The sequence below is a fragment of the Enhydra lutris genome, unplaced genomic scaffold (genome assembly GCF_002288905.1).
Source record: "Enhydra lutris kenyoni isolate GAN:26980312 unplaced genomic scaffold, ASM228890v2 scaffoldscaffold24, whole genome shotgun sequence".
Lineage (NCBI taxonomy): Eukaryota > Metazoa > Chordata > Mammalia > Carnivora > Mustelidae > Enhydra > Enhydra lutris.
In genome coordinates this window covers 18,770,296-18,842,384 of record NW_019154108.1, presented here as the reverse complement: position 1 = coordinate 18,842,384, position 72,089 = coordinate 18,770,296, and the positions used below count along the sequence as shown (strand labels likewise).

Sequence of the window (72,089 nt, the reverse complement as noted above, 5' to 3'; positions counted from 1 at the left end):
GAGGGAACAGCAGAGCTTTTGTGTCACTTTTCACTTTGATACATTTGATAAGCTGCTTTGATACATTTACTGATTCCTAAGAGATCAAGAAGCCACATAGAAAACAGGCTACCGGGCTGAAAAGCTAGGTAGAGTGTTCAGGAGGCTTATGGTTCTAGAGAGACAAAACCTGGAGTTCACCAAGGAAGAGAGACCAGGCTTTCATCTGACACCCCCTGCAGAGGTAGATTCTAAAAGGAAGGACAAACTCAGGGGAATGAAAACCAGCCTAAATCATCTCGCTTCCTCATTGGACCAAAGTGCTTTATCTTTCTCTTTCTGCCAGAAGAGGAAGACAGAATGACCTATTTCTTGTACAAATTTTTAAAGGCCAAATTTAATTTAAAAAAAAAAAAAAAAGTTTCCAGGCAAGCCACGAGACAGGCCAAATGACTGAAAATCAAGAGGAGAAAATGTAATAAAAATGTGCCCATAAATGATTCAGGTATTGAAATTATCAGAGACTTTATAAAAACTGTGATTAATATGTTCAAGAAAATATATGAAAACATTGGAGATAATTTACAGAGAGCTGAAATAAATGAAAAATATCAATAGAAATTTTAGAAGTGAAAATAGAATCACCAAAATTCAGGATTCAATTAATGGGTTAATAGATTATACAGAGGGCATCTGGTTAAGCCACTGCCTTCAGCTCAGGTCATGATCCCAGAGTCCTGAGATCAAGTCCCGCATCAGGATCTCAGCCCCATGGGGAGTCTGCTTCTCCCTCTGACCTTCTCCCCTCTCATGCTCTCTCTCTCTCACACACTCTCTCTCTCCAATAAATAAAATCTTAAAAAAACAGATTGTACAGAGCAGAAAAGAGGATTGGTCAATTGGAAATAGACCAGTAGAAAATATCCAGATTACCTTGCAGAAAAAAACAAATGATAAATACATAAAAGAACCTAAAAGATAAATGGAACATGGTGAAAGGTTTAATGTACATATGATTAAGGTTTCAGAAATGGAAGAGAGATAGAATGGAGAAAAAGCAGTATTTGAAGAAGTATTCCCTAAAACCAATGAAGACATAGAGCTACAGATTTGATGAAAGCTTGCATTTTAACAGCCAGATAATAAAAAAGGATGCAAGTAAAATATTCACTGATAATAAGTTGCTATGCAGAGAATTAAATATAATGCTGGGATAGAATTTGAGCGGGTGGCTATTTTAAATTGGAGGTTAAAAATATTATCTCTGAGAAGGTAATATTTAAGCTAACATCTGAAAAGCAGACAAGAAGAAACCCATGTGAGAATCAGGAGAACACTGCAGGCTCTTATATGTCCCTGTAAGAAGGAAAAGAGGTAACAAGTCAAGTCAGGTAGGGCTGGATAAAGTTTGAAACAGAACAGTGTCTGTTCTCAAAATGCCTTAAGCACCATGATCTTCCCAGCCAAGGAGCTCCAAAGATTATCAGTTCCAGACAAGACCTCTCCAAGGGGAATCTGTACCACAGGCCAAGGCAACTCTTTAGGGTAAAGGCCTAAGCTCTGAGTAGGAGAGGTCTGCAGCACAGATAACTGGATATTTGGGAGGAGAGGATAGTGGGGGATAAATGGCTGTTATTTCTCCGTATGATCCAAATTCCTCCCTTGGAACCAGAGCTGGTGGCCACAGTTTTTGCATTTTATTTCATTCCTTCTGATCCACTTTTAGTCAATCCCCTATAAGAAAGGTCTGTGATTTATTTAACTGACAATAGGCCACAGGCGTGAGTCTTTCCTGAACCCTCCCAAGGGGGTGAACTGTTCTGGCAGATCACCACGTTTTTAGTTATATACCGACTATACTAAAACAACTCACCCCAAATTTTCATACATAATTAATTCAGTTAATTACCGTCCCTTTAACTGAGGTATTTACATACGTGAAGATGAACAACCCTTAAATTTACAACCCCCCTTTTTTTTTTTTTAAACCTGTGTGTACACCAATAAAACTACTACCCAAATCCAGATATTGGCCATTTCTATCACCCACAAAGTTCTCTGGTTTCCTTTCTCAGAGGTAACTACCATTCTGACTTTTATCACACGAGTTAGTTTTGCTTGTTCCTGAACTTCATGGAAGTGGAATGATGTAGTATGTACTGTTTTGCATCTGGCTTATTTCACTCCACATAATATTTTTGAGATTCATGCATGTACTTTTTTTTTTTTTAATTGCTGTTAGTACTCCATTTTATTATTCACAATTTGTTTTTTCATTCCCCTGATGATGGGCATTTGAGTAATTTCTAGTTTGGGCTGATATGAATAAAGTTGCTATGAACTTGAACATTTTTTTTTTAAGATTTTATTTATTTATTTGACAGAGAGAGAGGTCACAAGTAGGCAGAGAGGCAGGCAGAGAGAGAGAGGGGAAAGCAGGCTCCCCGCTGAGCAGAGAGCCCGATACGGGAATCGATCCCAGGACCCTGAGATCATGACCTGGGCCGAAGGCAGAAGCTTAACCCACTGAGCCACCCAGGCACCCTGAACTTGAACATTCTTGATTACGTCTTTGGCTCCTCTGTTTTTAGTTTTAGTTTTCGTCTGTCATGGGGCAAACCACAGCCCTTTGAACAGCTTGCAGTATTAGATTTTCAACAAAACAATATTCAACAACTATTAAAATGTGGTCCCAGCTCTGTAGCCTTTAATTCAATTATTATCAATAATGGGGGCTTAGGAATAGTTGAGTCTTCTGATTATGATTTGGAAGAACTTAAAAGACCTTGGGCAGCATTTTAAAGAAGAAATTCAGAGATGAAAAGAAAATGTAGATTGTACCATTTCCCCAAAACCATCTCAAAGTTTAGTTTTCTATTGCTACATAACAAATTAGTATAAACTTAGTGGCTTAACTCAACACTTACTCATTACCTCACATTTCTGTAGGTCACATTCTTGGTAGAACATTAAAAAGACTGTGGTCCTGGGACACCTGGGTGGCTCAGTCGTTTAAGCATCTGCTTTCGGCTCTGGTCATGATCCAGGGGTCCTGGGATCAAGTCCCGCATCAGGGTCCCTTCTCAGCATGGAGTCTACTTCTCCCTCTACCCTTACCCCTGCTTGTGTTCATTTTCTCTCTCTCTCAAAAATAAATAAATAAAATCTTATTTAAAAAAAAAAAAGACTAGTCTTATTTTCTCTTAGGAAGAGTAAACACATTTTGTGATGCCAAGTTTGACCCCCATCCTACATTGTATTAGCACTGGGCTTTTTGACGACTAGCATACAGAAAGGGATGGTAGGTCACTCCTGAGATTGCTCTAAAAGACTATGATTTCTGTTTTGGGCTCTGGCACATTCTTTCTTTTTCTCTTTCCAGAGGAAGCAGGCTGAAGCCTCTGGCCAACGGCCAGCAAGGAAGTGAGGCCTGCTCACTACTATGTAAGTGAACCCAGAACCCGATTCTCCAGCCCCAGTTGAAATGTGAGATGAGTGAAGCTTTGGCCGATAGCTTTACTAGAACCTTGTTACACACTTGAGCCAGAACCACTCTGTTAAGCTGCTCCTGGATTCTTGACTCTCAGAAACTCTGTGAATTAATAAATGTTTGCAGTTTTTTATTTTCTTCTTTTTTGTGTTTTTTTTTTTTAAAGATTTTATTTATTTATTTGACAGACAGAAATCACAAGTAGGCAGAGAGGCAGGCAGAAAGAGAGAGAGAAGCAGGCTCCCCACTGAGCAGAGAGCCTGATGTGGAGCTGGATCCCAGGACCCCGGGATCACGACCCGAGCCGAAGGCAGAGGCTTTAACCCACTGAGCCACCCAGGCACCCCAAATGTTTGCAGTTTTAAGCTGCTAAATTTGGGGGTGATATTGTTACACGGAATAAATAACAAATCCAATTAGCTTCTCTATCTTGGTTCTGTCTATTCTTTCATTCCTTGCTACCACCTGTAAGTACCCTTAGGGCTTTAATACTGGGTACCAATTGCAACAGGCCACCGAATGGTTTATGTGTTCCCCATTTCTGTCTTCCAGTCTATTCATCACACTGCTTCAAGAGTGACATTTAGGGGCGCCTGGGTGGCTCAGTGGGTTAAGCCGCTGCCTTCGGCTCAGGTCATGATCTCAGGGTCCTGGGATCGAGTCCCGCATCGGGCTCTCTGCTCAGCGGGGAGCCTGCTTCCCTCTCTCTCTCTCTCTGTCTGCCTGCCTCTCTGTCTGCTTGTGATCTCTCTCTGTCAAATAAATAAATAAATAAAATCTTTAAAAAAAAAAAAAAGTGACATTTAAAAAAATTTTTTTTTAAGATTTTATTTATTTATTTGGCAGACAGAGATCGCAAGTAGGCAGAGAGGCAGGCAGAGAGAGAGGAGGAAGCAGGCTCCCTGCTGAACAGAGAGCCAGATGCGGGGCTTGATCCCAGGATCCCGGGATCATGACCTGAGCTGAAGGCAGAGGCTTTAACCCACTGAGCCACCCAGGTGCTCCAAGAGTGACATTTTTAACACAAAGTCCTGTCACATATCTCCCTATCCCATACGCACATCTCTTAGTGGTGATGACTCATTGTTTTCTCTTTTCTCACCCATGACTCTTTGACTTGCTTTTTCTTCTCAAAGCACTTAGCAAAAGGCATTTTCTCATTGTGTAAGTCACAGTTTCAAATAGTCACACATGGCTCATTTAAAAAGCTCACAGGTATTTTTTATTTTCTACCCTCTGCAGCTGGATGAAAACACAGTAAAAACTTCTCAACGTAGGATAAACTCTGAAAGAGGCACCATCATCTGGGCTCCATTAACAATAAAGGCAGGGGTGCCTGGGTGGCTCAGTGGGTTAAGCCTCTGCCTCCGGCTCAGGTCATGATTTCAAGGTCCTGGGATCAAGCCCAGCATTGGGCTCTCTGCTCAGTGGGGAGCCTGCTTCCTCCTCTCTCTCTGCCTGCCTCTTTGCCTACTTGTGATCTCTGTCAAATAAATAAAATCTTAAAAAAAAACAACGCAAATTCCTACTGCAGTCCTTTCCTTGGGTTTAGTATTATTTTCAACTTTATTTTGCCAGCTATTAGGTAAAAGGTTTAGCAGTGATGGAATGTTTCTCTGTTATATAAAGAGCATAAACTGAATGCCTTGGATAGCTATGAAAACGAAATACTTCACTGTGTTTACGCTGTGCCAGATACTATTCTAAGAAGTTCATATGTATATTTTGATGTGATCCCCATACTAACCCGGAAACAGATCATAACATCAGGAGACAGATAATCTAATTCTCATGTTATAGATAACTGAAAGGCTGGAAAGTTAAATAAAATGTTGTAGGTTGTATACATAGTAAACGATGGAGCTGGGATCTGAGCTCATATAACTGTGAGCAACTCTGCCTGTCATACAGCCATGGTGTACTGTTTGTCACTTCGTAGTCTATCAGACCCAACTCTCCACTGCATCCGTAGGTCCTCGGCCTTGACTCTTAGGAACAACACTAGCTAAGAGGTATTGTTAAAAGTGGACAGTTTTAAGATTCTCGGTGTGAAATACAGCTTGGTATTACCCAGTTAAGATTCATGTCTGGTTCTGCCACAGACCATGTGTGATCGTAAGGTATCTAACTTCTCTTTGCCACAGTTACCTCATTTTTAAAATGGGAAGATGCTAAGTTGTATAGATTCTAAAATATACTTTTAGAAACATTTCCATATCTCTAGACTGAGATGACCTATTCTACTTCATCAGTAATTTTTTTTTGTTGTTCCTCAGAGGTTTATCAAATGATGTCTTACAATTAAGAGCATCTCAGAAATTTGAGGAAACATCATTAACTATAAAGAATAGATAAATAAGCATATAAAATTCAGGACCTCACATATACCATATTTAAAACTTTTTTCCCCCCTAAAGAAAAAAGAATAACCAAAAAAACAGACATCTGAAAACTACCTTTTGTTCACAGCACCCGTGCATGGCTGAAGATGTTAGGCTCCACCTAGAGCGAAATGGCAAGGAGTATACAGATAAGGAATCCAGGGTGAGCTGCAGCGATCAGTATGTCCCAGAGCACAAAAAGTGACAGGCCACCTTTTAGGGACGAAACATACCAACCAAGGACATTACAGTAAGGATGCATACTTTGCCCACTGGACTAGTTTTGTTAATAAAATAACAAGTCACAGAATCTTATCTTCTAAGATTTAGTTTTATTATTATTTTTTAAAGATTTTATTTATTTATTTGACAGAGAGATAGAGAGAGCACAAGTAGGCAGAGCAGCAGGCAGAGGGAGAGGGAGAAGCAGGCTTTCCACTGAGCAGAGAGCCTGATGCGGGGCTGGATCCCAGGACCCTGGGATCATGACCTGAGCCCAAGGCAGCTGCTTAACCGACTGAGCCACCCAGGCGCCCCTAAGATTTAGTTTTAAATATGTTATTACAGTTGCCCATGGCTTGAAAGTCAGGGAGGCTTTGGCCTGACATTAAGTCCAAACTTGGTGCCGTGGATTCAGAGAGAGATGCTGCTGAGTGGAACTGTGAGGGCCCACTACCCAAGCACACATGAAGGAGCTGGAGACCATGAGGACAGGGCCTGAGAGACGCTAGACACAGCACATACAACATAGTAAGATGACAGTTCAATTTATTAAAAATGGAGTTAATAATGCTACTAATAACAGCTTGAGATTTAAAGGACTGACGAGTTGTTTAGTGTAGTGAATGTCACAGATGAAGTACCTAAGCTGGATTCCAGCAGAAACGATGGTCTAGATTTTGAGGATGATGAATGTAACACAGCTGATACTTTTAAAATTATCCTCTTCCTTGTTACATAGTTATGGTATTCATTGAAATGCCAATTTCTATCACAATTCATTTTTGTGGCTTGCTGTGCGTATTTATCAGTGAAGATTTGTTCTTTTACAAGCAAACATGACATTAAAAATCATTCACATGTTATTTTTTTGGTATCTGTTGTACCAGTTTCTACCGAGCCATTTGTTTATTCAAGTATGTTGGATTTTGCAACTTGCTTTGTTTTGCTTTTACAATTATATTTGCTTTCTCTGCCTTTACTCTATAGGAATTTGTTTAAATTTAGTTTATAGTTTGGCTTGCTTCTTACTTATGTAGCCCCTGAAACACCATATTCACATTGCTTTAATGGTTCCCATACCAAGGCGTGGGGTTTTATTCCCCAGGCATTTGTATATTGGAGCATTTTGTTGCTTGCTTATACCAGCTTTCGTGGATACTAACACATTTCTATAAGAAAGTGAGAATTTACCTTTTTCAGTGTTAAATAGTTTCACATACCCAGAATTTGTAGTTTCCTACTGGATACTAGTACAGAATGTACTCTATTTTCATGAACAAAATAATATGTTTCCCTTTCCAAACTACTTTTAAAAAAAACTTCCCCCCCCCCTTTTTTTTAAGTAGACTCCACACCTAGTATGGAGCCCAATGTGGGGCTTGAACTCAGAGCAGGGTCCATGGTGGCTCAGTGGGTTAAGCATCTACCTTTGGGTCAAGTCATAATCCCAGGGATCTGGGACTGAGCCCTGGGATTGAGCCCTCTGCTCAGTGGAGAGCCTGCCTCCCCCGCTCCCTCTCCCTCTGCCTACCTCTCTCACCCTACTTCTGCACGCTCTGTCTCTATCAAATAAATAAACAAAATCTTTAAAAAAAAAAAAAAAAAAAGAAGGAGTCAGACACTTAACTGACAGAGCCACCCAGGTTCCCCCACTCCTTTTTTAAAACTTTCAATGAAAGTAAATGGGATATTGTCATCTATTAAGAGAAAATGACTCTTAGATTGGAACACAACAAAATATAAATTTACTCTATTTAAAAAAGGCATCTAAAGTGAAAGACTCCAACAACTTGGAAAAAAAATGGAGATGCTCTAAATAAACCTAATGAAAAAAATAATAAAAAAATGTTGAATTTTAAAAAACGCATTGCTATTCTGCCAACAAAGTAAAAATATGCCTTAAAGGTAAACCAAACTGAAAGGGAAAAAATGAATCTAAAGAGGCAAGAGATCCCTGATGTAAACACCTACCCTGATCAGAGTCTGCTGATCCCTGATGGACTTGAGATTCCTTTCACTGAAAGCTGCATGGGGCTTAGGAGAAAGGAGACAAGGCCTGGAGGCTGCCCAAAGTGCAGAGGTTGAAATGTACCCATAAGTCAGAATGTCTTACACCTGCAGTGAAAACTGAAGAGCAATAGCAACAATGAAACAAAAACAAACAAACAAACAAACAAAAAAACAAATCAAGAAACAAAAATAACAAAAAACAAACCCAGAGGAGGAGCATATTAAGGAAGCTTGTCTGTTACAAACTAGACGCTGGGTAAGGGGAGAAAGATTCACTTCCTGTGATGTTCCCCCAAATCTCAAGTCAATTATTTTAAACTGGTCACTAGTCAGAAGAGATAAATCACCTGGATGAATTAAAATCATATCCTCAGGGCGCCTGGGTGGCTCAGTGGGGTAAGGCCTCTGCCTTTGGCTCGGGTCATGATCCCAGGGTCCTGAGATCGAGCCCCACGTCAGGCTCTCTCCTCGGCAGGGAGCCTGCTTCTTCCTCTCTCTCTGCCTGCCTCTCTGCCTGCTTGTGATCTCTGTTTGTCAAATAAATAAATAAAATCTTTAAAAAAAAATCATATCCTCTTTGGTATAATGCATTTTCCATCTAGACTTGAAATGATTATTACATATAAGTTTCCACTGTACATAAAAACATTTAAAAATCACAAAATGTGGGACGCCTGGGTGGCTCAGTTGGTTGGACAACTGCCTTTGGCTCAGGTCATGATCCCGGAGTCCCGGGATCGAGTCCCGCATCGGGCTCCCAGCTCCATGGGGAGTCTGCTTCTCCCTCTGACCTTCTCCTTGCTCATGCTCTCTCTCACTGTCTCTCTCTCAAATAAATAAATAAAATCTTAAAAAAAAAATCACAAAATGTGAGGATAAAAAGTACCATGAGAAACAGCAGAAAAAAAAACAAAAAAAAAACCAAAATGGCCAGCAAAATTGTACTTGCACGTATTTTAATGTTAGAATTATCTGATACAGACTGAGTATACCTATCCTTCCTTCATGTTTAATTCACCCCACTGCTAAATAGATAAAAAGCCACTAAATTAAAAATTTTTGCTTAATTTTAACCAGAAAAAACATGCATATGACCTGACCCCAAGAAAACAAAAATTAGATAGAAAAATATATCAATTTTTCCCACAAAATAAGTTTATATAACAGTAACTTGTAACAATATATATAGTTATACATAAGCTGCAATGTAATAAAGCCTTATTGTAAACTTTTCTTCCTTCTGTACCATTTCCTTAACCCATTTTTCAATCTTCTGGGTGACTTATAGTTATTTTACACTCAAAATGCAGAATAACATGTTTAGTTTAACGATCCTATGACTTACAAGGCCTTACAGGAACTGGCTCCTTCTGGTTCCTTTAAGCTCTTCCTCCTTCCTATTCTTTCCTTAAGTGTCTGAACTCTGGCCCACTGGCTTCTGTTCAGATCTTCACACTCCACGGACCCTGCTGTGGCTTGGAATTGTCGGATCGTTGGCTCCTCCCACCTGGAATGCCCCTGTGCTTCTTACCTGTGTGGCTCCTTCCCAGGATTCTAACCTCGCATGAAGTCTAAGGGACACAGAGACACTTCCTTCGGTTTTGTGGGAGTTAGTCTCTCTTCTCTTGCACCACCATCCTCTGGCCAGACCCAGTGATCTCTACAGAGACCGGTGCGAGAGCAAAAGGTAGAGAATACTCAGTGGGATGATTCAGGATGGCTGCTTGAATTGGGACCTCAAAGCTGATGGAGGTTATTCCCTTAGGGAAAGAACAAGGACGATACCAACTGGGTCAATGTTTTGGAGAGCCCCCATGGCAACAGCAAACTGCAGACCGCCCGGGCTGGTGAGTATTATCTGCAGCTCTTAGTAAGAGATGGTTTAGATGTGCCTATTCCCTCAAGCACTGAGGTGGATCACTTTGTTGCTCTGCAGTCCAAGGATTCCCGGGAATTCGGTGGATAGTCCTTGTACCACCTACTCCTACCCGAGGCAGGAGACCTTAAATGGGGCCAAGTGAACTCAGACTATATATAGATCACTCTGAGTCCCTGATACGCTTGCGCATCAGTGGGAGCCCACTTCCAGGATCTCAGTGGTAATTTTGTTATGCGTGCTTGCTGATGGGTGACAGGCCTGTCCCTCGCACCAAAAGTTAATATTTTAAAAGATTTTCTGGGCCTACGGGGCCTCATCCAACATCTGGCTCAAGTCTGGCAACCTGGCATCGGTGAAGGTCATTCTATCGGGTCGCCTGGGTGGCTCAGTGGGTTAAGCCGCTGCCTTCGGCTCAGGTCGTGATCCCAGGTCCTGGGTTCAAGCCCCACATCGGGCTTTCTGCTCAGCAGGGAGCCTGCTTCCTCCTCTCTCTCTGCCTGCCTCTCTGCCTACTTGTGATTTCTCTCTGTCAAATAAATAAATAAAATCTTTAAAAAAAAAGAAAAAAGAAGGTCATTCTATCTGCTGTGTAGAAAATACATGGGAGGTGAATATGATGTCCAAACACCAAGGTGGTCCATGTGGCGCAAAACTTGGACACTCCATGTAACTGGTGTACAGATACCGGTAACAAGTCCTGCTGGATACAGGTTCTATATATACACTTTGTGGGATCCATTCTATTACGTTTACTGATTGCATGGTTAAGATTTAGGAAATTTCTGTAAGGTTTTTCTTTTGGTTGTCTAACCAAAGTGTCCTGAAGAAGTGTCCTACGTAACAATGATTTCTCAAGAGTCACCAATGGGGTTCGGAGAGAAAACAGGATTTGGGTTAGTTATTTTGTCCACTGAGTAGCCATTTCTCAGCCCCAGAAATCCAAAGGGCAAGGTGATGTCCCACCCCTACCGAGGGCTTAGCTCTCCTGTTAATACAATTTTGATTCCAAGATTCCTTCTCCGTGTAACTGAAGGAAATGGGAGTTGAGTGAGCATGTGATAAGGTCAGTGGTTAAATGGGTTAGATCCATTCTCTGCTCCTCTTGCTTTGACAGGCATGTAAGTTCCACTCCATTCTTCCTTATCTGAAAAGCCCAGGTAAGCCCAGGAGGGTGCCTGGTCTTGGACTGCATTCGTTTCAGAATGCCCCTTGGCCTAGCCCAGCCCAACTGAGCTTTCTCTCAGGCTCCAGATTCCTGACAGAGGGATTTTATGTGCCCTTCAGGTGATCATAAGGAGGAAATTCCTCTCAAGTTGTAGCAAACAGCCTTTCTGGAGAAGAGCATGCATTACCCACTCCCCACCTCCACCAGTGCCCCCCCACACCATGGCATTTTCTTATATCTGTGAATAAACCCAAGAGATCCTAAGTAAAACCAATCCCTGGAATCACTTGTCTTTCCACCATCCCCGATGAATTAATCTCAGAATTCCATCTTGAAACAAACAAGTTAAAAATCTGCTTTTAGCATTGTGCTGAGTGAAGTATTCCACATCACTATTTTAGTATTAAAAACTAAATTCAAAGGTAACAGTAAATTCATAATGTTCCAAAAATTTACCTTTGATTAAATGCATTATTAGTAACTATACTATGTAACACTCATTTATTTCCAAGGAGCTGGATGTTAGAACACAGCTAAACTCAACTCTGGTCACTGAAGAAAAATCATCTTATTTCTCTTTGTGTTTACAAGATCTTATTAACCATCTTCAAAGCTCTCCAAGCACTGGCTTCAGAAAAACAGAAAAAAAAAATCTTGGCTAGTGGATATCCAAGATTTATCTTCACAGAAAAAATTAATTTGGCTTTAATATATTTAAGGATAGGACCTCCTCAGAATGAAAAACCTCCCTTTTCTTCCTTTAGGAAATTAATGGCTGCAAAGAAAAGTTTCAATGAGAGAATATAAACTCACATAAACCACTGCAGTTCCATTTCTTATTCTGACGCCTTACTCCTGAAGGAGACAGAAATATGAGAAACAGCACATGTCATTCCTGAGCAAAAAGAGGAGTGAGGAGCCAAAACTATAACAACCCTTAACTAGTTAATCAATTGACAATGGTAACTGAATCCACAGTTAATTGGGATAACTGAGATAATTTCAAATTCTCATTTTGAAAAAGTTCTCCTTTTTAGAGATTAAAGAGTAAACGGATACGAATTTCAAATACTTTCCTTTTGCCAGCGAGCAGACTCAGTAGAGAAGAAACAAAGACAAAATCCTCAGTAATTGATAGACTGAAGAGTCGGGTTTATAGTCACCAAGAGTTGACTGGCTTTGTTACTACGAAGCATTCACCAGGGTCTGTTGGAAAGGAGACTAAACAGCCATACTATCGAGAAAGAAAAGAATAAAGAAGGTATGTAGGGAAAGCTTGAGTGAAATTTTTGGGTCCTCCCCAAATCTTCCTTCACTGAAGAAATGTGCTGGAAGTGTGACCAGGAAATAACCGTTAGACCCTGGGCTCCCCACTGAGGGGACATTGGACTTTGCTTCCAGGCATTCAGGGCGCTGTCGGGGATCCACTTTTTTTCTGTGGGGAAGCCATTCACTTCCTGTGGGGAAAGGGGAAGTGTGTGGTGCCCAGTGGAGAGCTCTTCAGTTTAGACTTCGAGCTTTGAAAAGTTCTCTGTATAGCAAGAAGTGGAGACTTGAGTTCATCTTTGGGGAGGGCCTTTTCTTTGTTCTGTGAAAAGCTACTCTAATGGACCTTTGAGTGGTAAGAACTGAACCAAGTCTTCACCTAACGCAGTATGTTGGGGGAAAACTGATATCACAGTTAATTTGAAAGCAGATATTCTAGAATTAGACTGAATAGCAAGTGAGCTGCTGTGTTAACAGTTGTGTAGAGTTGAGTCACATTGTAATTTGGCACTCAAGTAAGGGTACCTGCCTAAATGAAGTAGCTCAGAGTTGTCCTAGATTCCAGATGAGCGTTTATTTAAAATCAAAGTATATTATAGTGGCTTAAAATTTTTAAAAAAATTTAAAATAGGATTAAGAATCAGAAATCAACATAATGGGGGCTCCTAAAGGCCGATGAGATGAATCATTATAATTTTTTCCTCTTGATTCCATTTCATCCATATAAGCAGAAATTTCTCCACAAAAATTCTGTGAAATATTGAATGACTCAGGGCTCAGGACTCCTTTTAGAGTTTTTACCCCTTCACAAAATAAAGCATTTTTAGGATCTTAGAAGGTACTTAAATCCTTGTTGATTGGGGTGAGATTTTGTTTGCTAGAAAAGAGTTTAGTTCATTTAAAAAGTCCTTGAGAAATAAATGCACCATTCAACGCACACACTCTGATTTGACAGAGAGGCACTAGCTCCACGATTCCAAGCTTCCATCCTTTAACTCAGTGGAAGAAAGGAAATCCAGGCTCTTCAGCTTAACTTCTGCAGCAGCAATAAACTCCCGGGAGGCTTTCTGCAGCGGAACCCGGGGTGGGCCCATTGGAATCCCAGAGACCAGAGTCATGATGGCTTTGGTCTGTGACACCCCAAAACCTAGAAAGGAAAAATAAATAAGGAAAAGTGACTGGGACCGTCCATGTTGCCACAAACATCCTAAAACAGAGATCACAGTCTAGTGACTTCTACAATAGGATAAGGTGGAAGTAAAAGAGGGGAACATTTCTTATCACTACGGCAGACTGAGCAAAGGAAATCCTTCTTTCTGCCTTGAACATATAGAAAAGCTGGCAAATTGTTAACAATTTGACAAACTGTAAAACAAAACAAGGGAAGACTCAAAGTCAACCTCAAAAGGAAGAAGGAGGGACCAAAGGTATCGGGAAGAAAGAGGTCAGTGTGGCGAGTTACCGCAGCCAGGTGGTCCGTGAAGATGATCGGATTCAGGGACATACGGCTGTGGATCAGAGGACACAGGACTTCATTGCTAAGGCAGAACTGAGTTCTAGCACATCTAAGAAGTCCCTGAGAAATGCACTCCTTAAGATCTTGCTGTTTTAGAGCTCATGTTATAAAGCTGGGGCAGGAACCCAACACGAAGCCTCGCTCGGGTCTGTGCAGAGCAGGGGTCCGAAATTAAATGCCCTGGGTAAAACTGGGAGTCAGCCTTCTATGAAAGGCAGTGGAAGAAAACCTGGCCTGCTGGCCTGGGGATAGAGAGGCACGGAATCTTGACTTCTGCCAGGCTGTGGATGGAAAAAGATCATATGAAAGAAAACCCAAGCCTGTGCCATCGATGAATGCTGGATCCATATTTGCATTAGGCACTTGGTGTAAAAACTGTACTAAGAAATTAACCTACAAACTGGTTAGAACTGGTGAAACTATTGTGTCCAACAGAGGCAAATGTAAAAATGTAAAAATAGGACAACTCTGAGCCTCAAATTGTTAGGACACTTTATAGCCTAGAGCTCAATGGATTCTCTAGAAAACAACAGTCTCTGAAGACAAAATCAAAGTTAAAAATTACAAAACACATGAGAAAAAGAAGGTGCACAAGAGCTTGCAAATGCACAACTGACAAATCCCACATCCTGGGAATAGATGATGCACAATTCTGAAAGAGATCTCACAGAGATAAAAGGAGGAATAGAAGCCATAGGCTACGAGAAGGGCATAAAGAACAGGAAAATCTTGGGGTGCCTAGGTGGCTCAGTGGGTTGAGCCTCTGCCTTCGGCTCAGTTCAGGATCCCAGAGTCCTAGGATTGAGCACCGCATTGGGCTCTCTGCTCAGCAGGGAGCCTGCTTCCCCCTTTCTCTCTGCCTGCCTCTCTGCCTACTTGTGATCTTTCTCTCTCTGTCAAATAAATAAATAAAATCTGAAAACAAAAATAAAAACAAAAACAGGAAATTAAAAAAAAAAAGAAATGCTAGAAATGAAGAAAATATATATTCAGTGAAATGAAATAGTACAAAACAGAGCTGAAGATAGAATTAGGGATGTTGAAGGTAGATCTACCGAAACAATACAGAGCAGAGAGAGAAAGGTATTTGTTTTAACTGGCTATACTTTTAGATCCCACATATGAGAAGTAACTTTGTTTTGCTAAGCTAACTAACAATTGAGCATCTGGAAGGAAACTACTAGTTTGACCAAAGATATACAGTATATTTTGATGAATGCAAAATGGCCCTTCCAGGCCTATTATAAATGGCAGAACGGGGAGCTACCCTCACAATAAGACTAAAAGTTTATTAAGATAACTCTCTGCTTGCCTAAACTGTGAAAGCTCCAACCTGCCAAAGAAGTCTGAAATGATTTCTTTAAAGATACATTCTTTTAAATCATAAAACTTATCTTCAAGAGTCCACTTTAGCTAGCTAGCTAGCTAGCTTTCTTTCTATCTGGGGAGGGGGAGAGAGAGAGAGAGAGAGAGAGAATCTTAAGCAGACTCCAGGCCCAGCATGGAGCCCAACATGAGGCTCAGTCTCATGGCACTGAAATCATGACCTAAGCTGAAGTCGAGTTGGGCACTGAACCAACAGAGCCATCTAGGTGGCCCGAGTCCAGGTCTTTAAAAATACAAATATTCTGCCTAAAGAGTAAATTTTTTCAGCTAATATCTTAGAGCTGTATTTGGCAAAAATGTTGCATTCTCCCTGCTGGCATACAGAATGATCTTATATAGACACAGGTACACTTTTGGTTCTAGTTTTAATAGTTCAGTATTAATTGGGATGCCTGAGTGCCTTAGTTGGTTGAGCGGCTGCCTTCAGCTCAGGTCAGGATCCCAGGGTCTTGGGATCGAGTCCCACATGGGGCTCCTTGCTTGGCAGGGAGCCTCCTCTGTCTGCTTGTGCATGCACTCTCTCTCTCTCTCACAAATAAATAAATAAAATCTTAAAAAAAATAGTTCAATATTTATTTAAATGCACCTTAGGCACATACATAACTATCACACCAAACCCACAATCTTGTGAAAAGTACTACTTGGGACAAGGGAATGATAATAGGTAATTAATGATACTTGTGGCACATACTAATGACAGAAATCATGAAAGTGAAAAGCAGATGGGAAACACTGTCTTTGAAGGATTAAGAGAGCGAGCAGAGAGCCCTTCAAGAATGTGGGCCATACCACATAAGAGGTGCTTGGGGCTTGCGGGGAGTTGCCAGAATAAGGCAGAAAGGCTCTGAAAGGGAGGTGGGTGGTCTGCCAAGAATAAACTTAAAACTTTTCCTAGATTTGACCTAGGTTCTCAGGAAGAACCAATCTCCTCAAGTGGAATGAATGGTGGCATTTGTCATCCGTGATGGGATAATATTTAGGAGACTCTGAAAAGGCTTCTCTATGCAAATTCAATGTATTTCCCTCAAATTTTACTTTGTCATATTACCCAAACCTCCATCCATTTGAGCTTACAAATGTTAATAAACTCTTTTTACATTGCAAATACTCTTGGGAGAGCTGTCAGTCATTCACAGTTTAGTAAGATCTATATTCAGACTGCCTTCCTCCAAGGACTCAGGCTGAAATCAGCCACGATGTGGTAGAATTTTAATGAGCAGAGGCACAAACAGGGAGTGAGTGCTGAGAACAATCAGAAGATGGTGTGCAGAGTGGGGAGGCAAGCAAAGTGCTAAGATGGACGAACGAGGTTTGTAGAAGGGTGCCAACTAGATTTACTTCACAACTTTATAGGTTGGCCCTGAAGCTAGTATTGGAAATAAAATTCTGCTTGCAACAGACCATTGAAAAGTGTTCTTGTTGAACCCTCACAGAAAGTGATGGTCTTCCATTTCCCTAAAAGTCACAGCAGACAAAGTAGAAAACTTACCAAGTTTGAACACAAAGTTGATAAATCTCTGAATACAAAACTGGAAAGAAAAAAAAAATCGACAGTCAGTATCACTAAGCTATGATAACAATGTAGAAATTTTGGAGGTCAAAGGACAGAAACCCCAAAAGAAAAAGCCCACCACCTTAGTTTTCTGAAGGCCTGTCAGAGTGGAGAAAAACCCCCAAGTGAGGATGGTTGAAATCCATCCAAAATAAGGTAGGCTCTTTTTATACATGTAAGTTTTATAAAAAGGGGGCCATGCAGAGAAGTGCCAAAGACAGAATTGCACAACAGAGTTAAGATGGGGGTGGGCAGCCTTCATCATCTAGCTGACCCTTATGCATCTAAACTTATCAGCTACTGTGGTTGTTTTCAAACTGGGGTATGCTAATTTCTAAGGTACTCTCTAAGATATCTAGGAGCACTTAGGAAGGCTAAAATTTATGGGAATAAATAATTTCTGGATCCTTAACTTCCGTAAGTGCTATTTTTCTTAAACTAAATGAGACTAAGAATTTGCATGGAGGTGCAGACTGTTTAGATTTCCTTTTCGTGAGTGCTCCTCTTCCCACTTTTGAAAAAAATAAAGATGTATTTCCTGTATCATTGCCTTGGCACTGCCTATATCACTTGGGACACCTCTGGGAACCGAATAAAGGAGCAAATCAAAATACTGGTATTGGCATTGACAAAGTGAAAAAGCGATTCCTCTAGTTAACAGGTATCACGTCCTCTAAAAAATTACAGGGCTTTCAACTTTTTGCTTTCAACACTGCTTTCAATGTTGCTACTCAGGCTGTCAGCTGAAAATCACTAACACATTCTATGGTTTTTAACACAACTCAAAAAACTGTTCAAAGAATTGAGTGACATTGCTATAATAGACTTTCTTCTATTCTTACTACTAATTTATATGAACAGGGTTTCATAGCATTTATTTCTCTAAAACCAAAAAACATAAATAGTATTGATGCTGAAATGCAACTCACCCTAGCATTAAGTCATCTTCATCCATGAATGTGTAAGCTAATTCATAAAAACAGGCTCTCACCCATTTCATTAAGAGATGCATTTTTGATTAACATTTTATGTTGTTTTAACCAATTATATACAGTCTAGTAACAAAAAATTCAGTACACGATGAAATTTTAAAACCCAGAGCCTTAAAAACATGCATGTATATGTCCTTTTTTCCCCTCACACACAAACTATAGTATATTACATTCACAACTCTATACTCCACTGCTTTTGTACACTCAATATATCATGAAATCTTTCCAGATTTGTACATAGAAAATGATCTCGTCCTTTTAAGGGCTGCATATAATTCCATTGCATCACTCAAACACAATGTTTTTAACCCTTTCCTTATGGCTGGGTATCTGGGTTGTTGCCGTCTTTTGCTCTTATAAACAACACAGTATGAAGCATCTCTGTACGTGTGTCATTTCACTTATGTAAATACAACAGATGGCATTTAAGTCCATGAGAATGAATAAATTCTGCCCTGACTTGTTGGGTCTGCTTCTTCACTTGACTGCAAGTTCCTTTACAGCAGAGACCAGCCTGACCGAAGTTACGCACTTGGCTCAGCCCTTGGCATTTGAATAACGGAGTCGAGACACACGCACACTAGCCTTCTGTAAGAAAAGCCAGAGAATGGGGTAAGCTACATTCCTTACCAGTACCCTTTCGAGCGGGATGACTTATTTGAGTGGGACTAATTGGGGGGAAAGAGATGGAAGCTGGACCAGTCAAAAAAAAAAAAAAAAAGAAGCTGTTAAATGGAAGCGCTCCTCTCACAACCGTTTCACTGTCGATTCTGTCCTCTGGTTTCCCTCTCATACAACTCAGAACAGGCTGGAATTTTCAGAAATAATTTTCACTGGGAAGCTACACCATCGGGGCTGAGCACTATTCCAATCTTGCTCATACCTTTCACTCTCACTTATCTTTTTGGGATACTCCACTCAGTTATTCTTACCATCTTAAAAAATCCCTGTGCCTCTTGACCTCTGATAAGTCCTTCTCTTGTGCCTATGCTGTTTCTTTGCACCTCATACCACTGACCTCAAGCACACATACTACCCAGCTCAGAGACTGGTTCTTCCTTTCGTGAGGTTCTCCATTCTCCGGACAGCTGCCTGCCCTCAGTGTAACATTAGCAGCAGCCACCATTTCTCCCCACCTCCGGTCTTCCCTGTAACCCATCAGCTCCTACTGCTTTTCTCTTCCTCTTTCGAAGCCAGTGTCTCCTTTTAGATCACCCACTTGGCTCTTGTTTCTGCTTGGTAGATGCTTCCAGTTCTCAACACGCGGCAGGTGAAGATGACTGACCTGCTCTGACTTTGGATTGAGTTTCCCCATTCTGGGTTACCAGCGTCACGGCTTCTTCATATACTCTGGAGACTTGGGTGTGAAGTCCTCAAGGGGATGGCACGTGTTCATTTCCCCAGAACGCTATCGCTATTATTTTATAGTCACAAAAATACTTTGAACATAAAGTAAAAGTAAGATCGTTTCTAGGAGGAACACAGAGAAAGAGCATTCCTCTATGGGGCCTGTCCTGATTGGACATGTGGGGAACACAATCAGGATAGGTTTGGCTTTAAACAAGAACAGGTAAGAAGCAGAAGGAAAGTAAAGAAAGAGGCAGTGAGGCAATTTTAACAAGGGCAGGTGTGCTAGGAGTGCTGATGAGAGAGAATAAGAACTATCCAGCGGGAAAGAAAAATTAACCTGATGGTTCAGGGCTGAAGAGAAGTCCTTTCGTTCAAAAGCCTCCAACATCTGGTTTGTCTTTTTTCCCAGGTAGTTATAGGTACTGGAAAGAAAACAGTACACACTGCAGGATCAGTAACTCAGCGGGAGACATCTAAATCTTCAAGTCCCTTTGATGCCTAAAAGGGAGAAATATACCAGGCCTTCCAGAAGTCTATTTTTTGGCCCTAATCTATTAGAGATCAGGTGTCTACGCTTCTGAGTTATCTAGCAACAGTAAGCGGTGCCAAGAGGAGGCACAGAATACCAAAGAGGATAAAGAAAAAGAAGAAAAGTGGGAAAAAGATAAAGTGAGAAAAAAGGAAAAAAAGTTAGAGATGGAGGTGTATTTGGTAGGGAGTGACTGAAGCCAACAACTGCCCCAGGGCACATGCACAGGCACAAAGCTAGATTTGAACTGTGGGTAAAACGTAGTATCTGAGAGGAGGCCTAAAAGCCTTATGCTGAGGAACTGGGTGAAAGGGGCAAATCCCAGCAGATTATCTGAGTTCTCTGCCAATTTACAGATTACCTGTAATATATACACTTATACAATTTACATATTACCTAGACTAGTTTCTAATAATATTAATAAAGATGATAATAAAATGAGAGATCATTTATTGTCTATTGTGTTCCGGGTGCCTGACATAAATCATCTCTAATTCTCTCAAAACCCTGGCTTCTGTTTGGTTGTGAAGAAACCATGACTTGCAGAAGGCTACAAAATTGTGGCAGAGGCATTCGTCATTTCATGCTGCCATCTGCTTCCACACAGCAAAAATGCAAGTGAGAATAAGTTATTTGATCTGATAAAATGTGGACTTAAAAAAATAATATCCAACTCTACCAGTAAAGACAAATACCTTAGACTAATGACTGAATTCTTCGAGAAATCAGCAGGGTAGAAGTTTACAGAGATTCTTAACAAGGATGTTTCCCTAGTTTCTAAAACTTCTCATATAAGTCAGTCTTAGAAAAATATATTTATCTTGATATATCAAAAATAGAATGCTGTTGGTATTTCATATATGGAGACCCTGGAGTAAACAGCAAGGGATTCCAAGAACGTGAAGTTCACATTATCTTCTGGCAATAAAATAAGGAAAAATAAAATATAATAGCTGAGGTAAGTCACTTACAGATGAGAAACACTCCTAAGTCACAATATGTCTGAGGAGTTTCAGAATCCTAAAATTCAAATCCCAGGGGTCTTAGGCATATTTAGTCAGAGAGGAATATAATTATAATTAAGAAGAAATAAAGTCTAATGAAACGTACTTCACTTACAGATTATGTTGACAGAATTAAAATGCCTAGTATGGAGGCCAAAAAACAAAAGTCAAAAAATGTAAGAATTTCTGGGGGGGAAAAAAATAAGAATTTCATGGTCAGCAGATCCAGGCATTCAGGTTTCCATGGTAGAAATGTCCCTGCAGTGACAGTGGATGTCGCAGGCCATCCTGGCTTGGTGAATAACTTACCTAACTTACTTATTCTACTTATTCTTCATCAAAGCCATGCTCAACAAGACATGTTATCAATATTATTTTGCTTCTCCTACCCTTTTCCCATAGGGAGGAAATGAACTTTCAGTTGACATGAATATTTCACTCAATCCCTTGCAGGCACGTTTCTAATGAACTAGGTAAACATGTGCAGTGGACATGCTAATCGAATTGCCTGCCTCTGCTGAGAAGGCATCAGGCCACATGATTCTACTTTTCTGGCAGCAGCTGATTGGACTTGGGCGAGCCAAACAGGCAGTGCTATCTAGTGATACCCTGAGATGAGATTCACGACCGGGCAGCCACGATTGTCCCTGTGCATGCTGAAGTGTAGAGAGCGCACCCGGAGAGCAAAAGAGGGAAAGAGAGAGGTGTGCAGAGAGACGCAGGGGTGACAGTCTCCAGAGGAGCACGAGTGGAGAACCATCTGTCCTGGCTGTTGAAAGCTTTGCGGTCCTAGGTTCTCACCTTAGCTGAGGCCTGGCTGCATTTCCTCCTCTTGAGTTTTATCCAATTTCCCAGTAGTTGATAATAATGTATCTTCTTCCACATTAGCTACTTTCAATGGGTTTCTGTTACTAGTAACTAAGTAATTTCTGGCAAGTTCTGTGCACGCTCTTAGCTCAAGTTCCTCACCTCTAATTGCAACAGACGCTTCTAATAACAGTGACTGAGTTGCTAATAAGCTCTACTTAATTCCTTTTTACTGAAAGACTGGGGGAAAGAAAGGCAGCTTTTATTAGAAAAGGTGTCCGTGCAAGAAGTATAAACACATATGCAGCAAATGCCTCCCTGGGGGGGCTTCGCAGTTACAAATGCTGGGAGAAATGAATCAGCCTCACCTGCCCACTGCTCCAGTTGCTCCCATCACCAGGGCACTCAACAGTTGCTAAGCAAAAACACACAGAGGATTCACTTGAATGAAAAAGAGTGAGAGAAATTATCTTGCAACCTAAACAGCTTACAAACTGTTCCGGAGGGTAACTTCCCTGCTGGGTCAGGCCAGTGGATAACTTACCTCATCCACCCCAAAAAGGAGAGCAAACTGTCGCTGGCGATTCTGATCAACACACTGCCCGAAGTCTAAAAGATCGGTGTCACTGAACTTCAGCCCTTGGAAGGTGGGGATCTTCTCCTGGATCCCGTCCAGCAATTCCTCAGCACGAACTGCTCAAAACAGAAAATGCCTCACGAAACTGCACATGTCCAGAAAATGTCAAGTCCCATCACATAGAGCCCCTCACATCTGCTCTGAGTGCCAGGAGCTGTTCTCATCTGGACGTCACTTGCCCCCACTTAGTAATTCCTATGACTTGTTAAATTTCAGCCCCCAGGCTTCCATTCCTCGAAGACAACAGATGATTGTTTTCAAATCACAACATCTATCTTTTTTCTTTTAAGGAAGTAGAAAGAAATGGTATCCAAAAAATAATCTCCTAAGAAATTTTATCTAATTGTAACAATCCCCTTTCTGGAGAAGCACAGTAAAAATAAAAGAAAAGTCAAAAGAAGGGGTTCCTGGGTGGCTCAGTCAGTTAAGTGGCTGCCTTTGGCTCAGGTCATGATCCCATGGTCCTGGGATCGAGTCCCACATCAGGTTTGGGCCGCACTCTCAGCAGGGAGCCTGCTTCTCCCTCCGTCTGCCACTGTGTAAAAACTTTCGTTATAAGATAGTGTCAATGATCTATAAGAGTGAATTATTTTTGATAAGACTGACTTATTTTGGAGCCAATTCGAACTATCTGGTCAACAGTTTTATGCTTTTGTGACCCGGGGTGGAGTGCAATGGAGTGGGAGTTTCTTACTGAAAACAGGGTAAAATGTGAGAGATGGAGGGAAAGAAACACTGGGAGAAGCATTACTTACTCTTTACCCCTGTCAAGGCTGGAATGTGATAGTAATAAAATGGCAATGCTGGGGCAGCAGCGGCTACCTCCTTTAGGAAATTAATCAAGACATCTGAAAGAAGAGCAGGAAAAGCCACTGTGTCAACAAGTATAAAACACTAACTTTCCCTGGTCAAAAACTAACCATCTATTGGAATGCAACCATCCCTCTCAGAAGCTGAAAATTTTCGATCACTCTCACCATCCCTGAGATTGGTAATGCAATGTCTTTGCAAATCACGTCATTCAAAGGTTTATTTTCCTTTCCATAGAAAGGCCAAAATAAGATGATCACTTTCCTGCCATACTAAAATACTATTAAAAAACTGGTGTAAACCTTCTCACATATTAAGAGAAGCTCATGAAATAATACTCTTATCAAAGCCAGAAGCCTATCAGTATCTTGTGCTCTTATCCCAACGAGGGCTAAATGTGGTCAGTGAACAAGGAATTTGCATTAGGATCAGAATCATCAAGTTGTAACTGGGAAAATTCTACAGCAAAAATATAAACATTGGCTCAAAGAGGGAAGTTATAAGAATAGTGGCACATGTCACAATAATTCAACCAGAGGTTGGCACTTTTCCAGTTTTGGGAGAAATCCAGATAGAGCAGAAGAGAATTCATTCTAGTTTACTGAGGATTTGCAATTTCCTACATCATCCTCCATGAGTTTTCACTGCGACATTGCTAAGGAGGATAAATAAAATCCAGCAGACCTGCTTACACTAGGGAGTGGGAGAGAGAATCTTATGTTCTTCATCTGAATACTGTGATGATGTACTCTGCCCATGATAAATACTTGAGAAAATTATTCTGTATAACTCATCATCTTTCCTTTTTCTTTTTGGGAAATGTATTGACATAAAATTTTTATAACCATGTGAAAAAAAGTTTTAAAATATGTTCGTTCTGAATTCTCAAAATGGCAGTATTTAAATTACTTATCCTATTTTAACAGTTATTTTCTCTCTACCAATACTAGATGAATTTCACAATTACTTTGACCCAATTACATTTAGCTATGATTTTATTTAATCATGCATGCAATCATGGATTGTCTGTCTTCAATCCTTTCAAAATTTGTACTTCTTTGTTTGCTAATCAGAAGGATTAAAAAGACTCAGTACACTTGGAAGCCACAAATAATTGCTGGGGAGAAAGCAGAGAAGGAGAAAGCAATTAACTTGGTATTTTGGAAGACAATGGATCTTTCTCTGAAATCTCCCTCAAATTCATTACTCACCCAACCTTGACTAGAACATGTAGTCTCAAGATGCCCATCATTTATATTCCTCTTTTTTTGAGAAAAATGACCCCACGCTTTGCCATGTGGCTCTGACCCTACACAACCAACCGGACTACGAGTGGATGCCTAACCTGCACCTGGAGGCTGACCTGGGGCTTGGTGGATGACCCAATCAGATTACTTGGTAACAAGAGCTGAAGCCCTTCTTAAAGGGGTCTTTTCTTTTATGGATCCAGGGAGACCAAATATTCTGGACAGATGCTGCACCACCGCAACTTCACGCCATCAGTCCACACAACTTTACTTTCAGGAATTCAGTATGACCATTTTGAATGAAGGCAAAAAGAAGTGGACCGCGTGAGGCACCATGTGCTTAGACTACCGGCTTACCTTTGTTCCATGGCTTGAGGAAGAAAGGTGCAATGACAGCGATACCATCAGCTCCTATTTCTGCTGCATGTCGGGCCTTTAAAAGAAGAAAGAAGACCTTTATGGGTCTGGTCACAATTCTGATGTCTGTGGGTTGAGGGGGTTTCCCCTCATCGACAGGAAGTTCTCCAATACCAGCTGCATGTCCTGCAAGCTTACTCAACTCTGATACTATCTACCTGGAGACAGAATCAGACTGCACAGGTTAAGGGCTCAGTCTTACAAGACTACCCTGCTTCCCTGAACTTTAGATGTTAATCACAAGTCCAGGTCATCACCTGTGCTTCTGACAAACTGGCTACAGACTTGGTAGGTTCTAACGATCCCCTCCTTGGGCTCACAGAACTCAGGGGAACATTTTACTTATTAGACCAGCAGTTTATTATAGGAGGATATAACTCAGGAGCAGCCAGGTAGAAGAAATACACAAGACAAGGTATGGAGAGAGGGCCTGTAGTTTCCATGTCTTGTCTAAGTGTGGGTGTGCCACTCTCCCCAATATTCCACATGTTCACCAATCTGGAAGCTCTCTGATTGGGTTTTAATGGAGACCTCACTGCATAGGCATGGTTGATTTCATCACTGGTCACTGGTGCCAGATTCAACCTCCAGTCCCTCCTTTCTTCCCAGAGGCGGAGGTCGGGTAGGACTGAAAGTTCCAACCCTCTGATCACACGGTTGGTCTCCTGGCAACCAGCCCCCATCTTTAGTTGCTTTCTAAAAACCACCTCATCCATACAATAAGAGACAGTTTTATTGTTCTCATCACAGAAAACTGCAAGAGTGTTAGGAACTCTGTGCCAGAAACTGGACAAAGACCAAATATATATATATTTATTATAAATCACAATATCACAACTATCTTGGAATAAGTGACCTACTACATTTGCCTATATCTTACACACTGAGAGTAGCAACAAACCTCAAATTTGCCAACTGATGCATCACTAGAGAGAAGAAAATAAGCCAAATTTAACAATGAATGTCATTAGCAGGAAAAATCCCAAATTGCAAAGTAGAGAACCCGGGTGGAGGTGACCCGTGCATTTAATCTTATACTTCTTCAGACTTCGTCAGCACAAAAAAACCTTGCTAACAGAGACATGAGTGGTTCATTGTGATAATTATAACTATTATTAGAGAAACTTGCAAGTGTAATTTCTCTTCTAGTGTTCAGCCCATTGGATGATGCTGTCTTTCCTGCCCAATGATATAATAGTCATATTTTAAAGTTTATTCTAAATTTATTTAAAATTTTTAATTTATGGATTGGGAATGCAGTTGAAAAATTTTAAGAAGAAAAAGCTTATGCACATAAAGGAAGATACAGTGTACCGCTATTTTAGGGTTTTCTTAAATTCCTCCAGAAAAAAAAGGACCATTTCCTTCTGCTGGGCCCTTAAAACATTCTTAACTCTTTTGGAGACCTCAAATCTACTACCTTCAGAACATGTCCCCCTACCTAAAAGGGAAAAATGTTTTTCTCTAAGACTTTAATAATATCTATCTGTAATAGATGTGATTAGCTTCCTGCAAAAGTAGGAGAGCCAAAGAGAAGAACGGGATACAGTCCAAAGACCAATCGTGACATTGGGTATAATTTCATTAACACCAGTTGGATGTTATATATTTGAATCATTTATTTAGCACTCTGTTAAGGACAAGACTAGAAAGATAACCTTAGCTGAAAATAAGGAAAAAGGAAAACAGCTAAGAGACAGTTAATGGCAGTGCCCATTCAAACAACATCCAATGGAGTTATGCCTAAGCAGATACCAAATTACAGTCTCATTGGCAAGATTATCCACATAGTAGGGGATTATCCCTATAGCAGGGGGATTACCTCTATACTAAGATTATCTCTGCTCTATTCTAGTGCTCAGCCTGATGGATGACAATCTTTCAAGTCATGATAAAATGTTAAAATTTATATCACACACAGGGAAAAAAAAAGCAATTAAAAAGAGACGAAAACAAATTTCCTACATCACACTACCTTAACTGAAAGGCCTATTGTAAGAACAAATCATGCATCAGAAGGATAAATCAAGTCTCCAAGTTTTGATTCTAGACTTATTAAGCAACAACCTAGCAATATGCCTTCCCTTGTGGCTTGCCTGACAATAGTGAATTACGATTTTGCAAATATATATTATACATTCCATTTCTAAATTCAGTAATAAGGAAAACAAAGAGAACCCATCAGGAAGATGCTGGAGCTAGATCAAGTCATTGTAATCTTTGGAATCAGAATACATAAATTCTGAAAGCATGGTGAATTGAGCAGTGGTCCAGGTACTGGGCCATCTGGTAAATACCTCAACACTTTCAAGCTTTCTTTTTTCACCCAATTCACGAAGTCCTCAAAACCACCAGGTCATGTACTTCTCTGCCAGAAAGTATAACTCCTTCCATTCCTGCCCTGTGCGCCACCTGATCTGCTAATCTCTAAACCTGGAGCAATCCAGCTGTTTGTATTCTGGAACCTATGTTCTGGCTGGAGACTGTACCTAGAAAGAAATTTTCATGACTTAGTTGAATGGTGGTAAGACAAATTTATGACTTATGACTTCAGTTGGTCTTTAGCACCATGGGCAATCTTTTTAAAAAATTTAACTAATGAGGGGTGCCTGGCTGGGTCAGTTGGTAGAGCAAGGGACTCCCGATGTCAGGGTCGGGAGTTCAAGCCCTATGTTGGCCATAGAGCCTACTACAAAAACCAATTTTGTTTAATTGCGACAAAACCACATACAATTTACCACCTTAATCATTTTTAAGTGTTCAGTAGTTTTAAGTATAATCACATTGTTATAAAACAGATCTCTAGAACTTTTCATCTTGCAAATCTCAAACTCTAGACCCACTAAATAATTCTTTCTCTCTTCCTCTAGCCGCTGGTAACCACCATTCTACTTTCTGTTTTTATGAATTTGACTATTTTAGATACATCATTTCAGAGAAATCATATAGTATTTGCCTTTTAGTGACAGACTTATTTTATTTAAACATAATGTCCTCAAAGAGGTTCACCTATATTATAGCATGTGACAGAATGGATTTCCTGTCTTTTTATGGTTGAATAATATTCTATTGTATTGTTAAAAAGAAAACCACAGGACCCAAATGGAGTCACTTACGTTAAGGCCCCATGTCAGCAAACAAAGATTTAACACCTAACCTGGCTATAGTTTCAATCCTCCCAGGAATGTGATCTTTTTTTTTTTTTTTAAAGATTTTATTTATTTATTTATTTATTTGACAGAGAGAGAGAGAGATCACAAGTAGGCAGAGAGAGGAAGGGAAGCAGGCTCCCCAGCGAGCAGAGAGCCCGATGTGGGGCTCGATCCCACAATCCCGAGATCATGACCTGAGCTGAAGGCAGAGGCTTTAACCCACTGAGCCACCCAGGTGCCCCAGAATGTGATCTTTAAACTGTCAACATGGAATTTCCTGGTCAGCCCTAGGAAATCCACAGTCAGACCCCTACCTTTCCCCTTTGGAGGGTGACCTTGCTTAAAACAATGTATTCTTTGGGGGCGCCTGGGTGGCTCAGTGGGTTAAGCTGCTGCCTTCGGCTCGGGTCATGATCTCAGGGTCCTGGGATCGAGCCCCGCATCGGGCTCTCTGCTCGGCAGGAGCCTGCTTCCTCCTCTCTCTCTGCCTGCCTCTCTGCCTGCTTGTGATCTCTCTCTGTCAAATAAATAAATAAAATCTTTAAAAAACAAAAAACAAAAACAAAAAAACAATGTATTCTTTGCTAATAATTTCCTTTTTCTTGCTCCTTCTGTCTTTAAAAACCTTTCCTTTTCCACTGCTCAACAGAGCTCTTTTCTATTTGCTAGACTGGATGCTGCTGGATTCATTCAATAAAGCCACTTTGATCTTCCAAATTACTCAGTTGTATTTTTGTCCTTTAATAGTAGGTATACACCACATTCTGTTTATCTGTTCGTCCATTGACGGGCATTTGGGTTGCTTCCGCATCTTTCTATTATAAATAATGCTGATATGAGCATGGGTGGGGAAAATGTTTCTGTGCTTCAGTTTTCCCTCCCATTCCCGCGGGCAGTAATTCTCAATTTTTACCGCTCTTCACATCTGAATCCCGTCTTCCTTTACGCCCAGCAGATGGCTTTGCCTTTTGCTTCCTAGAGACACTGAGGTTGGCTCAAGTTCTTCTCCTTATTTGCAAACTGAGCTACATCTATACCCGCCCCCACTTGGCTCAGAGGAAGAGGTGCCTCTGTCTCCTACTCCAAACTCTGCTATGGGAATTAGTCACTAGGGCTACCCTCATTATGGCTGTGTCTGCTCCTGGATCGTGAGCTCTGACACCGCACATCTCATATTCCCCAATAACAGCATCCAATATATAGCAAAAATGGTACTGAGTTTAACTTCAGCATAAAAAAGGAGCCCCTTCCCTTATTCACAATCTAAAAGAACCCAAAATGAATAAACAAATAAACAAATACTAGCAATTGACTCATAAAAACAGAGAACAAACTGGTAGTTGTTTGGGAAATGGGCAAAATAAGTGAAGGGGATTAAGAGGTACAAACTTAGTTATAAAATAAACAGTTTAAGTCACAGACATGAAAAGTATAGCACCCGGAACGTAGTCAATAATATTGTAATAATGTTGTCTAGTGACAGATGGCAACTACACTTATCCCAGTGAGCACTGAGTAATGCACAGAATTACTGATTCACTATGTTGCACACCTGAAATTAATATAATATTGTATATATCAACCATACTCCAATAATAAAAGGAAAAGGAGGCCCCTGGAGTGGTCTCTCCCAGATGGACTTACATACATACCAGTTCTTGTGACTCTTTCAAGCTCAAGGCTCCTACGTGAATTACCACCTGATCCAACCTATAAAAGAGGAAACACTGTTGTATCACTTGGAAGTTTACAGGAACGCAGAAGGACTGAACCACCCCTGTTTGTGCTGGTTTTGGCAGTTAGCTAATGACCCTCTAATCTCAACCTCAAAACTATTAAATTCTATAGTGGTCTATTTAAAATTAGTCTAATGAGGGATTTAAAAAAATGTCCAGGGAGTAAAATTTTGACACCAAGAGTCAATTAAATGAATGCGTGTTTTGACAAAGCACTGTTTTAGATGATGTATTGCTGGTGATCTGTGCGTGGAGACTGGGGTAACATGGAGGTATTTCTGGTTGGGGACGAAAATAAAGAGATTCTTCAAAGAGTACAGCCAGGAACAAGTCACATGAGAAATGAATTCACTGTAGAAAGCTTTTTCCTATCTTGTAAGTCCTCAGAATTTGGCCTCTTCTGAGAGGTTTCCTCTGAGACCCCACTATTCATCTTTGGGGGTGTTCCATGTGGCCCCATGGGTGGAGGTCACAGTGAGCCTGGTGTTCTCAGAGGAGGATTAATAGAGCTCAGTTGTGAGTCCAGTCACCCCAGCGACTCTTCTGAGAGACCCTGAATAACGCACATGCCATTTTCAAGGGATGGAGACATGGCGTTCTTGTTTAGGCCTGATCCCTGAGTCCCCAGTGACTTCTGACTTGTTGTGTCTCAGGTGAAATGGGGCCCCACTAAGGAAGTATTGTGATTAGGGTTGCATTTTTAAAGATTTCATTTATTTATTTGAGAGAGAGACAGAACAGGGGAGGAGCAGAGGGAGAGGGAGAGGGAGAAGCAGACTCCCCACTGAGCAGAGAGCTGGAGGTGGGACTGGATCCCATGACTCTGGGATCATAATCTCAGCTGAAGGCAGATGGCTAACTGACTGAGCCACCTAGGTGCCCCAGGGTTGCATTTTTAAAGGTTAAGACCTCTGAAAGGAGAAAGGAAGGCTGACTCATAGGCTCTTACTCTTATCAGCCGCTTTTCTGTGCGGCCTCCTTAAACCTTTCACACCCCTTCTCCTGGCTTAGGTTAAACGAAGCCATCCATTCCTTCTCCCTTCCACCCTGATGCTAGGTGCTGCTAGAGAAAACCATCCTATGGCTTTCATCCCAACTTGTTCTTTCCCAATTCGGGAGAACAAGGCTCCAAAAAGCCTTCTGGTCATCATGACTTACTCCCCTTCCAATTCTGTGCAGTGGCTACTTCAAATCTGGACTATTCTCAAGCGAATTTCAACCCAATTCCTTGTTCCTGGCAGATGTGCTCACTTGTAACACACAAGAAATACACAGAGGCCTCATACACAGATTACCCTACTTTTCCTCTTCTGCATCTCCACGCTTGGCCACATCCTGGCCCATGCTTCCCTCCCAGCTTCTGGGCTGTCCTCTAAAGTTACACTACCTACTTGTGGCTTTGTTTCAGCCCCCCACCCCCAGACCTTCCCATCAAAGGTATCAGCTGTCTACGCATTCTTACTCTCTTTGCCAATAACTGTCTTTTCAGCAGAGAAACACGCTCAAGACTTCCCCAGTTTAAAACAAACTACCCTTCTTTCCATCTTGCTTCCTCTTTGCTCATCCACCACTCCATCTCTCCTTCCCTTTACCAGAAAATGTTCTGAGAATGAGCTGTGCTCGTCGCCCCCACACCCGCACCTCTGCGGCGATCCACCCATCCACAGCTCACTGCGGGCTGCTCCTGTTTCGCCAACCCGGCTGGCTCTGCTCTCTCTGAGGTCATCAGTCACAGTCACTGCTAGTTCACCGAGCAGTCTTCTCAGCCCTCCATCTACTGACTTTCATAACATCTAAAATTTATTACAAATGTGGTGATGAAACAGCATCTACTGCAAGTAATTATAATGAATTCCTGTATAAGATTTGTGACTATGCGCCAGGCACTGTTCGAACCCTCACCACCATCTTATAACATACATACTTTTATTCCAATTACAGGTGAAGCGCAGGGCAGTTAAGTGACTTGTCTGAGTTCAGAAGTCTAGTAAGAGCCAGAGCCAGAACCCAAACAGCCAGTCTGGCTGTACAGTCTCATGCTACACTGGCACGCTCCGAAACATTCTTCCCTAAGTGACAGGATTTACCCCCGACCTCCCTCCTGCCCTTCTGAGGGCTTTCTGTCTTTGCCCCCTTCTCTATCTCTCCATTTCTGGTGCTTTTCTTAATGTTGATCCTTAACCTTCCCTGTTTCTCTGTCTATGGTCTTTAATCTTTTGGGGCCCATGGTCTGACTGGAAATGAGCTAAAAGCTGATGGATCGGCAGAAACTGCTTCCATGGCCATGCACTCAGCCTTGGCATTCAGTTTCCGAGTACTCAAGGTGCTCTGAAGCCATTTAAGGATCCTCAAGGGTCATGGGCTTCACACTGACAACCTCTGCTCCAGGCTCGCTTGGAACTTACCTCCAATCTTTGCCTCCTTCTAAGGCAACATCAATCATTGCCTTCTCTGATCCCTTTTTATGCTATTTATCAGAAGAATCAGTGTTAAATTTCATGATCTGACTTCTCCATTGAATGGCAAGCAAGCTAAAGTCAGAGAGCGTTTCATCTCCCCCATAGGGCACAGAGCATAGTAACACACAACAGAACAGACAACAGATAAAGCTGAGTGTTAATTGAGTGTGCTTACTGAACTGATCCTGCCCTATTTGTCTGCCATGGCATGAACTGAGTCCCTAAGACTACAAAAGGAAGCACCGTGGAGAGCTCCACAGAGCACACAGACGTAGGGAAGCAAGAGTGGATACAAGCATCAGGAACCCATCCTGGGAGGGGAAGGAGTTGTTCAGAAGAGCCAGGGGACAGCAGAGTCCATCACCAGCCCCTTCTCCTCTTATTCCCTCAGCCCAAGGACAAGTAACCCAACGGGACCAGCTTTTAGGTAGATAAGGGGCAGCTTCCTGCTTCCAGATGGCCCCCTTGGGAGCTGGGTGGGCCTCAAAGTCTGGCTGCCCTTCCACCCAGAAAGGAGGGGCACTCCTCTGCCTCAGCCCCTTGCCACAGTGCCAGGATCCCCATGCTTCAAGCCTGACCTCTGGCCAGAAGGTGGGAGGCTGTGTCATCGGGAAAGAGCCGTCCTCTAGGCAGCTCTGTGGAAGGGCGCCCTTATCCTGATGACGCACTCACTTGTTCCGCCCTTGGGTCACCCACTCCTCTGCGACCTGGCGACGCTCTGAGACGCTCAGGGACAGGCCTTCTCCCGTCGTGCCATTCACTGTTTCAAACAGAGAGTCAGTTAGCGGGGCCAACCCATTCCTTTTGCTCCTCCAACACGAACACAGGAAGTGCAGGGTCAGAACTCCTTGCTTAAGGGGAAGGGACATGGGGACAGACCAGAGGTTGGAATCTAGAGGGGAAATGCCACGTTTCCATTTTTATCTAGGATTCTCTCCTTTCCATCTTCACCTTGTTCCAAGCAGTGGGAAGGTTAATTAAGACTTGTAATGACAAATCCGTCCTTGCTATCAGGGATGGGGAGTGAGTATTTGAACACAGACTGAGATAACTGCCCTCATTTTAGGCAAATATCCAATCACACCACCTAATTCTATTATCTGGGCTTGAATGGCAGGAAAATCACCACCACCCAATACTGGGCTGTCAAAGGGGTCATAAGGACAGTGGTGCATACTACAGATCTACAAAGACCTCACTCTATAGTTTAGCATGACAGTAGCACTCTAGGACAATTTTTTCATGGTAATTCATAAGAAAACACCAAGGATATTAATATTTCTTATTTAAGCACTCTTATAATAGCCACTCATTCTCACAACAGCCCTGCAAAGTGCAAATGTTTCTTCTTATTTATAGATGCAAAGATGAGATTCTGTATCACTAAATAGATTTGAATCCAAAGCTGTGTGTTTCCAAAACTTTCTCTTCTAATATGATAATCTCTTAATGGATCACAGAAAGTATGCAAACGGCACTAGGATACATTACTGGGGCCTAATGGATTTGGATCTCCAAATACTGAGCACTCAACTGGGGCAGAGAAGGCGGGGTGAGAGTAGGAAAGAGTGCTTTTATCACTCCTTTGGGGTCTTAAGACACTTGAGTGTGCTGTACGAGTAGGGATGTTCCTACTTCTTCCTGATACCCAGGGGAGATCTGTGGCCCTTTGAAGGGTAACAATCAGTCTTTGCTGGTCATGGCTTGGAGCCGTAGGGGGACACCAAGTGGTTCTGTATTCAGGTTCTGGTTTTGACGTGTGCCCTGACTGCCTTTTCACAGAGTTTTTACCTGCCTCAATTATGATCTTATGCTTCCAGTTCTTGAGGGACCCCTGCTGGTAGAGCAGCAGCTTGGGAAAAAGCTGTGGTGTCCAGTCTAAGGGGCCAAGCACCTACAACACCACACAAGGGGCAACTCGGTCACAGGTAAGTACAGTTCTTAGGCCTCGAGTGTGCAAGATGTGATTTGAATCCATCAGCTATGAAATAAGTCAGTGTAACTGCTGGACCTGTGAATCTTTCGCGTGCTGCCTTTAGAGTCTCTCCACAGTTACCACATGAAAGGTCTGAGTGAGACACAAAAAAGCCCATTCTTAAGAGAGAGAAGTCTGGATTTTGCCGTTACTCTACCATTTTTGGCTAAGTGCCTTTAGGCACCCTAAATACATCTAAAAACATCTGAGCCATAGATTTTCTTCTTCAAGTTGGGATTAAAAATAATATCTTATCTGTTTTGAAGGTATACCACCGAACTAGGTAATCTCTTGAGGTGCTTTCCAGGTCTAAAACTGATGAGTGTCTAGATTCACAAATTTTACTTAGCTTAGCCAGGCTCAGTCATAACCTATGACACAAGACACTGTGACCTCCTAACTAGCAACCAGGTGAGAGCTGCTTTCTAAGAACCGGGATAGAGATGTCTAGAGAAATGTCTGAAGGTGACTCACCAAAAATACTCTTCACTCCCTGTTCCTCCACAAGATAATCCACATACTGACCGATGACTGAAAAGTTGATTTCTCTACAGGACACAGGGAAAAAAATGGGAAAAAAATCATGTTTAGTTTTTAGATTATTATTTGACCAATCCTCAAATCTATAAAACTGCTCTCTTTTGTTAATAGTTATTAAAAGTCCACCCAGCTTTATTACGCTAAGTGAAATAAGTCAGTCAGAGAAAGACAAATACCATATGATTTCACTCATATGCAGAATTTAAGAAACAAAACAGATGAACATAGGGGAAGGGAAGGAAAAATAAGACAAAAACAAGAGAGGGAGGCAAACCATAGGGAACAGACTGAGGGTTGCTAAAGGGAAGGGGGTAGGTGGATGGGGTAACCGGGTGATGGGCATTGAGGAGGGCACTTGATGTAAAGAGAGCTGAGTGTCGTATGCGACTGATCAATCACTCAACTCTACCCCTAAAACTAATAATACACTATATATTAACTAAGTTGAATTTAAAAAAAAAGTCCACTTAGCCAATTTGTAAAATTCTTAACTTGCTCTAAATAATGCCTGGATTTTTCCTTGTTTTTTGAGCCTGGTGATTTCTCTACTTATCCATATATGCGTCACTGACATGAGCAACACACCATTATTTTATCACAAAGGCTTTACCCCATGTAAATTTAAACATCCCCACGAGTAACATTTAAAAAGTAATTATTTAATAATCTTTTGCCCTTTTGGGGAAGAAGGATGATTGGGGCCATAGTTAAATGAGAATTGGAAGAGCAGCATAGGGATCTAGGGGGTCTGCAAGAAGGTCAGAGTCCCAGGTCCCACACAGTCCCACCCAGTCAAAATCCGCATTGTAACAAGATCCCCTTGTGATCTGCATATACTCAGCAGTCTGAAGGGCAAAGACCTTGTAAGGATCGGATGCTTAAGGCAATAAGGGTTCTTTTCCTTAAAATCATATTGATTTTTAAAATCTAGAAATTGACATACACACATCATATAAAGTGACCCGTTCTTAACCAAAATGCAGATGAGGACGACTGGGTGGAGAGTGAAAATCCAAAGGAAAAATGTGGCTATGGCTCTAACGGGTGTCATATGTCACCAAAGCCATGGTTATATCCCCAAGGACAAAAAGTACTAGTTGGCTCCATTTACATTTTTCCAATGGGGGCCAGAGAATCCTTGTTTAATTTCATACTTATTAACATCCTTTTACTTTCTGTATTCCTTAACAAACCAAACCAAAACAAAAAATTGGATGCATACAGAAAACAAAGACGTCAAAAGGTATTTGTCAAAGGTAACAGGAACACAAGGGATAAAAGCAAAGAATGCACAGGTGATCACTGTCCACAACGCCAATGACATCTGGTCCAGCCACTTGGGAAGAGTGCACTTGGGGCAGTTGTAAGGCCCCCAAGGGGAGCACAGTCCCTCCATAATGGCTCGAGGCACTGTAACATTGCCCTCCCTGCCCCACTTGCTCAAATGACGAATCCTGGCCTCTCAGTCTTGCTGAGCAGAGAGGCTCCCCGAATGCACAACAGAACAAACTTAGGTTGTTCTCACCTAAAGGGAGGAAAGGCAAGTTATCTGCCTAGACAATCTATGTCAACACCTTCCTTTAAGTTAGCTTGACCTGCTGAACCTGAAATGTCCACCCCTCGGACAGTCCTGACCATTTGGAACCTGCTCCTGGCTGCTTCCCTCAGCCCTTCACCACTTGCCATAAGCTCTGAGTTGCAGGAACAATCAGCAACAGCTTTGTTTGCAGGCTATAAACCCCGATTTTGGCTTGCGATGTCCCCCTACCAAAGCAAGCAACAAGGAAACAGGTCCTAATCACACTTTCGAATCACAGACTGGAAACAGGAAATACACCTAGTGGCCACAGCTTATGCTGGAATCACAGATTCCAATGCAATGGCTCCCAAGCACTTTCACTGAAGTCTTGGCACCTCCCCAATCCCATCCCAGCCCAGTACTCAAGATCACCTAGAGTTGGCCTGGCTTTTTCACTGAGGAGCCTGGAGAGGTCTGAATGGTCAAGGGCTGGTAGGTACTGTACTCTGTCTGATATGTGTTGTTTCAGTTTAATCTGATGCTTCATCGTTTGGAAAGGGAAGCTAGAGAGCTTGTTTCTATTTTCAGAAATACTTAAGGAGAGAAACTGTTTCTGTTGGGGTACGTATGTATATATCCCCAGTGTGGACTCTAAGCTCAGTAGGGGCCCACACCACCAAGTCTGCCTCTAGCGGCCCGTCTACTACACATGCTCAGCATTCTACTCGGCTCCAATGAAACACCCAGTCATTACTGCTGTTACTGCTTCTCATGATGAAACCCGGCAATACCTCACATATACCTCATACCCTCATCAAAGTTCACATCCCTACTACCACGAGGATCATTTTGTAAATTGTTTATGCCCACCCTCCAGGCTAGAGGAAGGACTTCCTGAAGGCAGGCACGGGGCCTTTTCCACCTGACTATCCCTTCCTGCATAGTGCAGAAGCTCAAGGATGAAACACCCATGATCTCTGCCTTCAAAGCGGCTTATCTCCACACCTGCAGGATACACGTAAACTTCATTATTAACTGAGAAAAGGAGATGGCTAGAATATTAAGGAATATTAAGGACTAGAGTAACTAGAATATTAAGGAATGTATGTTGAGGGCTATGACTGAGTTAGAAAGTGTATAGGGATTCAGAAGAGTCAGAAGAGGGACTAATCATTCCAGTTAGGGAGGCTGGGAGAGGAGATTTTGAGGAGGAGGTGGTTAGGGAATAAACAGGATGAAAACCTGCATACTTCCTTCCCTCTGACGTTCTTGAGTTGCTGTCTGTCTGGCCCTGTTCTGGTGCCCTTCTCTTTCCACGGAGTTGGCTGCACCCTTAGGCAGATGTAGGCCCGCATATGAAATCCACGGTTCCTTCTCCTTCCTCAGTGAACTCCACACTTCTCTCTGTGGCTTCAGTGAAGTGACTTCCATTTACACTCACCCCCTACTCCTTTAGGCTTTGCTGGATGACAGCTACGATTTCCCTCAGGTTAGGGGTGCTAACGGGTGATACATTATCTATCCCTTTAAGAAAGCAGTTTGTTGCTTCTTACAAAATGTCCCTAGCCTACGAGAGTGACACTAACAGTAGAATTTCTGGGCAGTGGCAGAGTCACACCAAAATGTCCTTGGACAGATGGCTTTTTCGAACTACCAAGTCCTCTTAGAGAGAGAAAAAGGTTGAAAAGAGATGGCTCCTAAATGTGTTTTGACTTTCACAATGCTATTAAACATTTGTTTTCTGGTTAAAAAAAACAAACAAACTGAAAAGCCAGATCTGACAAGACCAGGCCTATATTTCTGTATAGCACCGAATGGTGGGGAAGAGCCGTGGCTGCCCCCTTTGGAGGCACAGAAGCCCCCAGACCACCTCAGGGATTTCAGGTCTCTGCCTGACTAGAGAGGCAAGTTTGCAGTCCTTGGCACTATTGCTCAGTGGCTACAGTCACAAGTGAGCGCAGGGAAATCACCCAGAGCTGTTATCCTAGTTGTCACAAAGGTACCCCAACAGCAGGGCCAAGGTAGGAGCAGGATAATTCTCTCTGGGGACCTTCTTCCCTTCCTTGTTTTCCCACTGTAATCTGCCTCTCTGTGGTGGGTGGGCAGCCACTGTATCAGCTATCTGGAAGTCACTAGAGATAGTGGGAGCCGTAAGATTGGATTATTCTCCTCCCCACTGGATGGCGGTCTGGGGCTCATTGCTCATGAAAGTGAGAGATGGCACAAGCCAGTTCTCTTCCAAAGGCAGGACTTGCTTTCCATGGCCTGTCTCTTCCTTCGTGAGCCCCAAGAACACATCTCAGTATTAGCCTCTTCAGGGCTGAATGACTCTGAACCAAATACCATGCTTGCTGAAGTCACTCCCCTACTTAATTCCAATTTAGTATCTTAATTTCAACTCCCATAGGTTCAGATTCTTTGCCTTAGGTCCATGATTTTCTCTTAATTTTTCATGCTATAGAAGCTTTGTCATTTATTTTTGAAAAGTACACACAATAAAAAAGGACAGGAAAAACCCACTCATTATCTCCTTGGAGATGATCACTCTTATTAGTTTGATATTTTCTATTCACAAACACACAATGCAGGATTTTCTTAAATGAATATGGCCATATTGTACAAATATTGTAATCATTTTTTCACTTTTTTCACATAGAGTATTCTCCCACATCTTCAAAAACATTCTGTTCCTATACTGGCTACACAGCATTTCACTGCATGAATGAAAAGAATTTAGCCAATCCTCTACCTTCGGACATTCAGTTTACTTCCAAACCATGTAAGAGGAGAGAATGTTTATCCAATTATTTTTGCAACAAATTGAGGCCCTGAGTGGATACAGTCTGAAACAGCATGTAGGCTGTATCTCTTTTCTTAGGACAGAAGAGTAACAAAATTTTTCTGAAGTGGCTTTTCAGAGAAAAATCTCGATTGCTGTTCATTTCCTCTCCTAGTGTATGACACAAAGTGAAAGACTTTCACTTTATTTGAGAATACAGAATCACCAGGGAGGTCTTCTTATAATTGGGACACAGGTCAGAAAATTTGATGTTCCTTTTTTTCTTTTTGCCTTTTACATATAACTCTCACCATTCAAAATCAGATGGAAGTTATTTGTGCTTTTGGCCAAATAACTACTTGGCTACTTTAAAACTCCTTTGGCAGAGAAGTATTCAGGGGCCGTATCTTCCCTGCCTTGCCAGAAAACATTCTGTTCTGGGAATCTGGGTCATACAGTCTCCCAACACAGTTCAAAAGACAACACACAACTCCAACTCCGGCGGTCCAGGCCCCTTCTGACTGGGGTAACCAGCCTGTTTTTACTACAGCGTGTTGTGAGGATTTCCATGGTGAAGCCAAAGGCATCTGAGGGAGAAAACTTTTTTTTTTTTTTTTTTTTGGACATTTTGGCCAATCTGAAATGGACTTTCTTCTTTTTTTTCCAAAGATTTTATTTGTCAGAAAAAGAGAGAGAGTCAAAGAGACAGAGCCCAAGCAAGGGGAGCAGCAGGCAGAGGGAGAAGCAGGCTCCCCTCTGAGCAAGGAGCCTGATGTGGGACTCAATCCAGGACCCCGGGATCATGACCGAGTTGAAGGCAGACACTTAACTGACTGAGCCATCTAGGTGCCCATGAAATGGACTTTCTGTTTTAATGATTGCACTTGGCCAAGGGAAGAAGTTACTTCTTGAAACAACTAAGGAAAGCAAGTGTCTTCTACTCTAGTGCAGAAAGATAAGAGTTGAGATGGGTAGAGAAAGACGCTTCTCTCTGGCTCCATGGCTGGGTGCACTGTGTTAATGTTTAGGGTCTTGGTCTCATCAACTGTGGAAACAGAGATGGCAGTTCTCTTTCAGAGTTATTACAAAGATTGAACTGGAATATGTACGTTAAAATGCCAGTACGACTGACACGTAGAGTTTAGCCAATCAGTGTTAGCTTCTTTACCTCATGAAATAACAAAATTTAGCATTCACTGCACTAGATGCTGAAGACCCAAGGATAAATAAGAAACTGGCTCAGTCCTTGTGTATTGCCTGATGCTCAGTAAATATCTGTGAAATAAAGTTAAGCAGCTCAAAGCCTATTGGGAGAGACAGGAATGTAACAAACAGTTATTATAATGATTTTCATTAACAAATAATTCTGATGTAATGTGAAAAGGTGTGCACAGGCTGTTGTGGGATCACAGGGGGAAGGTCTCTGAAATTCTTTATAGGAAATAGGGAAGAAGCAGCAGAGGATGGTTTTGATGGTTGAGCAGAAGTGTTCACGTGGAGTTGAGAGAGGAGAGCAGAGTGGTAGACAAAGGCAGAGGAAATAGAACGTAAAGGCATGGAGGGAAGAAAGAACACGACATGTTTGGGGGCAACAGAAATGTAGCAGGAGAGGTAATCCAGATATCTGGCCTTTACCTTCAGATCATTTCCTCTCAGACTTTAATGTGCTAAAGAATCATCCAGGGACAGGTAAAATGCAGGTTCTGATTTAGTGGTATGTAGAAGGACCTGAGATTCTGCCTTTCTAGCAGGTTCCTATGTGATACAGAGCAAACAGTCCAAGGGCCACATGACAGAGTAGTAAGGCTTCAACACAAGGGGGTCAGCAGAGAGTCTTTTTTTTTTTTTTTAAAGATTTTATTTATTTATTTGACAGAGAGAGATCACAAGTAGGCAGAGAGGCAGGCAGAGAGAGACAGAGAGGGAAGCAGGCTCCCTGCTGAGCAGAGAGCCCGATGCGGGACTCGATCCCAGGACCCTGAGATCATGACCTGAGCCGAAGGCAGCGGCTTAACCCACTGAGCCACCCAGGCACCCAGCAGAGAGTCTTAAAGAGAGAAGTGACACAATTAGATTTATTTATGAGGGTGCCCATTGGGCTGTAGTGTGCAGGTTGGACTGGGGCCAAAGACACTTTGTGTATCTTCCTGGGGATCACTACAATATCCCTCATGACGTAACAGCAGAGAGCTGCACTCTTTGAATTCAAATGGGACCTGGAGATGATACAACTGAACCCTTTCCAGAATATGAAAGAGAACATTTGGCAGGTGACAAGACCTCCTCAGGGTCAGACAGCTAATTGGTGGTAAAGCTAGGGGTCAAGAACCCAGATACTCTAACTAAAATCCATTTAACCATGTTCTTCCTGACAACTTCCCCACTTCAGAACACCAACTTACATTCAGAATTGCATCTGGGTATTTCTTAGAATTATAAAGAAAAAGGGATGCAGGGGGATAGTTCTTGTTCAGCCATTCTCAGTCATGGAGACTATGGCTTACTTTACGAACCAGGTTAGGAAAACTCCCATGACTGGCAGGTCACTAGGCAGAATTTCCAGTTATTCAATTCCATGTGCCCTTCTTTCTGTCTCCTGGAAACATGTCATAAGTTCACACTCCCCTGTGGGCAAGTAGGCAAATGCCCATCTGTTCTCAGATCCAATCTTACTTTGTACCCACAGTAATGTCTGGATGGGGCAGGTGGTGGGAGAAAGGGGAGCTAATATAGCTTACATGCCTACTATGTGCTCTATACTGATATACATCTCAATTTAATTTAATTCTGAAGGTCCTTGCAAAAAAAAATGCGTTCTTATTTTGACTGCACACATCAGGAAAGTGAAGGTCCTACAAAATCCTAGAAGAGAAAAGAATTGATGAAAAAAAGAAGAAACAGAAATGGAGGAAGAAGGGCCAGAGGTATTGCGGAGAAGGACCCAGAAAACAGAGTCATTTATCTCCATACACGGGGCCTGATGTTCCCGGAAACAGCAGAATAGGGAGGAAGAACACACCAAAACTCTCAGTGAGTCCCAAATGAACAATCGAGCCTGTTCAGGGCGTCTCTTCTAGGCTGTGGGCTCTGATTAAAAAGGTTAAAGCAGCATCAACCAGATGTAGTTGTAGTCAGCCTGCAAACAGGATCCTTCTCAGTAACAGGAAGTGAATCCTGCCTGCTCATGCAATCACATGATCTGTTTTATTGGCCCAACAAGCGGCGAAAACATCGACAAAGAGCTGACTTCAGTCTTTCCCTGGACTTATGGAAATGGAGAAGCAACAGGAAAAAAATTGCTATGAATCACTGAGTAATCTAAACGCCATCTCAGCAAGAATTTGATGCAGAGCTAGATGGGATTTTTCATGAAACTTAGAAACTGGAGGTCTTGAACTCCAGTGATCTAAGGGTAAACTGTGATACGGCCAACTTTGAATAAGAATACTATGTCATAAGAAACGTCACTTATCGGAGTGCCTGGGTGGCTCAGATGGTTACATTTCTGCCTTCAGCTCAGGTCATGATCTCTAAGTCCTAGGATGGAGCCCCATGTCTGGCTCCCAGCTCAGTGGGGGGCCTGTTTCTGCCTCTCCCCCTGCCTGTGCTCTCTCTGACTCTCTCTCTCTCTCTCTCAAATGAATAAATAAAATCTTAAAAAAAAAAAAAGGAAATTTCACTTATTTTTAAAGGGGTAGGGTTAAGGTTTATAAATACAGCAATAGAAGACCAAAAAAATAAAAGCCTTTCTGAAAGATCTCTTAAACGCTGCAGCTCCCTTTCATCCCCGTCTGGTTCATATAAACTGACCTAAGGGCCTCCTGACCCTGTGCTGAGCACCATTATATGGATTATGTCACATTAACACCCAGAACTCCAACACACAGGTTAATTATTGTATTTTATAGAGAGAGAAAGAAGAAGCTTAAAGAAACCAGAATTCTGTTTTGGCAGATTGACCCCTCTAAAGGGTCAAAAGCATTTAGATCCAGGTGCATAAATCCCCTTTTTGTCCACGGCAATGTCCAGAGAGCGGTTCTATACCTGTGGCATGTGACCGTTAGTGGACAGCAAGAGCAAAGGGCCTGCCATAACATTCCCCCTGGGAGTGAGGGCGCTTGTCTGGGGAATGAGTTCTCAGCAATCATCTGTTGTTACCTCCCACTCCCACAGGCCCCCAGGGTTTAACCCATGTTGAAATGAGACTGTAAACATACTATGGGGTCCACCTTGCAGCTAACTTCCCCTCTTTCCTCAGGGGAGGACATTTTCATCACATCTGTGAATAGGCTGAGATGGGATCACGCAGCTCTCTAGGGACAGGATCTAGAGGGGCCAGGCCAGGGCTTGGGAGCAAATCCTGCTAAAATGAGATTCTCCTCATGCAATTCCATTGGCCTCATTTGGGAAAGCCAGGCCTCCGATGAAATCCAAGGAGAATTTATTTCGTGGCACTACAGATACTGGGAGAAAGGCAAGATGCCGTATCTTACATTCTTTCTGCACTTTGTGATACAGAGACTCTTCTCTGACTTGGGATCAGAGACAGTACGGGGGAGGGATGACTGACAGAAACGGCCATTGGCAAGAGTACCGCACAGGTGCAGAATCTAAGTGACTGCGATTATAGAGAACTTCTGTCCATTTTGATGGAGAACAGATTCCCCTTAGGGCCCAAATGATAGTTACCCATGCTCAGTCATTGGCGTGATGGTTGCAGCAACGAGACCTTGAAGCTTCTTCTTTGGGGAGGCCATTGAGCTGCTGAAAAAAGTCTGTAAAACACACAGTATAACTCTTCTCCTTCTTCAAGGAATGTCCATTAATGATAAAACTCCCAGGCAAAGTCCATTCCCAGTTTAGAACTGTGAAAAATGCTTACAAGTACACAAACACACAGAGCAATCGAAAATAATGTAACATGTAAAGCTTAATTCTGCAGAGGAAACTGTTTTTTCAGACAGGAGAAGGGGGGGAGACTAGAAGGGAGCAGTACCTGGGAAAGCACTAAGAGAAGGCTTCCCACATTGCCTACACAGCTAATTCAGGCAGTCTGAAACCTCAAAGAGCATGGGTAAACAACAGCAAACCCAAGAAAGAACATGAATGTAACTCAGGGAAGACAAGTATATAAAAAATTACTATTACTTAAATTGTAATTTGGTCAGGACAAAAGGGACATCCCTTTCTTTTTCCATATCTTCATTCTTTTAAGCAACAATCTCACCTAAAACCAACACTTAGGAGTTTTAAGGCTTCAGGGTGACTTTCTTCAGATTTTACCTAACTATCCTTTCATATTCTAATTTTGACCAGTTTTGCCCTTTTTTCCTACGTCTAGTAAGCCATGTAAACTCTATCATAATTGTCTATTCACCTCTCCCTGACTAGACCAAGCTCCCAAGGACAGGGAATACATTTCACTTGCCTTTGCTTTTCCTGCACTGAGTTACCTGCTGGATACCTTGTGTTCAATTAAAAAATGATGAATATGTAGGTAACTTAAGTGATGTTTCCAGATTGTAGCTGGGTGATGACTTCCACAGACAGGGAGATCACTGCTCAGAGACTCAACCTGACCCCACTCATCTGGGGCAAAAGGATCCCTCACCATCTGACAGAGGGTACACATATCATGCCAGTGGAAAAAAGTCTAGAAGTTGTGGAAAACAGGCAATGAGAGGCAACAGAGTATCCTAGTTAAAAGCCTGGATTCCACAGGCCGACTTCTGGTTCAGCTCTCAGCTTTGACACTTACTAATCACAGAAGTCTTATCATTTTTTGAGCTGTAAGACATAAAAAATTCAAAGCCACGAATGCAGAGTCTAACAACTGCAGAAGAAAATTAAGTATAATCAGAGTGTATTTGGTGACAACTGGACAAAAGATGGCTGGCTTAGAGCCAGCTTAGAGTAAGCACCAGTGATGTTTATGGGTAACAGAGAATATGGGGTATGTTATAGTCCTGAGGTCACTGGCATATTTAAAAACCCAATGCCCGCTATGCTTAAATTTTACTCACGTAATGTAATAATTACAAACAATCTCATTTTGTTTGCTCTTTATAACTGTTCATTTCGACTCCCTAAATGGGAGTATAAACTTACAGAGTACATATACTGTATCTTCTCCTTTTTCTGTATCTCCCAAGAGTTCTGGCTCTGGTAAGCCCTTGAAGCCAGAAACAGGACAAAACAAGGACAAAGACATGGAAGGGCACACTATGGCAGAATTCACTGCTTTTGTAGAAAGCCAATGTGAAACTTTCCCTTACAAACAGATACGTGTCCCTAGCAAAACTTGCTCCTGAAATTAAGCCCAAATCCTTCAAGTAGTTTTGCTCTGCACTGAAGGGCAATAAAGCAGAATATAAAAAACCTGATATACGGGATTCCAGGATTTCTCTGACTTTTCCTAGTTTGAAGATGAGACTAAAATCCTGTGGGAGGTTTTGAGAGATAAATGAAGTCCTTTGGGAAAACACAAGGCCATGACACAGGCCCTGTGTATCCCAGAGGAAGGTCTGTGCAGTAACTGAGACGGACGCTATGCCTGCTGCTTATCTTCACCAGGCACTCCTGCAAGTGTCCGAACTCAAGACACCTGCCAACTTGTCCCCCAAGATTTCTTCCTTTGTTCCTTAGAGCGGAGGGGTTGGAGCACTAGCTCTGGAGTCAGACATCCTGGCTCCAGCACTTACCAGCGGGGCAACCCTGGAACTGTTACTCACCTTCTCTGCGAGGCAGTTTTCACTCCCGTAAATAATAGTAGTCATATTTCAGAGGTTGTTGAGAGTAAAATGGATGAATTTTCATGGAATGATTAACAAGAGTGCCAGACACATAGTAAGTACAACCATGAAGTCTTCTCAGATGGCTACAGGACATTAGCAAGTATTACTATTTTTACCAGCACCCTCTTTCCTGTCATCTCAGCTTTACTGGTATTGCTTCTCTGACTCTCACTACTCTGGTCCATTCCGGGACTAAGCCATTTCAATGCTCTTAGCTTCCTTCCCAGCAATCCTCCCTCCCCCCGACCGCCCCTCTCAGAACTTACCCTTTGTTACTTCTTATCTAGACTGAAGGGCACAACCTCAGGTCCAAGGGGCCCAAAGGCACTCAAGAAGGTGCAAATGATAAGACGCTTACAAGCTAGGTTCAACACTAAAACCTCCTAATTCAAACTCTACCAGGTTGTTCCCCTTAGACTTCTGTATTCTGAGCTTTTAGCTGTATTTATTTCATACTTAGGGCAACCACGCTGATATTCTTAGGACTGTCAGAAGCTTGGATGGGTAGTTTTATATATGCTTTTGATTGAAAAAAATAAAATTAAGTGCATGTAGATGCAATTTGGTTAAAAATTTTCAAAAACACAGAGGCCGTAGGGGTATGGGGTCAGAGTTGGGAACTGTGCTAATCCCCACTCTCCTCCTCCAACCCACGTAGGCTGCCAGGTTAATCTGGCGGTACAGACATTTCTGGTCCTGCCTTTGCCGTGCTCAGAAAATGCCACTAACTCCTCCCTGGCTTCCATAGGAGAAATACCAAACTCCCTGGTGTATGTCTCTGCACGGATCTCTTCATGCCTGAAGTGCACTTGCTCAGCTGATCCCTGTTACTCGTTTCCATGTCTGGCCTGCTTTCTCCCTCCTGAGGCTCTCCCTTCTGGAATGACGTTATCTCCAACTTCAGACAACTTTTAAAACTCACTGAAAAGCTGGAGGACATCCTCTGACTCCCCAAGAGGAAGATAATTTCTTACTCCTCAAAATTCTCTCAAACACTTGTTTTTCCTTCAAAATTTTATCAGTTATTAGGGTAGTTTCCAGCTCTCTTCTAAGCGCAAGCCACCAGGGGGCAGGACCAGCTTAAAAAAAAACAAAAAACAAAACTATCTTTCTGCAGAGAGCAATAGACTAAGTGAGCAAAATTTGCTGACTTTGTGGACACTGAAACTCCAGGAAGAGATGAGGCAAAAGGATCACAGCACTAACAGATAATGGTTGCTATTTCATAAAATTGAATTTTTAAATAAACTTGGCAATATCCAGCTTTGGTATTCTTCACAGCTTGCATCACAAGCAAATGGTCAGAATGTTCTCCAGCCTATCTAAGGCTTAGTGTGAACATTGAATGTTAACACTGAACCGCTGGGGAGGGGGCATTACTCTTGAAACCCTGCACTAAGACAACACTTAGTCCAAAGAATTCAAGTTGCCTAAGTCAATTCTCTTAAAAGGACAAAGTTAAAAAGAACAACAACAACAACAAAAACAACCCCTGGGGGAGAAGAAGGATGCAGCTCTGGGTATGGTGAATGACTCGAGAAATACGTAGAAAAGAAAGAGAAAATGGAGAAAAAAAGCAACAGAAAAATAAAATGCAGAAATATAACCAAGTTCCCACAAATAAAAATGATTGGATCAAAGGCCCTCGCTAAAGTCTGTTTCGCTCCACCTCCGCCTCGGGTCACTTTGAGGCGAGGAGCCTTAGGGAAAGCTACGCGGTCCTAAAAGCATCCAGGGGAGTGGTCCCTCCGCCCGCGGCGGTGCGGACGCTCGCTCCAGGCGGAAGGGTGTCGCGTTCACACTTCCTCTAGCTCCGCGGTCCCAGCTCTTCTGCCCTCCCCTCTCCTCCGGGCCGTCCCCGTCCCAGCCCCGAGTCCCGTCCCCGCGCCCCTCTGCTCCCACGCCCCGGGGGGGCTGGTGGTCTCCCTCCGTCCCAACACCCCGCGCAAGCCGCGCTCACCGGATGCTCCCGGGTCCACCTCGCCCGCCGTGGCAGTCCCCGCCGTGGCTCCCCGCACCGCCGCCGCCGCTGCCACTCCGCGCCCCCGCCGCAGCCTTTGTCGCCCCGGCGGCCGCACCACGTGCCCCCACGCCCGGGGCCCGGGGCCGCGGCGGCGGCACCCGCCCCTGTACCCGCGGCGCGCGAGGAGGCGCGCCCCCGCAGAGTCGCGCGCCCCGCGTCCCCGAGACGCAGCGCGCGCGTGCAGACCCCCCCCGCCCCCGCCCCGCCCCGTCGGCGTTACCTAGTGGGTGTGGGTGAGGCGGCGAGGGGACGGCCAGCCCCTGAGCTGGCACCTGGGGATCCGTGCCTCGTGCTGCCGCGCGCCTGGATTCCGCGGGGGCAAGTCTCTTCCTCTTCTGCTCAGCCGGTCCTTCCGCTTGCGGACGCCTCCTGGGCTCTCTTGCGCCCGAACTTCTGTCCAGGGCCTGCGGCAACAGGTATTCGTGCTTGTGGGCTTTGAAATTCCTGCGGTTTCAGAGGCTTGCCTGCCCGTCGGGGATTTTGTGCTGTTCAGGCTGGTGCTGCTGCCCCAACCCCACCTGCTCTCCTGTTCAAAGGAGGTGACGGATAGTAAAAGCGGATTAGTTACTAAAGTGGCATATTTCCTTTATATTCTGGAGAACAGTTGAGTTTTGAAAGGGAGAAATAATTTTAAATAAAATATCTCTACTTGCAGGGATATCGAGAGTTCATTTTCTAATACGTACCGTGCTAATCAATCACACAGCCATAAACGAGTCCTCAGCTCCCTCTTGCAGAGGTGAATTAACCTCAATTTCCCATAAAAGGCAGTGGCCGAAGCTTATTTCATTTAGGGAAAATAAATTTCCCAAAGGGCTTTCTAGTTTGCACCATGCTTTTAAATCCGTTCTAGAGGTTCTTTCATTGCACACGACTCTAGAAATTAATTCATTAATCAATTAATAGAACAATCCTTTGTGGTGGGTACTGTTTTTTAAGTTCATATTTTACAGTTGAGAAAAGCATCATCCCATTCAGAGATGTAAAGAGTTTAAGTGATTTGCCAAAGGCCGTCGGCCCATGAGGAGTTGAAAGATGATTTGGATTCAAGTAGTCTGGAAGGTGATACTTTTAATCACTACTCTTTGTTATCCTGCAAAAAAAGAAAGGGAAAATCCTAGGTTTGTCTGGTAATGTTGACAAGAGTATTATATCCTAATGGGACAATGTTAGTAATTTTTTTTTCGAAGTCACACTTTAATGTATGCAAAATTAAATATTTCAGTACCCAAAATGTATAGTACATTAGGTTTAATATTGTCAACCAATAAACTAGTATGCTAAATGAATAAATCACTATTTAAATAAATATGGCAGTACAAAGCAATGCCTTCTAGTAATGTGTTAGGGTTTGCTAAGAAACACATGCTAAAATGGGATTTGATGTGTAGGAAATATATTAGGGGAGGGACCCAGAGAAAGCAGGGAGAGCCTTAATTATCATTCAGGGCTGACATCTGTGGAAGAAGCTGTGGAAAGAAGAGGGTGGGGAAGGAAGAGTCCCACTGGAATGAGGGAGGGAGCACATAATAGCCTCCACTCCATGCCCTTAAGAAACTCAAAGTTTCTCCAGTGAATTGTGGGGAAGACATTTATCTTTAAAAATATTTATGCCTGTGCAAAGATACAAAACACTGAGGGAGGGGAAGACCTTAATCTGGGCAGAGGGTTGAGGGTATGAGTATGTATATATGTGCGTGTATGATGAAGCAGGACGGTATTTCTTTTTTTTTTTTAAAGATTTTATTTATTTATTTGACAGAGATCACAAGCAGGCAGAGAAGCAGGTAGAGAGAGAGAGAGAGAGAGGGAAGCAGGCTCCCCGCTGAGCAGAGAGCCCGATGCGGGGCTCGATCCCAGGACCCTGGGATCATGACCTGAGCTGAAGGCAGAGGCTTTAACCCACTGAGCCACCCAGGCGCCCCAGGATGGTATTTCTGAAAAGTTTTCCGGGGGAGACCTGAGCTGTCTTAGAAAAGGAATAGGTCTTTGGAGAAGGAAGAGGTAGCAAACGGCTCACTACTGGCTGGGAGTCCTCTAACACTTATCTGATAAGTGGCATGAACTCTGTGACCTTTCTTCTGTTGTTATACAGTATTATTATCATATTTAAAGATTTTATTTATTTATTTGACAGATTACTAGTAGGCAGAGAGGCAGGCAGAGAGAGAAGGGGAAGCAGGCTCCCCGCTGAGCAGAGAGCCTGATGCGGGGCTCTATCCCAGGACCCAGAGATCATGACCCTAGCCTAAGGCAGAGGCTTAACCCACTGAGCCACCCAGGTGCCCCATTATACAGTATTATTTAATCATCATTACATTTCATGCTTTTATTTCTTGTCCCCCAACTCCACTGTGAGGTGCTCAAGCCAGGTACCGTGTCCTATTTCTTTGCTTTTTTCCCACAGTGCAAAGTGCAGTGCTTGTCCACCTGCAGGCCAAGAGGGAGGGATTTGGAGACATTTACTCCCTTCAACTCTCCTTTGTCTTAAAAAAATATATATTGGGGTTCCACATTATATTGTATTCATTACAATTCAAGTTTGAAACTCAGTGACGTGAAGGAAAGAGCTTGGGGGGTGAGGGATACACTGCACTGTAATTGATCAGACTGGCCCCATGTTCCATCCTTGGAGAGGACACAGGAGCCCTATCACAGCCTCCTGAACTGATGTGGGGAAAGGGTGGTTTCCCAGAAGATTTCCCCTCACCATCTTGTAATGATCCTGAAAGGCTCTAGTACCAATTCCGGTGTGTGGGGGGTATTCCCCACACTAAGAAAAAAAAGTTCTCTGACACCACCTGGGTGTCCTACAATTTAACTCAATTCTGATACTATCTACTCAGATAGTATCGGATTCCACAGATTAAGGGTTCAGTCCTACAAGTCTGCCTTCCCCACTCCACCCCCGCCTTCAGACACATCAGACCCAGGCTCTTACCTATGCTTCTGATCCACTGACTATAAACCAGTCCCTTTCTTTGATTAATTTGCTACAGCAGCTCACAGAACTCAAGGAAACATTTTACTTACAGATCACCTTTTATAAAAGGATATAACTTGGGAATAGCCCCGTGAAAGAGATGCCTAGGGCAAGGGATGGGGAAAGGCCTCATAGTTTCCATGTTTTCTCTGAGTAGAAGGGCACCACTCTCCTAAAATCTCCCTGTTCATCAACTGGAAACCCTCCGAAAGCCCTTCTTTTTGGATTTTTATGGGGGCTTCATCACAGAGGCATGATTGATTAAATCACTGGCCATTGGTGATTAATTCAACTTTGGAGAAGGTTGCTGAGTGGAACTGCAAGTTTCAACCTTCTAATCACGTGGTGGTTCTCCTGGCAACCAGCCCCCACCCTAAGGCGCTTTCCCCAAAGTCATCTTATTAACATAACAAAAGACTTTAATTGCCGTCATCTCTTAGAAAATGCCAAGAGTTTAGGAGCTCTGTGCTGGAAATGGAAGACCAAATACACATTTTTTATTATAAATCACAATATCGCAGTCTTCCTTACTAGAAGAGAGGAAATGGATTATAGACAGACAGAATACTGCTGCATAAGGGAACTTTCATGAAGGAAGGAGAATGTAATTTGGATCTTGGAAGTGTTGCTATCCATTGTGGGCCGGAAAGGGTTCTGTCCATAGGTGAGCTAGAAGAGTCGTTTGCATTTCTTGTAAAGACATAACCAAGTCACAGGTATGAGAATTGCTCCTGGAAATTCTGGTTGTGTGTGTGTGTTGGTGTGGTTGATGGAAAACCCAAAGTTTATTTTCTGCATCAAAGTCCAGAGATCTTCAGAGCAGGGAACAGGCCATGACTAGACGTGGGACAGATTGTTGGTCCCCAGGACAAAGACCCTTTCAGAGTTTTCTTTCTGAGACTGAATGCCAATTAGTAGAGGGACATCTCTTAAGGGGAGAAAAGTCCTATGCAGAAACTGGGCTTCAGAGAACCGTTTGGGGAAAAGATAGTTCTGAAAACAGTCACGCTCAACTGTCTCCTGGCCCCACCCTTTGGCGAACACATACGGGGTTCCAGCACAAAGGAAAAAATGGACAGAACAGGCAATTCCACATGTGGGACTCTTAACCTGGGATCCGTGACTCCAGATTTTTATTTTTAATAGCAATAATCTTAATCTTTTAATAATACTAATTTTTATTGAGTTAATATTCAATACTGTACAATTCAGCTATTTTTAGCATATTTCAATATTCTCTACTATGATGTCACAGAATTGCTCAACCATTGCTGTAATCAATTTTAGAGCAAGTTCATGATCCCCCCAACAATCCATACAGTTAATAGTCAATCCTCGTTCCCTTCCTCCTTCTGACCCCTGGCTCTAAGCAACCATTAATCTTTTTGTTTTTATAGATTTGCCTGTTCTAGACATTTCATATACATGTATATGTATATACATATACATATGTATGGTACATTGTATAGTCTTTTTGTATACGTTGTATACATTGTATAGTCTTTTTGTCTGGCTTCAAGTTTTCAAGATTCATCCATATTGCAGAGGAATCAGTACTTCTTCATTTATAGCCAAATAATATTCCATTGTATGGGTATACCACATTTTATTCATTGAGTTCTTTGAACATTTGAGTTCTTTCTGTTTTATGACTATTATGGTAATGCTACTATTGTCATGATGGATTTTAGACCTCCTGGAATATTGTGGTATCTTTTTTCCAGTGGAGTTAGTTTATAGCATTTTGGCCTCTGTTTAGTTTTTCCAAAGCCCCAAGTCCTTATCAAGATCAGGGTTCTTACCTGTGCCCAGGCTGCTCTTCTGCAGGCTGATTGCTACTCAATCTTCGGATCTTGGCCCAAATGTAACCTTCCTGAGAAGTTAACTGGTGCAGGTCCTCCTCACAGCACCCAGTGCTTTCCCTTGCTATCACAGTTCATTAATGTGTTCAGTGCTCTCCATTAGTTGGTTAAGTTTCATGAGGACAGTGATCTGTTCTCTTCCTTGGGACACATAGAGTGCCTGCTACATGGTGGGCACTCCATGAGTCATTGAAGTAGTACCCAGTGCAGAATGAATCTTGATAAGTGAGAGCAGATCCTAGCTCTGTTGCCTGAACATAGACTTTTGAATTGATGGGAGGAGGGTACCTCCTTATTGATGGGTGTTGACTGGTGTTAATACAAGAGTCAGGACCCCTGTGACCAAGAGGGATGGTGTCAACACAGCGAATGAGAACTAGGGAGTGTCAGGGACACAGGAGCCAGATGAAGAGGACTATAATCCTCTCTGAGAGCAAGAAAGATTGCTGACGTGGATTAAATCTAGGGGACGTTGCCTTGTTGCTGATGTTGAGACCCTCTTTCTGAATTGTATCTATGGACTGATATGCCAATGTCATTGATTTATCGTCCCCTAATAATTGGAAAACCCTTTGAAAATTTGGGCCTAGTTTGATGACTGGCAAGGAGGAATTATAAGGGTACCATAGTTTGAAAACAGAAAAGGAGGGGCGCCTGGGTGGCTCAGTGGGTTAAGCCTCTGCCTCAGTAAGCTAAGCCTGCCTCTGCCTTCAGCTCAGGTCATGATCTCAGGGTCCTGGGATCGAGCTCCGCATCAGGCTCTCTGCTTGGCGGGGAGTCTGCTTCTCCCCCCTCCGCCCCACCTGCCTCTGCCTACTTGTGATCTCTGTCAAATAAATAAATAAAATCTTTGAAAAAAAAAAAACAGAAAAGGAAATTAATATTAATTTTGCTTGGCGGGGCTTCTTTGAAAATATTAAAATAATTACAGAGGCAAAACTTCCTTTTGAAGGATGTTCAGCCTGTATTAGGTATTGCCTAGAGGCATGTTAGGCTGTTGGCAGTCACACAAGTGAGTCTGTTCTACTTGCAACAGCACTCTGGAAGGTTCCGCAGGGATCTCAGAGAAATAAACACGTCTTCCAAAACATGAACTTCCAAAGTTCAGGAGCTGCTCATGTTATGAATTAGGTGAAAACTCACCACTAGGTGACAGTCTGTCAGCAGAAATTGCTTTCTCATTTAAAGATTTTTTCCCAGCTGGAAGTTTCTGGGAATATCCGTAAAAATAAAAATATTAGGTAATCTTTTTCTGACCCCATTTCCCTATCCTCCTTTTCCCAAAAACCTATGGAGCTGACATCTGTGAAACATCCTTCCGTAATCTCTGCCTCAGTATTAAAATAATGAAAAAATGGTGAATGGAAAATCACACAGAAATCAGACAAAGGAAATTCAGTCCCCCATAAACCAGTTCTTGGGTTTTGGAAGTAAATATGGCAATGAAAAGAGCACACTCCACTGAGTGTGGCTTTTTGATAAGTAGAGGATGCTTAAATCTGGTTCCAGTTTAGTTTATAAGTATTTACTCCCTCATGAATATAACTCTGCTTCCTTTCAGCATTCGAAGTGAAGATGGAGCTCTTAGGAGAAATATATTTTAGCTTATTTTTGAAGAACTTTCATTTTATGTCCTTTTTGAGTAAAGGGAAGACTCCTGGAGCGCGTTCAGGGAGGTAAGCAACTTGCAATTTCCTTTGTTTCCACCCAAGGCTGCCTCAGTTCTCAGTAACAGCTGAGCTCAAGCACTAACAGTCTGGGCTCAGGGAAGTTTGGGCCCCTCCTGCCAGCTGGTAGCAGGGGGCGGGAGCTTAGATGGCTTCTGCAGGGGCTTGGGGGAAATTCTGTTGGTCCTGACCCTCCACATTCCCTCTGCCAAGCCATCCGGGCGCTGCTATCTTGGATTGGCAGACTCCGCTTCCCAAGATATTTCTACTGTCCCCATCGACCGGGTTCTTCTGGGCCTCCCTGAAAGTTCCCATTAGTTATTCTAAAGTTTGTTGTTCTGTGCTCTGTTTCTCAGGTTAGGTATCTTAGTTACAGCTAAATTCTGTCAACTCCAAAAGAAATGCCTACAATCTATATTTGACCATACATTTAAAGGTGGCCCAACTAGGTTTAAAAAAAAAAAAGGAAGAAAAAAAAGCAAACTACAGAACAGTATTTATTCAATTCTTCCATTTGTATTAAAGGGGGGAAAAAAAGGTGTGTGTCGAGGCATACCTGTATCTGTAGGTCTGTTATCTGGAAGGGTAACAGTGATATTCAAATATTTAACAATGGAGTCAGTCCTGGGAAAAGGGATGGCTGCTGGTTTTAGGTCTGGAAGCATGCTGCAAATTCTCATGTATCTAAGCTTTAACTCTTTAATGGCTGATTAAAATTCTTGGAGGGGGGCAGCGCTCAAGGGGCTTCCAGGAGCAGCTGTTTGCCCATGTAGAGCGTCTTTAAGCAGTTAACAAAGTGCACTTCTGCTAGTGGATGATGGCAGCTCTCAGCCTGTTCTCCTGGGAGTGGGGAGGGGGCGGATCAAGGGTGGGAGAGACTTCTATCTCAGTGTGCCCTTTAGTACGGTTTGGAATGTTTGGTTATTGTTGTCGTTGTTTGAATTCTATTCAGTCATGGACTCCGAGATCGAATTTAATTTTGTTTGGCTCAGGGGATAAGTCTTATTTTTAGAATGTGGATCTGGACATTTCTGTCTAGTCATCCGACTCCAGTCTGCCTACAGACTCAGGGCTGCTCTCTTTAATGCCTTCTTGCGGGAAGCTCCCTGACCCAGAGCTTTGCCTACACCCCTCAGCTCCCCTGGCAGACCCCCTTACACCAGCACTCAGTCCCCACCGCAGGTCCTCAGCTTTGCTGTCTGAATCTCGTTTTGTTACTTACCCTGAACCTTTGTCTCTCTACCTCACCAGACCTCAGTTCCATCACTAACTAGCACAGACATTGCTCTGCTTTTTCTCGAGACCAGAAAGTAAGTGTTTTTTTGTGTCCACACAATTCTTGTGTCTGGAGAACCTGTACTTCCCTACGTTTTATCTCAGTATCAGCCCTCATGGTAATGGTTATTGTAACCATGGTAATAACTCACATTGCATTGGTTTGTGCCTCCACCTGCCTTGTGCAGAACCGCCCCTGCCTCCAAGTCTTCCCTGGGGGTTTGTCTGGGAGGCAGGGTGGTTCTTGCACTGGGCCCCTTTCCATCCTCTCCTGTTCTGCTTTTGAGCTCCTTGCTGGTGTCCTCTGCTGTGAAGCCACTGGGGGGCAGTGTCTGGCCTCAGCCTCAGCCACAGCCACAGCCACTCTCACCCAAGGTTGCTCTCTCCTGGTGCCTTAAGGTGTGGAGAGGAGCCCTTTCTCTTCTGGCTTGCCACATTCTGGCACCTGAAAGCAGCATGACGTGTGTTCAGTGTCTCACTGAGTCCCCTCCCTCTTCATCTGGAGGATCTGCCTCCAAAGGGCTCAGGTATGAGTCAATTGAACCAAGGCAGGGAACCAAAGACGGAGAGACAAGGCATTTTTTCCTTTCCATCCCAAAGCTACCCTTCCTGTCCTCCTTCTTCCACCCAAGGCTGCCACAAAACTGTGTTTAAGCAGTGGCTTCCTTGAGTCTAATCAGCTCCTACTCAGGTCAACTGTTCCCTTAGATTTATCAAACAAAGTTGATCCCTTGGGGTGGGCACCGCTGGGCTCACTCAGGCTGGCAGCCTGGTCACACATGTTGTATTCACACTCACCTCACTGTGTGGTAATTACCCATTGGCATGTCTGCTTCCCCATTTGACTGCTGGCTCCTCCGGTATGAGCTCCTGACTGTGTGGGATTCATCTGTATGGCCAGCACCCAGTTCCTGCCTATCATGTGGCAGACCTTGATCAATATTTTTTGAAGAATAATCAAACACAGTCATTTTGCAAAGATATGCAAAAGAAAACCTCTTCTCTTTACCAGAGGGACAACCAGGCAACACACGCAGGGGAGGGGAGCTATTCTTAAAAGGGACATCCCCTACCCTACAAAATAGCCCTTCAAGGCTCTCTGGGCTCCTTAGGTCCTCAGGGGAGGGCAGCACTTCTGGGAGAGGCTTGCATTGGTCTTGTTTGGAGAGAATAGCATGTTGAACAACCGCTTGACTGGTTACATCGTATTGTGCACCTGCCAATTGAAAAAACAAGGACAAAAACACGAGACGGTACAGTATGGCAAAACATATTGATTGGAAAGGGAAAAGGCAGATGACATACAGGGACAGAACGTTTTATTTGTATCATCCCAAATTCAGAGAAACGTGGTTAACTCAGGGTTCCAGTCACCTGAATGTTCACAGCAGAGGTAAAAGTGACAGACTGAGGCATGAATCTGCTAATGCTGGATATCGGGTGTTTCCTCTCTTATTATTTACTAGAAGTAAGTCTGATGTCATGTGAAAGACTACTAAGTGTAAACGACCCTTTGACACAAGAAAGATAAAGAAATTGTGTAACTACCTGACTTTAGTCTCTGAGAGGCAAACCCACGAATCATAGCTGAAGCAGACACTCTTCAACTCGCTTGTGCGACTAACAGAGGTACTAATTATGTTCATTTTAATAATAATGATATTTAACACTTACCTCAAGGTGTAGCATTTGCAGAAATTAGAAAAAAGTAAGAATATTCCAACAGGCTTATGGATACTTGGTGGCAGTATCCCAACTAATCAGTCATTGGAATCATTTCGGAGATGAGCAACAAGGGTTTAATTGTAGGGAGAGGGATTAAACAATGTGTGGAAGGTCACACAGGTGGTAAGAAGTCTCTCGTTCTAAAGCATGACCTCTTTCTCTGCACAACAGCACCTCCCTCATTGGAGAATGTGACAGTGTAAAATCTTCAGATGAAAAACATGTGATTCTCATATGATTTGAAAAACGGTATTGTCTGGTCACATGGTTTGGTTTTCCCTGTTCAATGTACATAGAAAACCTTGGAAACTAAATGACTGGCTAGGTGACAGAGCCGGTGGTACTGAAGGGGAGTGGTGGGAATGACCAGAGCACGGGGCCTCGTGCCCCTCAGCGCCTTCCTTCTCGTGAGTTCTCTGTAGCTCCGCCTACTTAGAGCCCATCACAAAGTCAATCTACCCCTCTCCCAGCCCACCCACCCACCAGAGAAGCACGCAGCATTTGTCGAAAGCCCACTTTGTTGTTCCTAGGGCAGTGTTTGGAATGCTAGAGCAGCACCAGACAGGGCCCCTTGCCACCCTGGTGCTTGTAATCTAGGCGGAGAGACAAGGCAAAAATACGTGACACAATTACAGAATCTGACAGAATGTAATAAAGTGCTAAATTGTGTGGTACAGACAATTAGGGAACAAGACAGTATATAATAAAGTGCTAATTGTGTGGTACAGACAATAAGTATAATAGGAGTTCAGTGAAGGGATGGATGCGTGTGGGCTGTAGTCTTCAGGGAAGGCTTCTCATCATGTCAGGGCTGCCGTGTTTATCTGGTGCATGATGGGAAGCTGAATATGAAATAGAGGACGGATGAACAGCAGCATAACTGTGCTGTACTGTGGTATCTCTTCTCAGTCTGGATGAGGGCAGAAAGGGAGAGAATCCTTTGAGAGGTGGCATTCACCCTTTAAAACAAAAATGAAATAGAGAAATATCTTATTTTCTCTATTAATTATGTCACAGAAAATTTCCACAGAAACTTAAAATCATATTTTAAATTGAATGATGTTCTTCATTGGACAAGGAGAGTTCTGTGTTTACAGAAATCATGTTTAAATCCTTTTCGTTCATGAAGAGTACTTCTGTCTGACACATAATCACTCACTAGTTTATGCGAGACTCCTTAAAGGAGGTAGATAGATACTCTGGTAGACTAGTGGTGGACTGATAAACCGTTTGAAGGTAACTCGGCAGTGGGTACCTCAAACCTTGAAGATGTGCCCATTCTTGAGTCGACCAGTTTTACTTTGGGAATTTACCCTGATGAAGTAATCATGGCTGACTGCAGTAACTCCTCTACAAGGATTGTTATCATAGAGTTGAGAGAAGCTGGGGAGAATCTAAATGCCCCCCGAAAAGAGGACTAACGACATAAATGAACATATTTATAAAAATGGAATGTGTAGTCACTACAGTGTTACCATGCAAAACCATTGAATGTGGTAGGAAATGTTCACAATATATAGATAAGTGAAAAAAGAAAATTTCACAACTCCTAGAGTATGATTCCATTTTGGTGAAACATATGTTTTATGCAGAGAAACATATCTCAGTGGTGAAGATATATATTACTTTCTCTTCTTTATGCTTTTGTGAAATTTCCAAATGTTTTCCAAGCTACATGGTTTACTCTGAAATAAAACATGTATTAAAATCCTGTGGTTCTCTGATTTGATTTGGAGGTTTGGAGGGTCATAATTTGGATTGTCATCAACCATTGAGTTTCCTTACGGTGGGGTAGACCTGTCCTGGGAGGGTTCCTACAGACCTCGGAGGTAGAGGCAGAGGTAGAGATGGAGGTGGAGATAGGTTAGAGCCGCAGATCCCATGCAGCAAAGAATTTCTGGACCAAGAGACAAGCTTCAGAAGCATTATTCCATTTTTCTACAAATAATAAATAATTCCTTGTATACCTTATTTGCATGAACTCACATCAAACTAGGAAATAATGAGAGGTATGCATACTCTTTAAGGCTTATACGACATGAATTTTTAGCAGCAGAGCCTGTCAGGGGACGGAAAGCTCAGGGCATGGATCAGAATACTAAAAAAAAAAAAGTTTAGATGTGCCAAAGCAGAGTTTCAAAAATTGTGGTGTTCTAAAAATGCTTATCTTGAGCAAATCAGTACCTTTAACCCAGAGAATACAAAAACAGGAAGTTAAATTTCATTTGAGAACATGTTAAAAGCCCAGATTTGAACACTTGGGCCCAGGCTAAATTAGGCCCTGCCTGGAAACCATGTGGGGGATGTGGAATTGTTGAAAAACATCAGAAAATATCTGGGAAGGATTTTGGAATTTTTGGTCCAGGGGATTTTCCGTGTCTAAAGTGAAAACAAAATCTTCTCTTTCTATTCTGAGAACTTTATTTAGAACTGTGTTGAAGGGGGCCTTTCTCTGAAAGATTTCAGTACAAAAGCACTGTATTTTCTCATCCGATGACTTGGTGTCTTCCATTTTCTAGATTTTGACTAATTTAAGGTCTTAAAATATACATGTTTCAACCCCTTTTAGTTAATAATTTTCTATTTTTACCTTCCCATCTAGCTTTTCATCTTGTAGTTGGCCCAGTGAAAATAAAGTGCAGTAAAGTCAGAATTTCACCGCCTTTCCTATGCCCCCCCAAATAGAAGGGAAATCCTTGGATACTCAGGTTCTTGGGAAGCCAAACCTTAGCTAAAAATGGGACATGTTTGCTTCTCTTGGAGAATCCATGCTGTAGGAAAATTTCCTTTTGCCAAAATGGGCTGTATCCCCAGAACTCAAGTTCCTGCACATTCCCTTGTCTTTCAGTTAATTTGGATGATTAATCCGTCCGTGCTCCAGGCTTTCCATTGGATGGCATAGTACAGTGCTCTTCTGAAATATTTGTGACAACTAGCAGCAGCCTGAGGTGACATGGACAAGACTTCCCTCCCTCTACTGCCGCATAGAAAGCCTAGATAAAATGTGGCAGAAATGTCAAATATTTATATACAGCCACTCTTGAAAAAAGTAAGGGCAATAGTCTCATTCTTAGCAGGAAAAAGGAACTCAGAGCCAGTGTGATAACTCTAGCTAATGTGGCTAGAACTACATTTAAGTCCTAGAATCTGCAAGTTCAGATATTGAGGCCATGTAGGGACAGGATATGTGGCCCCAAGGCCAAGTTTAGGCAGGGCACTGTGACTAGGGTTGTCAGATTTAGCATTTTTTAAAAGTACAAGATGCAGGGGTGCCAGGACGGCTCAGTTGGTTAAGCGTCAGACTTTTGACTTTGACTCAGGTCATGATCTCAGGGTTTTGAGATCAAGCCCTGCTTGCTGGAGATTCTCTCTGTCCCCATCCCACCCCCATATGCACTCTCTCTCTAAAAAGATAAAAAAAATAAATATAAGTACAGGTAATCAATGAATACTTTTAAGAAAATATATAAGTATGTTCCAAAAGTTGAATGGGACATACGTGTACTAAAGAAATGTTTGTCTGACATTCCTATGTAACCAGGTGTTCCGTATTTTATCTGACAACTCCCTGGCAGAGTTCTCTCCATAAACCTGGAGGCCCGGGGTGGGGGTGGGGGTGTGCCTCATCCATGAAGGGATTGGGTAACTACCTGACTATAAATACCTTCTGGAAACATTCACAACTGTTGTAGGGAAACAGAAAGGAAGCTTTCATTGATCTGGGGCTGTTGGTGGGAAAATGAAGTGTCCCCCAGGCCTTACCATGAGTTAATTGTAGGATTCAAATTTATGTAAGCTATGGGATATAGAAATCTCAGCCTGAGAAATTACCATAAAAAACTGGTCTAGGACCTTGGAAACCTTAGAATTTTACCAGAGACAAACTGCTGTGTTCAGGGTATTTCTACCTTTACCGCACAGATATTCATTGGGATAACTAGTCCTGCTGAAGATGAAGTGTTAATAAAAAATTACAAACCAAATGAAGAAATGAATCACCCTGATGGGGAACCTGGAGATAAACAGGAAAAGTTCGTTACCCCAAAACTGACCTAACCTAAAAAATCTGAAAGAGGTTATGATATAAGTGTCTTTTGAATGTCAAAGACATGAAGGAATGGACTGAAAGAACAGCTTATTATGAAAAAAGAGCAAGTTTATTTGAAAAAGAACCAAATCGAAAGTATAGAATTAAAAATGTATTTGCTGACATTAGAAATTCGAAGGGACCCATTCAGTGCCGCATTAGACTTCTGAAGTGAACAAGTGAACTATAAAAAAGAACTAAGACATTCATCTAGAATGCAGCATGTAGAAATAATGAGGGAGAAAAATAGGAACATGAATAAGAGAAATGGAGGTTAAAATGAGGTCACGTGTGCATATGTGTGCGTGTACACACACCCACCTACATACACATACACACACGAAGGAATGCATAAGGAAAGGGGGAGTAGAGAGAACAGACGTACAATTGCTAAGATATAATAGAAATTGCTTTAAAAAAAAGACTCTAAAATATAGAGGCCTAAAGAAGATAGAGATTTATTTCCCATATAACAGTCTAGATGCTGGTGAGCAGCTCCGTTATTTTAATCTGTGGCTTCTATTTCAGGATCCCACATGGTTTCTTTAGCTCTGGTCCTTGGGTCTGCATCCTAAACAGGGGTGGAAGCGGTGGGGTGGGGGGGTATTGCAGGGAAGGGAAAGAGTCATGTCTTGCCTGTGTCTTTTTTTTTTTTTTTAAAGATTTTATTTATTTGACAGAGAGAGAGATCACAAGTAGAGAGGGAGAGAGGAGGAAGCAGGCTCCCCGCCCAGCAGAGAGCCCGATGTGGGACTCGATCCCAGGACCCCGAGATCATGACCCGAGCCGAATGCAGAGGCCCAACCCACTGAGCCACCCAGGCAGCCCTTGCCTATGTCTTTTAAAAGGATTATCAAGAAGATGCACATAACACTTTAACTAATACAGACCCATTAGGGAGGCAGGGAGAGGTTCTATGTTCCCAGGAAAAAAAAAAAAAAAAAAAAGTGGTAGTTCTTCTCCCAAAGGAAATAGGGAAGAGTGGATATGAGAGGACAGCTAGGAGTTCACCCTGCAGAGGGTAAGGCAGCGCTAGAAGTCATGAGGTGGAGTTTTCCAGAATTGATGAAAGATAAGGGTCCTAAGAGTAAAAAGCATATCCCAAGCAAGGTAACTAAGAACAAATCTCACCATGGACTGCTATTGCTGACTATTAAAGAAAAATAAAAAGATTAACCACTAGAAAAAAGTAGATTAATCACAAACGAAGGCCAAGTAGATTGATAGTAAACTTTATCAGCCTCAACAGACACTAGAAAACAAATAGTATCTTCAAAGGAATCTGTATCCAACTGAACTGTCATTCAAGAATGAGGAAAAAATAAAGGCGTTTTCTGATAAATAATTTATAAATAGACGCTTGCTGAAAGAGCTACAAAAGAATATATTTTTGTAAGACGGACGTTGACTACACAAGGAAAGTGTGGGATGCAAGAAACAATTGGTAACCTCCTCCCTGTATAATATTCTTAAACTCAATGACGCTTAAAAACTCATCTCAAAATATAGAAAGCAAAAATCTGGGAGGGTTCTGAAGATGAGAGGTAAGCACATCAGGTCAGAAGATTGGGGTTGTGGCCTCTGCTATAACACTTTATTTTTCAGAATTTCAGTAAGACTATATATTTCTATCATTTTAACCTCAAAAAAACCCCAGCAACAACTCAACTCTGATCACTAGTTTTATGGTCTTGCGGTATAATCTTTCTGATTTAGAGGTGGGCTTTAGGATTTAAATCTTTCCGATTTAGAGGTGGGATTGTCCTGGTTCAGAGCCTTGCTCTCTCATTGACCAGTTTTGTGATTGTCAGCAGTTTAACCTCCTGAAGCTCAGTTTCCATACCTGAGAAATAGCAAAAATAATCGCATTAGAGTTCCTGTGTTAGAGTTCTCGAAGCAACAGAGGCTGACTCTTGCTGAATAAATGGAAAAGCATTTTATTTAAAAAGTATCAGGTGGATCCCAGCACTGTTGAGTACACTGGAAAACTGGGTTTGAGGCCAACTCTTGGGGTACAAGACCCCAAACCAAGCCAAGGATCTGATAGGAAACTCCTGCTGCTCCACGGCTGCTGCTTCTACGTCAGAAAAATACTATCGCAATCCCTCTGGAACAGTCACCACAAAAAAACTGGACACCTCTGCCTCGCCCTCACCAGCAAAGACACAATGATGGAAGGTCCATGTAGAGCCTCTTTCTGTTTGTTGCTTACTTCTGAATCAGTAGCTTATGGTGGTGTCCCTGAAGGGCAGGAACTAATCCGTGTGCCTGAATCCTAAGATTGTAGATTGCATTCTGACTTGTATGTTGCAGTGGTGATGACTCATGATTTGACTTTTCCCCCAAATACAGGAAGGAGACTCAAAAAAGATAATATGCTGCCATGAATAGGATAGATGCCCATAACAGTAATAGTAATAGTAACAGTAACAGTAACAGTACTGTTTGGGGAACCACCACTTTGAGAGTCTTGCTAGGGGATGGATCTTAATCCTATAGCAGAAGCCAAAAGAAGACCAGATGCTGTTTCACTTGAAATCTTGACATGAGACTTAGTATATGGACAGGAGACAAGCTCTTGTCCTGAGATGTCCAACAGTAAGAATGACAGAAGGAAGCAGGGGCAGTTTGGTCATCATTCTAATGGCGGTGGAGTGGATGGCTATGATGTTCCGCTTCCAATGTTCAGTAGCAATGATGACAATAAGGTGCTAAGTCCACAGCTCTTATCACAGCTCTCCACTGCACGATGAACATCTTTTTCCTTCTCTGGAAATGGGTGTGCCTTACTTTAGAGGGTGTGTGTAAGCATTCGTCAGGATATGCTCTGAAAAAGGCCTCTGAGAACCACCAAGCACTTAATCTGTATTTCACCTATCACAACTGCCAGCCTTAGGAACATAGCATAATATTTAAAGTTCCAGAAGAGAAGGAGCAATCCATTTAAACATTAAGAGAATACATAAAACAGGTAGGAGGAAACAAAGACTGTTCATTCACTTGACCATTATTATTCATTGACCATTACAGGATTATAAATGCAACACTACATTTGCTCAGCTGGGACAAATGACAGATCACCTATTTTGACAAGTGGGTTATTCCATCATAATATTAGTGTGCAATTGAGATGTTTGAATTCCAGCTATAATATGTCTTTTTGAATATATCCATCTGTGGCTCCAGAGAAGGCTGATTCAAAATTCCCTGGCATATTACAGTTACTCTCGGTTTAAAAAAAAACAACAACTTGACACCTCATTATCCGAACTTTGTGCGGTAGGAATATACAATTTACCAAGGTTTTTCACCTTGTGTTTCTATCTGCATAGTACTGTATCTCTGTAATGTGTGTGTGTGTGTGTGTGTGTGTGTGTGTGTGGTGGCAGTCATCTTTTTGTGGCATTTGGCATGGAAAGTGATGGCTGGGGGACTCTTCAGGCCTTTTGGGCTCAGTGAGTGGTGTGCTGGCAAGCCAGCTTTTGGAGAGGAAAAAAACCCCTCTAATTTATAGCATTTGTCAGTTACCAGGGTGAAATACTCCCACCGTAGCTAATTTCAAGCTACCAATATGATGTCACAAAACATGGGGTTGGGAGGACTTGTGCAAAATCAGTTCTAGCTAGCTAGAGGCAGCCAGCTCCCAAACATGCCACTGTTTGCATTGTAAGTGTTTGCTCTTAAGGTAAGAAAACTCCATGTAGGCCATAAATCACACTGTTGAGTTTCATACATCTCAAAGCTATACTGGTCAAAACCCCAAAACAACAAGGAAGCAAAAGCAGATTCCTAATAAAAAGTTTTATTCCAAGGAAGCTTTGAAATGTATTATCCTTCTAGACTTCTTTAATACTTTGTAATGTAAATGAACAGGAGCCAGAGACCTCTCTTTCTACCCTAACGTGAAAATGCACAGGCCTCTGTTCAGGTGGGAGCCCCTTCTAGGAATCAGTATAGGAAGGAGCCTTTTCCAGCTGTATCGAATCGTTATCTTAAACGTTTTTATGGTGCTTTACAGTTTTCTTCATTTCATTCTCCATTTTGAAGAGGAGAAATCTTACCAGATGGAAGGATTAAGATTTGATTGTTTTGATTCCAAATCTGGTGCTTTCCCTGCCCTCCCCAGGCAGCCAGAACTTTCCTTGGTTCCTCTCTCTCAGTCCAGCTCAGACAGGATGTTGTTTTTCCTCTGCCAGGAAGCTGCTTCTTTCATCCATCCCTTTTTCCCACTTTCACAAGAGGAAGTTCCCTTGGCTTCCCAAGTTTGATGGACTTGCTATTTTCAGCGTCTTCTTGGATCATATTCCTGCCAAAGTCTTTTCCCACTGGCAGATAGACTGTGACTAAGCACTCCTGCATCACCCCTCGGAACTGTGACCTGTCCCGTGTCCCAGCAGCACTGGAGGAATGCAGTGCTGGAAAGCAGCCGGGGGAAATGTTAAAGCTTATCTCGAGAGATGCCATGTGCTGGGCAAAGTCCTTCCGCTGACTCCGTGATCACATCAGTCCCCTCTGTTAATGGTGCTAATGATGAATTTTTATGATGCCAGTGATTAGTGTACAAACTCTCTGGCACCTCAGAACCTTACTTCATTTGGCTTTAGACACACACAACAACACACACAACAACACAACACACAACAACACAACAACAGCAATCACTCAGCAGTTTCACACAAGGACAGGAATACACTGACTGCGTGAGAAACTCAAAAAGCTTCAGTAACATTTAGTTAATGCATTTGTATGTTAACCTTATATCTATCGTGCATCTGTGATGCTGTGATGTTCATGGCTTTGTTGGAAGGCCCAGAGACTCAAAGTAAAGTGTTGGTGGTTGCATTCCTCCTATTTGTGCATACTGGCAAGGCAGGCATACACACACTGGTGGTTGTAATCGAATGTGATGTGCACTACAGTAGAGACTAGGGCAAGCATGCAGGAGAAAGTGTGTAACTCTGCCCTCTGCCCAGGGGGAATCAACCTTCCCAAGGGTTTAAAGCTGGAGCTAGGATTTGAAGGTTAAGAATGACACCAATTATGTAGTGCTGATTATGATCCATGATCTGTTCTGTTCTAAGCATTTTCCATATATTTACCTATTTAATTATCCAACAACCCTCTTAGGTTAGGTTCACTTATCATCCCCACAGGAACCTGACTCATAGAGAACTTAAATAACTTGCCCAAGGTCACCTCGCTGGGGAAACGTGGAGATGGGATTTGAAATGTGCTATTAACCTCTGTGCTATATTTTTGTGATTTGCTAGGATTAGGGGCGTGGTTGGGATAGCTTGAGCTGGGGCATGGAGGACATTCTAGGCTGAGGAAACAGCACAAATAAAGGCCCAAAGATCTGAGAAAATAGGACGTTTGTGATTCTTGCTTTGAATTTTGGTGGGAAGGCCACACATAGCCATTCAACATACATGCGTCATTTTTCTTTCATTGCGAAGCTTTCCTAGAGAATGTTTGGAAAGGAATTTATCAACACCATTTCTTAAAATCTGAGCATTTTAAAATGGCCACTGTCCCACTGTTCGTTCTGCTAAGTTGTTGGGTGAGGGCTGTTTTAAATACATCCCTAGAAGGATACACATTACTTGATTTCCCATTATTCCTGAAATTGATTAACTCTAATGCTACTTGAGGCCAAAATTGCAAATGGATCCCCACAGAAGGCAGTTAGCGTTTTCTGGAAGAAAATATATGACAAAGTATATTCTTGGTCATGGCCAAAGTTCTTGCCAATGTCAGTGACTGATCACCGAGTGAGACAGTGTACTCCGTCCAGTACCTTACCACATCCTCGGGACATGCGGTGTGTTCCCAGAAGTATGTCCTTTAGTAGCAAAAACAAAGTGTGGTCACATTTGGCTCAGAGCAACACCTAAGTGGGGGATCACCTGGCCAAGTCCATATTTCTTCAGGAATTTTCTGCTCTCAATACCCTGAGATAAGTCATTTGTTTATTCATTCAGTCAGCGTCTTCAAATGCCCACTGCAATACAGGCTAGTAATAACAATTACTGTTAATAGAGCTTACCACGTGACGGGCACTGCTGAGTACCTTAAAGTGATCACGTTGGATCTTCCCAGTAGCCCCATGGAGTAAGAATGGTATGACCCCCAGAGGAGAAGATGGAAGGATTAGGAAACTTGCTCCGTATGACATAGCTTATTGAGCTGGCAGAGCTTTCCCTGGCAGATCGTCTTGTCCGGCACCTGCTGTGCTATGTCATTGCCTTGTGTCCAAGGTTCCATAGCAGCCATGGTCAGGGATGCAAACAACAAACTCTAATCAAGTCAGAACGAGACAGGCATAGAACACTGGTTCTCAGTCTTTCGCCCACCAAAACGGATGCCAGCTGATAGCCATGTAGGAGACACTTTCTTGGGACAATACCAGCCTTGTGCATAATTCCACTCCCTTTCCCTTTTACCCCACCCTCCTGCCTCAGGAAAGCGTATTAGAATGCACATGAGTAAGAGTGACATTATTATAGTAATGACATTGAATCAGAACTAATTTATGAAGATGATAAATCCTTTGCATAGTTTTATACAGGAAGAGAGTAGATATAAATCTCAGGGCACAAATGAAAGTATCCATTTCCTTTGTTTCTGTAAATCAACTTAATTTTGGCTCTGGACACTCAGCCCCTTGGACTGACAGGAAATTTAGCCTCTGCCATTTTGAGCTAACCTCTCTTATTTCCCAGGAGCTCGTGTCAAGATTCTGGGGTCTTATGCAGGACCAACACTGTGTAGAACAATTATCACTACTGGTTCCATGGAGATGGCTGCCGCTTTGGGCCCCCAGGATCCCTTTGGCACTTGGAACACGGAAACCCGTGAGGAATCTGGGAGCCCAGGGTGAATCCCAATCTCCCAGCTTCCCCAAGGTGGTAGAAGGCCTTTTCCACTGAGATCCCTTTGACCTGTCTCTCTCTTCTTCCTAACGCAGGCCAGTCCTTTTTTTCAGGGAAATTCCTCCCCATCTTCCCTCTAACGCCCTTCTTTTCTGATGAGATTCTGATTCTCCTCTATGGCTTTTGCTTTTTGGGAGGGGGGAAAAAGCAAGCTGGGAAGTGAAGTATCTTTTCTGTTTGTTCTTGCTGCTCATCTCCTGTGAGCTATGTAGGCTAGAATCTGCTTGAATTAGGAGGGAAAAATAGTAATAAAAATAATTGGATCTGGTCATTTACATGGAAGCAGATAGCCTTCATTTCTTTTTCTTTTCCTCCTGTTTCCTTCTCTTTCTTCTTCTTTACAAAATGCAAATAACTTTGTTTTCAATGATAAAAAATGCCATTGAGCAAATGAACACTAAACTACAGTTTGGTATATATTTCTTCAGACCTCTTTTTACTATACATATAACTTTTAACAGTATTTAAGAAATATTTGAGTTCTTGCTCTGCCTTGGAAGCTTGTATGAGGATGTTACGTTTTATTTGTTGTGTCAGCCCACTGGGGAATCCGTAGGGTAGTCACTGAACCTTTTCTACATGTATTAAAGATGATACCAGCTATTCCATGGAGGGTGGGTTTGCAAGGCAGTACACTATTATAGAGGTCCAGATAAGAGATGACAGTGTCTAGGATTGGGTGGGAGTCATGGTGGTGGAGATAAGTGGGGATTCTGGATCTGGTTGGGAAGGTAAGTAGACAGGACCAGCTGGGGACTGGATGTGGAGGTAAAGGGCAGTGAAGAAGATGATTTCTAGGTTTGGGTCTTGAGTAGCTGAGTATGAGTTGCCATCTAAAGATAGGAAAGACTAGGGGGAGGGTGATACCCTTCTTTCTTAGAACTCTGCTAGAAGAACACTTGCTAACTCTCAGAACCTTCTAGTGTCTTGAACCATGAATTTTGGGTGTGACTCTTGACCAGGAGATGCACAGGATGATCCAATGGGCTGCAGAAAGAACATTTAAAATTGTCATTTAAACTTGTTTTCTCTTCTCATCCTCTTAAACATCTATTTCCATGGATGCTTTTTTTTTTTTTTCAGATTTTTAAAATTTATTTATTTGACAGACAGAGGCAGAGAGGCAGGCAGAGAGAGAGAGATAGAGGGAAGCAGGCTCCCTGCGGAGCAGAAAGCCCCATGTGGGACTTGATCCCAGGACCCGGAGATCATGACCTGAACTGAAGGCAGCGGCTTAACCCACGGAGCCACCCAGACGCCCCCACGGATGCTTTATGATCTGCATATTAGTGCCATGTGTTTTATATATACACATTGGCATACCACTTAGAGATAAATAAGAATGACTAAATGAAAGAAGGAAGAAACTGTGAATTGTAGCAGATAGCCGATTGTTCACTGAAATCTGTCCTTCATTCCAGATCATACGGTTGCAGCCGGGAGTAGCTGTAGCTCTAGCTGCTGCTCAGCCAGAGACAACTTTCTCCCACCCCGCGGATGTAGCTGTTATCAGTTCTCCCTAGTGGGAGGTGAGCAGAAGTGATATATGTCAGTTCTGGACCAAAGCTTTTGAGAAGCAGGCATGCCTCCTTTGTAATCTTAGCTCTTTGGCTGGCTTAGATGCAGAAAATGACCCAGGGCGGGGCCGGGGTGGGGATGGATGATAGAGGTGGGAGATGGAAGGAGCTTGCATCCTGAAACATTGCTGGGGGAGACCCACTCACTTACAAGAACATCCACCTCAGGCTATTACAGGCCCAAGAAATAAACTTTTGTGTGTTTGAGCCATTAGACATGCCTTGGTCCCTATTATTTCTGCTTAGCATACAGGGAGCATGTGTAACTTTTTTTTTTTTATTGAGGTGCACCTGTAAAATATTTGGAGCCACTGGTCTCAACACATGGCCAAATGCAAATGTCAGGGGGTCTTAGTAGCCTGTCAGATGCAGGGGACAACAATTTACCATTTCTGAGCCATCCCCCTACTTAATCAAAAGTCATAATTATCATGGAGTGATGTTTAAATCAGCTGAGTTCTAGTTTTGTAGAAAGTAAAATTTTGAGGAAGGCTCGAATTCAGATTGCCATTAATTATATAAAAAGGAACTAGCCTTATTGGTAATCCAAGGATCCTCTTAGAAAATGTGGAAAATACTCAGTGAACATTATTGGAAGAAATCAGTGAAATTCAGCAAGATGGAACATTTGTTTGGCACAGATTTTCCTAACATTTGCAAATACTTTCGTGTGCTCAGATTTTAGCTTAAATTGTCTTCTTTCAAGGTCTGTGGACTTTTAAGATCCAACTCTTTTCCAGTTACCTTTGTAAAGGGAATGACAGTTCTTCGAATTCCCTCCTCCTTCCTCCCTGGGGTGTAGATGGTGAAACTCAGAAAGCCTTCCTCAGAGCATTTAGAGAAGGAAGAGAATGATGTATCAAGGCAATATTCCTGGAAGCTGAGATCAACAGACCATGATTAAAGTCAGCTTGCAGTTATATTGGCTGAGAATGTCACACCAGCTGCTTGCAAACCCCCCAAGATGATGAATGTCTTGCTGCTATCCGTACTGCTCTCCAGAATTTATCAGCAAAAGAGAAAAATGGGGAAGGTTACAACTCTCAGAGACTCACAAATTCTTCTTGCAACAGTGAGCAGTGAAGGCTTGGCTGGCAGTTATGAATGAATCACTGGCCATGTGTGTGGTGGCGGGAGGAGTGTCTGAACCTTGGCACTGTAATCAAGAGTAGCAGGCGCTACCTGGACAGCAAGGGCAGGTGAGGTGGTAAGAGGGCTCTCGTGGCAGATCCATTGTCCTTCTAACCAGAGAATTTTAGCCAGTTGCTCTTGTGGGAAAACTCATTGTCAAGATGAGGGAAATGAAATTGTATGGCCTCTTCTCACGGTGGAGGAATACATGGTTGTAGAGAATGGAGATCCTGCAGGGGTTCAGGGACAAGGCACAGGAGTTCTGGTGCTGTAGAGCTGGAGGAAGGGTGCGTGGGAGGAAATCAGGGGCTGCTGGCTAGCGTGGCAGGAGGATGGATCTGAATCCGTCATCTTGGATCTTGATGCTTATTTCCTTCCTTTTTCCTCTCCTTCTTCCTCATAAGGGAGCTAAGAATAAAAACGCTGGAACCTGCTGTTTTATTTTCACTCAAGAGACTGATTAATGAGGGCTGCTGGGTTTAATCAATGGTTGTCTATTTCAGCTTAGAAAACACTATTTTGGGGAGTGGAAAAAATATTGGCAATCGTTCACCTTGTGGAGAGCTGCATTATTTTGCAAGTGGTTGAAGGGATAGACTTTGGCATTCCAGAAGCCTGGGCTAGGATACTTGTGCCTCTGGCTGAGTCAGGATATTTAGTAGCTGCATGGCCTTGAGTAATGACTTCAGCTGAGCCTCGGTCTCCTCACCCAGGAAATAGTGATAATAATGTACTTGCCTCTTACGTTTGCTGTGAAAATTGTATTTATGTCCATTTATGTCCGATAAATATTAACTCTCTCCATTATCTACCTATCTTTTCTCCTTTTATCTTTTCAGAGGTAAAATAGTGACTATATTTGTTTATGGATACCTTAGGTTTTGAGCCCCTGCTTCTGGTTAAATTTCCTGCGGAGTCTTTTCTACCCCTACTCATCGTTATTGAATCTGGAGAGTTAACATTATCTGTATTCATTTTTGTCTGAAGAAACGCCCTCTTTTTTTTTTGCCTTAGGAAGTAAAACAATGAACTGATAATGAAGGGAAGTTTGCTTTAATTTCCTGAAAAAAAAGCAGTGGAATAATAATTGAAAATTTACTATTTTTTGAACCTTGTTACTGTTAGGAACCCTTATGTAGTTTGTGCAGAAGTGCTGTCTCTTTGAAGACCATGTAATCTAAGAGAGAAAGAGTCTAGAGGCCCAAAGTCAGCATTGGGTCCAAGGACCAAGTGC

General features: G+C 42.5%; 1 protein-coding gene across 1 annotated transcript; it reads right to left on the bottom strand.

The window, feature by feature from the left end:
- Positions 1-12,928: 12,928 nt before the first annotated feature.
- On the bottom strand, positions 12,929-47,600 carry LOC111150727 (N-acetylneuraminate pyruvate lyase). Its single transcript, XM_022508292.1, has 12 exons — positions 47,554-47,600; positions 43,489-43,574; positions 34,436-34,509; positions 32,659-32,746; positions 29,444-29,501; positions 24,580-24,655; positions 22,921-23,013; positions 22,073-22,221; positions 21,897-21,943; positions 19,526-19,610; positions 16,784-16,823; positions 12,929-13,539 (listed from the first exon to the last, which is right to left on the bottom strand). The coding sequence occupies exons 2-12, from the start codon at positions 43,554-43,556 to the stop codon at positions 13,355-13,357; spliced, it is 963 nt and encodes a 320-aa protein (XP_022364000.1). The 5' UTR covers positions 43,557-43,574; positions 47,554-47,600; the 3' UTR covers positions 12,929-13,354.
- Positions 47,601-72,089: the final 24,489 nt, after the last annotated feature.

Bases quoted from the DNA above. Each gene is read 5' to 3' on its own strand.
- LOC111150727 (XM_022508292.1), bottom strand. From the start codon at position 43,556: ATGGCCTCCCCAAAGAAGAAGCTTCAAGGTCTCGTTGCTGCAACCATC. The intron at 22,222-22,920 runs GTAAGTAATGCT...TGTTTTGAGCAG, and splicing joins AGCCTTGACAGGGGTAAAGA to TTCGTGCTGAGGAATTGCTG. The intron at 13,540-16,783 runs GTAAGTTTTCTA...TTTCCTTTCTAG, and splicing joins CAACTTTGTGTTCAAACTTG to GTTTTGGGGTGTCACAGACC.